Here is a 60,486-nt window from a genome sequence, read left to right as displayed (position 1 = left end):
GTAACAGGTTTCTGGCATCGCTAGATATTATAGAGCGCGGGAAAATGCGACGGGGAGACAGTGGATGAGAGAAAAAAAAGTCACACAGACTGATATATAGATAGATAGATAGATATAGTCAAATGATATATAGATAGATATATAGATAGATAGATAGATAGATAGATAGATAGATAGATAGATAGATAGATAGATAGATAGATAGATAGATAGATAGATAGATAGATAGACAGACAGCTAGATAGATAGATAGATAGATAGATAGATAGATAGATAGATAGATAGATAGATAGATAGATAGATAGATAGATAGATAGATAGATAGATAGATAGATAGATAAAACAAATTTTTGTTGCCTTTGTGAATTCAACGTTATATAGGCCAAATTAATATTCAATACGATATTGAATTGTATAGGCCTATACTCAGTGGCGTACCTAGGATTTTCCACAGGGGGGCAAATTCGTCCGCCAAAAAAATTGACAAGCAAGCCAAAAAAAAAAACAAAAAAAAAACGGTCTTCATAACCACAAATAAAGGATTTCGTACCAGAAAAAAAATTGACAATCAAAAAAGGTCTTCAAGACTCGTCAGGGGGCGGGGATATGTCCCTTGCATGGGTTGTGACTCGTCAGGGGGGCAGTCTGCCCCCTCTGCCCCCCCCCCCCCCCCACCGTAGGTACGCGAGTGCCTATACTGTTTGAGGTTTTATACCGCTTCTGTTGCGTTCCAAATTGAACAAAGCGGGCCAGAAATATTCAATTTGCTCATCAGGCGGTAGTGTCCAAAGAGTGTTAATTCCTCTCACAAAAGGGACCGACTTTCCGACTTTCTCAGAATAATAATTGCAATCATCGATCAGTAGCAAAGAAGTAGAATTAACGGAATTCCCCTTCACACCCAAGTCATATATACACAAGAAATCTTGTTTGTCTGCGGGGGTTTCCATTTTATAAAGCTTGACCACAAATTTAAAGAAAAAGCATGCAGAAAGAATTTCAGACGTGTTGTCCATGTGAGCATGCTCTAAATCTTCTAAAGGCGCGAGAGATTAAGTAATGACTTGTTCTAGCATTTTCCACTAAAAAAGTTACCGAAATTATAACATACAATGCCCTATAAATGTCCAAATACAGTATACACAGTCATGTTTGAGTTAAAATATATTCATCTATCATAAACCACAATTAATAAAAATGAAATGACAATTTATATAACTTAATGTTTATTTCGGATAGATTATGGGAGGAAATAAAAGATAAAAAATATATTTTAAAAAAACCTTTGATGATTTTTCCCTAAAACATGGTGAGACTTTCTTCATCATTTAATCTTCAATTATATATGCCCAGATTTCCCCCTTTACTCTAGCTTTAAAAAAATTGTTCATTTTGAGAATTGACTTCTTGAATTTCAGTTTCCAAAGATGATGCCTACATGTTTGCGTAAAACTAATGGAATATGAATGTTTTTGTTTGCAATAATTGTTTATTGGATGCATATCTTTTTCTTTATTGAAAACGCGCTTAAACTGCCCAATTTTCAGATCGGAATATCAAAATCTTCAGCGCGTGCTTCGCGTCCGCATATTATGATAAAATTAGATACCGATCACAAGTGCTCACAATGTCCCGTCCCGTTTTAGGTCTATTGCCCAAAACGTCAGCTTCGCGCTCGCATATTTTGCTATTTAATTAAAAGCGTGCTTTAAGAACTGTCTAATTATTAGATTGGAGTGTTGACAATTTTCACCTCGCACTTCTCGCTCTCATCAACTGTTTATTTAGATACCCATCTTGATCACTGGTACAGAAATGCTTTGAATGTTAAGTTTTCAGGTTATAATATAAAAAAATTCCCTGTTTTCAGGTCATTACATTACAATTTCAGCTCTTGCATTAATCGATTACTAAGAAAAACGTTCAATTTTCAAGTCTGAATACATGAAAGATCCCAAAATTTGAGCTTGAGCTCGCATTATTAATTTCAGCGGTCGATCGGGGGAAATGCGAATGAAAAACAACCCCCTATGTTGGAGAAAGGTTCACTTTTTATTATTCGGAAGCCTTCATAGAAAGTCCTGGCTTCGGGCCTAAATTTGATTAATCGATTAACAAAATAAATGACTTCAGGAACTTCTTCTAGAGCTATAAATGTTTAGTTTTGTTGAACTGACAAGATTTAATTTTATAATGATGTATTCGGCATCGATGCCTTCAAGCAATGCGCCAAACATTTTCTATAAAACAACAACAAAAACATGAGATGAGATAAGCGAGTCAGTGAAAATTTTGTCCTTTTTGAAGATGAATATGAAATTTTGTGATACATTTTAAATAAGATTCAGAAAACGATACCATATTTTATCATTTTTCCTTCTATTTCTTTCCCTTTTCTCCTTTCTCTCATCGCATTTTTTTTTTTTTTTTTTGGGGGGGGGGGTTGGGTCCAGTGCCCCAACGCCAGTTCCTCTAGACACTACTCAGACTAGTTTCCAAGTATCATGAGATTTAAGGGGGGAGGGGCCGGGACTTTTCATCCATCCCACTCGTCTGACGAACCATTGTTATTTTGAAAAATCATAAAGATCACGATAGGTCCAGAATGGTCTATCAATTATAAACGCTCAACTCACGTGAGTACGTGCATTATCACCCGGAGACTCCTTCGAAAAGAGCTATAAACTTTCTTTAAAGTTTATTTATATTTATATGGAAATAACAAAATGAGGGTTTTTTTCGAACCCAGAGCAAGAATTATATTACTTGTCTGCGAATTCTTCTGAACCACAATCACGGATGCGATGGGGGCGGGATGACATCTTCTCCCGTTTCGGGTCATCTATTGGTTGTATACCCTAAACCTCGCTCTCCTCTTCACCCCCCTCTCTCTCTTTCTATCCCCTCCTTTAGTCTTCCCCTTCTCTCTATCAACATAGGGTGGGTAGCCTCTCCCTCGAAATTTTCTAAACCCTTTTTAAATTGAATTTTTTTACAAAATTGCTTTCGCCCTCCTCAATTACTCATCCAATCTTCAACCTTGATACAGACTGATCCTGTATCGGGGCTGGAGATGGAATCCCACAATCCACTCCTGTTTGAAACTTGAATAATGAAACACAAAAAAGTAATTGTGGAAATATTCTTTTTGATATCAACGATAATATTTTCTCTCACCGGAAACTGCAATGTTATATAAATGTATTCAGTTCAGTTCCAGATATATTTTTGGGACCCCCCCGATAAAATCCTGTGTATCAAAGAATAATCAATACATATCTTTGTCTTAATACCCTCTTTCCTATTTCCTTATGTCTGTCCCACCATTTCCATTATTTCTGTCCAAATTTTCGCCCCTTTCCCCCTTCTAAAGTATTGAACAAAAATACTCTTTCCTATACCCCTCCAGAAATGAGGGATCGAGCTAGAATCTCTATAATAGTTTTCGTATTGAAGTTAGTAATATTCAAACCTTCATTTTTTTTTATGTTACATGCCTATTAATCGTGTTAATAGGTGACCGTTGGATTGATGTCCTGGACTATTAGGATAAATGCCTCCCAATCAGTGGCGTACCTAGGATTTTCCACAGGGGGGGCAAAACCGTCCGCCCAAAAATTTGACAAGCAAAAAAAAAATAAATAAAAAAAAAAAATAATAAAAAAGGTCTTCGATCACAAATAAAGGATTTCGTTCCAGAAAAAATTTGACAAGCAAAAAAAAAAAAAATAAAAATAAAAAAAGGTCTTCAAGCTCGTCAGGGGCATTAGAGGTCTTAAAGCTCGTCAGGGGGGGGGGGGCAAAAAAGGTTTTTCAAGCCCGTCAGGGGCAAAGATATGTTTTTGCATGGGTTGTGACTCGTCAGGGGGGCAGAGTGCCCCCCCTGCCCCCCCCCCCCCCGTAGGTACGCTAGTGCTCCCAATGTGTTAACTCAGAGATTCATGTATTTCGAACCCGGATCGGCGGATTGGAGAAAAAAATCACCAGTGTATTATACTATTACCATCCCTATTCTTTAAAAACGGTTTTAAAAAGATATAATTTTGAATGAAATATAAAACGTATGCCAAAAAAAGGAAACGTAGAGGGAGAGAGAGAGGGGGTAGACTTAAGAAGGGGACCTCGCGAATTTACCGTGTTATTTATGATGCAGTTACATCATCGATTTATGGATGTTAAGTAGGAAAACAAAGTAGAATGGATGTTAACAAAAAGAAGTAGAAGAGGTAAGATGAATCAGAAATGAAAAGTGAGAGATTTGGAAAGGGGTTAAGTTGAAGACGGGGGACTGGGAGACATTTTACGTATTTTCTTTCTTTGTTTACCCCCTCTCTCTCCCTCCCTCCTCTCTCTCTCTTTGTAATGTGCGCGTTGCTGACGTCATAGAGCGAGTGTGGAATGTGAGTGGTATTCAACGAGCGTGTCTGATGACTGCGAGTGATGCATTGAGACATGGTCGTGATACGTCATCAAAGGATTTACGAGAGGAGAAGAGCTAGTCATTATCATCATCATCGAACCTTAACATGCTCAAGGTTATCCGTAGGGCAATGAATGTGGTCAAGTATTATTATTGTTGTTCTATCAGTATCATTTAGGTATTCCCCGTACCATTTCACCATTAGGGTTGGGTACCAACTTAGGACTGCATATTAGTTTATGCCTTAATTCGTTTTTTTTTTCTTCGTTAAAAAAAACAGAACTATGAATCAAAGATCCGAACCTAATAATGCCTAATATACACAAAGTGTTCTGACGGGGATATCCGTCTCCTAATTTTCATTTGTTGAACTCGGACCGTATAAATTATTATCTTCATTACTTTATTTGAATTAGTTCTTTTGATTAAGAAATTAAATTTGAAGTTGATATAGAAACAAGGTGAAATTTATGCATCTTGCTTAATAAACTTTGAATTCTTTCAGGATCATGGAGGCAAAATTCTTTGCACTTTGAACACTAAATTCTAGTACTTGGCCACATGCAGAATTTTTTTCTGAGGGGGGGGGGGGGCAAGAGCATAACAATTTTTGAAGAAACTCGAAAGTGAGGGAGCAAAGCAACCGAGCTTAGATCGTTCTGTTTTCAGCGAGGTCTGTTCATGATTAGAAAACGTGCTTACTATTTCCCTTTATCAGGTGAGTTTATCATCAGATTTCAGCTGGCGCTTCGCGCTGCATTATCTGTTTAGGCCCAAAGACAAACTTAATTTCCTTAAGTGATATAAAGATAAAGTCCTGAAGACTACCAACCCCACCCTGATTTTTTTTTTACATAGCTCGTCAATCAATCGAATAGATTGGACTTTTCCATAGATTTTCAAAGATGAAGAGAATTGTAATCCTCCCAATTACTGTTAATCCCTTTGTTGGTCTGTGTTTAAATTTAATCGATTTGAATTACCTCGGCGGCAGACAAGGGCCATTTCGATGTCATCTCTGCGAATAGGCTCTTGCCAGCACTGCCGGATTCTTGCCGCAGATGGGGTACTATCAAAATGAATTGGGTTTTATTATTGAGCATCCCGGTGAGCAATTCATGTCTAGGGTGGCTGGGAGCCTGATAGCAAACATGATGAGACCGTATACGCTTACTCTTTCGGACCATGAACAACACAAGGAGACGGGGGGGGGGGGGGGGGGGGGTATACGTTTCAAACTAACGTACAACTTGGTCCTGCTTCCGGGCTTGATGGTGATAAATAAGCCAGCTGAGGGGCGTTTTTGAGGGGCTCCTAATAGGACGAACAAAAGGAACTGTTTGGCGATTGCCTAAAAAACATACAAAAATACCAAACTTTCCTTCGAGATCGTGGAGTCTAAAAAAAAAACACGATTCATATAATGAAAAAAAATACTATGTTCATTGCCCCCTAATAGGGTCAATGAACATAGCATTTTTTCATTATACTATGTTCATTATATGAATCGTATTTTTTTGTAAATGATAATTCTATAGTCGTTTTCAAAGTCAGCACTGCTGATATATTGAATCGCGTAATACAGGAGAGACTGCCAGTGGCGCCCCCCTTGTTATTAACTTGATTTAAGAAATTGGACAGTATCCACCTTTTTATTGTCTCGCCTGCATATAGCAGAGCGAGACTATAGGCGCCGCTTAACCAAGGTTAAGTTTTTGTAATGTCATAATAAATTAGAAAGTATATGGGCCTAGTTCATGAAACGTGGACGTGAGGGTATTCAAAGATTACTGAACATCCTGCCAGAGTTTCAGGTCACATGACCAAGGCCAAAGGTCATTTAGGGTTAATTAAACTTAGACCATGTTGGGGGAATCAATATCGAAATCTTAACCAAGGGTAAGTTTTTAAATGTCATCGTAACTTAAAAAGTATGTAGACCTAGTTCATGAAACTTAGACATAAGAGTTATAATGTATCACTTAAGATTCGGCCTGAGTTGCAGGTCACATGGCCAAGGTCAAAGGTCATTTAGGGTCAACGAACTTTGGTAATGTTGCGGGTATTTGTGGTTTTATCATCATAACTTTAAAAGTTTATGGATCTATTTCATGAAACTTGGACATAAGGGTAATCAAGAACAAATGATTGTTTTGCACACATCTAAGGTCACATGATCATTGTCAAAGGTCATTTTGGCACAATGGACTTAGTACTTTATCATTATATGAATGTTGACTCCCGGTGTTTACTTTTGTGAATAATTATTTAATGGCTGTTTTCAAAGTCAGCACTGCTGTCTTATTTAATCGAGTAATGCAGGCGAGACTGCAGGAGGCGTTCCACTTGTATACCGAAAATACTACGTTTAATGAATCAGAACAAACGTCGGAACAACAAAGAAAGTTTATTCATACCGCCGTTACATTTGCTCTACGACGGCCGTACGACGAGTCGAAATCACTTTTCACATTTTTTGTTCCAACTTTATACAGTGCGTCCCAGGAAAAACGAAACCGAGATTAAGCAATGATTTATCATAACTTAATCACAAACACAATAGACAAATGACCTACCAATGTAAAGCTTAGAATCTCCTCTTTCATCTGATATTACTTAGATTATTCCTCGTTCACGCATGAGTGAGCAAAAACAATTTTAAGAAAGGATACCAAAAACTCATTTGGCGGGGGGTATCTGAATTTCAAAAGGAAAGCCACATTTTCAAAACTTTCAATATCTGCTCTTTAATTTGATACCTCAATTACAGAAAATGGTCAAAAAATAACAAAGTTCTGGTTATTTGAAATAAGGCTTGAATTTCAATAATTTCATAAAATGAAGAGGTTTTACAGGCTAGCGTTCAAACTCAGTCGACACTCCGTTTTGTCTACGATCAGCCATGCATCAAGTCTTTTGTTAACGATGCGATAGCTTCTGTGGGAAACCGGTGAAAACAGTTTATTTAATGAAATTATGGAAATCCAAGCCTTATTTCAAATAACCAGAACTTTGTTATTTCTTGACCATTTTCTGTAATTGAGGTATCAAATTGAAGAGCAGATATTGAACTTTTAAGACATGTGATTTTCTTGTTGAAATTCAGATACCCCCCGCCAAATGAGTTTTTGGTATCCTTTCTTCAAATTGTTTTTGCTCACTCATGCGTGAAGGAGAAATAATATAAGTAATACCAGATGAAAGAGGAGATTCTAAGCTTTACATTGGTAGGTCATTTGTCTATTTTATTTGTGATTAAGTTATGATAAATCATCGCTAAATCTCGGTTTCGTTTTTTCTGGGACGCACTGTATAGGCGGTTTGAATAAAAATGAATAAACAGCTGTTTTCGACTCGCCGGACGGCCGCCGTGTTAAAAGCAAATGTGATTAAATTATTACATTAAATAAACTATAAATGAGACAATATGTTGCAAGTATGGTAACTGCACCTTGGCAAATATTTGTAGGAATGAACGGTCATCGTTATATCAATCTTATATCATGAATTAGGCCTAGTAGTAGGTGTTTGTAATCTGAAGACGCTTGGCTTAATTAATCTCTTAAAAAGTACAACCCACCTAAGATTTTCACCTTCGATTTGACCCATGTTCTTCTTTTCTTGAGCCTCAAGATTGGTGCAATTGGTTGGCTGCTGCAGAAACTATATTCGTATATGCCATTCAACATTGTGCAATTTTATCCTTTCTTATACACACACACCCACCATCCCTCATCCCCTCACATATACACACACACCCACACACCCTCACACACACACACACACATATATATATATATATATATATATATATAATATGTAATTTCGTTTTATACTGTACACTCTTAAAATAGTTGGGCAAAAAAATGCCTAACTTTTAACCAACCCTGTGCAAAATACTGTCCACACAACTATTGGTTAAAAAAATATTTTTCTCACTTTTTCATCATTTTATTGTCAATCAACCAGTTTTATTGCTAATTAGATCCGAAGAATTGACCAAATACTTTATGCCCATGGTGTATATTTCATATAAAATACTCAGATATATATAACATGGTGTATAATATCTATATTTCTGAAAAATCAATGGGTCAAAAGTTTACATACAGTTCACTGTTGTAGTTATAAAATGCTTTTAAAAAGAGGTGCCATGGCTTTCAGGTGAACTTGGTTTCCTTTTAATCATTTGAGGAATGCGATAATCCTAATAATGTCATTTGAATAATGACTGCAGAATTATGCATGCCTCTTCCTGAGACCTTTGAAGCATGGTTCACATTCCATCCTTGCCATCCAAAGCTAGAATTTGACCTGATGAATAGGTTTTTGTCTTTTGAATAGAATAACTGTTGACCAGAAGTCCCTGGAGGGATTCAGTTTTAGTATCTATAAATGCTACCACCAATACTGTGTTGATCAGAACTGCAACATTAGCACCATGGGGAAGTCAAAGCAATATACTGAAGACCTATAGGCATCGTGTTGTTGATTTTCACAAGTCCGGTTCCTCTTTAGGAGTCATATCAAAGACTCTAATCATGCCCCGTGCTTCTGTGCAAACCATATAATACGGAAGCATAAGACTCTCGGGACAGTGCAGACTCTACCAAGATCAGGGAGAAAGCGAAAACTCAACCGGACAGCAGAACGATAGACTTGTCCGTACAGTTCAGCTTAACCCACGGATGACGAAAAAAGATATTTGCCAGGATCTGGAGGCTTCAGGAAGCAAGGTATCCCCCTCTACCATCAAGCAGGTCCTCCATGATCATGGACTGAGAGGCTGCAGAGCGAAGAAGAAGCCTCAACTCCAGGACCGACACCGTAAAGCCAGACTGAAGTATGCTAATGAACACTTGGGCAAAGATGAAAACTTCTGGCAAAACGTACATTGGTCAGATGAAACCAAGATTGAGCTCTTTGGGCATAACGACCAACGGTATGTGAGGCGTAAACAAGGAGAAGCTTTCAATCCCAAGAATACAATGCCGACTGTAAAGCATATGGCGGTGGCAGCATCATGTTGTGGTGATGCTTTGCAGCAAGTGGTACTGGTTCACTCCAGAAGATTGATGGCACCATGAAGAAAGAGGACTACCTAAAAATTCTTCAGCTAAACCTGAAAAGGTCCGCTAAGAACCTCAATCTTAGTAAGAATTGGGTCTTCCAACATGACAATGACCCAAAGCACTCATCAAAAGTTGTATCGGAGTGGCTGAAGAAGACCAAAGTGAGGGTGATGGAGTGGCCGTCACAGAGTCCAGACCTGAACCCTATTGAGAACCTATGGACAGAACTAAAAAAGCGTGTTCGGTCAAGGAAACCAAGGAATGTGACTCAATTTTATGTCATCTGCGAAGAGGAGTGGTAAAAAATCCCAGGGGAGGTCTGCAAGAAGCTAGTGTCCAGTTGTCCACGTCGACTGAGAGATGTGAAGACGAATGGAGGCAGTGCTAACAAGTATTAGGGCTGATGTATGTAAACTTTTGACCCTCCAATAAACTGGAAATATAACTATTATGAACCATATATAATTATTTCTCCAAGTGTTTTTATTTGAAGTATATTCCAGGTATATTTAGAAGAGACCACACTTGTCTGCATCCTTGAAATGATATGTTGGCAGGAATGAGTGAAAGTGTGAAAATTTGAGGATCACTGTTTGTCTACTAGGTGTATGTAAACTTTTGGCCCAAACTGTATATTTATATATATATATATATATATATATATATATATATATATATATATATATATATATATATATATATATATATATATATATATACACAACAAAAAAAGTAAGTCCCCCCTTAAGCAAACATCAATAATTTTCGAACCAATGCTACCCTCTGAATAAATGTTATGGACGTATTTTACGTCATGCTTCAGTGAGCACCGTCAGAAGGCAAAAATGTCACTTTTCAAAAGTCACAAGCCAAATATCATGACTTTGATTCCATTTTATTGGAACTAATTCCACATTCTCATCATAAAAAATAGTCAGAAGGCTTGTAAAGGTACTTTCTAAAAGACGATACATTTTTTGGCTAAATTTCACGGTTGAATAAACACAAGTCAAAATTTGCTATAACTGGATTTTTTACACATTTCTAAAGAAAAAATGATCGAATATGATGACAGTTATTTTTGGGAAGAGTATCTTCAACAATATTCATCGTTTCACGGTTCAATGAACATTTATTGAAAACAAAAAATACGATTTTCAAATATCATAGGCAAGTATTGTTTCATTTTGGTAACTGAAAATTATCTTTTCTCAACTTTATCGTTATGTTCATGACCAATAAACATGCTTCAATGATTCATAGGCGTTTAATTAAACATTCACGCTTGCATGAACATGTGGAATGTGATTAGCTCTTTTGTACGTTATTGGAAAAAATGCAATTTGTAACTATGGATATCTGTCACAAACCTCCTTGCATAGTTCATTTGATATAATTTTTATGAAAATCCCGATGTTTAATGTATCAGTGAGCACACAATATTCGAAAATTATGCAAATGAGAAGAAAGTTCAAGGCCTTGGCCCTACTCTGTGCCGTATCGAATGGTTATTTTGGTGTGCGCGCCTTTTGGATAGTGTTACTCTGAAGCCATGTGCGAAGTTTCATGAAATAAATGTTGGCAGAAGTAACAAAAACCGTCCATGAAACAACCCTTCATTGCACATTTGTTAAAATTTTGACTTCCTCTCTCATAGACATTGTGTACATTATGGATGCATATGTTTAAGAATAAGTGACCCCTTAGTCAATATGGTGGAACTTTTTTTCAAGGCTGCCTTTCGCAATGTCATTTGGCAGTAATGTTTATCAACCTATGGGCAGAATTCTGTGCAAAAATGTAATCGATTTGTTTATTCATGGATGAGTGAGCACGCATCAAAGTGGGAAAAGGGGTATTTTCAATGTCACAGACTCATTTTAAAGGGTAATAAAGTGAATATTGGGGGAAAATTCGGTTTCGAATGTGACTTTAATTGCTCTTGTTTTTATCATCCATCATTTGTATCACCACACACTTTCCGACCTTTTAAAATTTTTATGGTTGAGCGAGCACATTCGAAAAATTAGGAATGAATACTCTTTATACTGCATAAATGTATTCTTTTCCTAACAATTTCTCAGGATCAGTTTAATTTATGGCCAATCAGTGATGGATCCAGAATTTTAAAATGGGAGAGGGTCCTATAATCGGGGGAGCCACCAACATTTTCAAATTTTAACATGATCTAACAAGTTGTAGAGGATACTACCATAAACCCCTATGATGATACGTCACAATACAGGGGCCGCGTAACGATTTTCAAAGTGGGGGGGGGGGGCTGACCATGCAAAAAATCACAATCGTATGGTCATTTTTACATTTTTGTACATGCTTTTGGAAAAAGTGGGGGGGGGGGGGGGGCTGAACCCCCCCCCCCCCCGCTTCCGCGGCCCCTGCAATACATTTTGCTCACTCAACCATAAACATACGATATCAAAATTGTGTGTCGAGTGGCTAAATGATGGATAGTAAAACAGCATTAACACCATAAAATTCACCTACAACAACTTTTGCCCAACTTTGTATTTGCACAATATGAAAAAACGACTCTTGTTACTTAAAAAAATTGTCATTTTTAATTCAATATTTATTTACTCACGCATGACCCAACTGATCAATCTCATTTTCCCCCAGGAGTTGCTTAATGAGTGTAGAAAACCACCTACGAAATATCATATCTCAAAATAATTCCGTTCAAAAGTTACAGCAATTTGATTTAGGGGGGACTTACTTTTTTTGTTGTGTATATATATATATATTACCAACAGTGGACAGTATGTTGCCCAACATTTCAAGTGTGTATGCTTGCCATTTCCAGGTAAATAGTTTTTTTTTTAAACACCCACACAACCACACACACTAATAAAACAAACATGAATACATAAACAGTTAACATATAAAAATGAGACTAGTATAAAACTAAACTTTTGCATTATCATATTTTAATAGAAAGTTTAAAATATCATCAATTGTTAAAAATATATACTAGGAAAATTATACGACCTTGCACAGCAAAAACTGTGGTGTTATCCGGTGTACATAGAGGACCACACCAGTTATTTTACACCGGTGTTGAATTGTCAGTGTTAGTTTAACACCTCCAGGTGTTATACAACACTGATTTGCACTCTTTGGTGTTATGTTCAATATCTAGGGTGTAGTTTTAACACCTCAGGGTGTGGTCCTCTATTCACATCAAATGGTGTCAGTCTTAACACCACAGTTTTTACAGTGTCTGCCCGGTGTGAATTAAAAAAAGGAAACAAGTAATGATATTGGTAACTGGGGTGGGAGAATCTTTATTGAAGACAATCTGATTTTAATCAGTTTGGATTAGAGCAGATATAGAAAATTTTGATTAGTCTAACCTTTATGAAAATTTATCTCAAAGGTTATAAGAGTGAGCTTACGATTTAAGACGATTCACGACTGTTGACTGGATTACCAGGGAAGTAAATGGTAGTCACTAACAAGTCCCCGGGATGACGATAACACAATTTTTTCAATGATGTCGTACGTAGAAATCACAAAGATGGATTGCGGTTCTACAAACTACCATCGTAAATCGTAAGTCCCCTATCAACCAGGTCAGGCGACCCTGGGCTGTTTTGTTGTTGTTGTTTAATTATGGTTGATGCTTCTACATTGACATACGTATGAATAATGTCCTTTTGACATTGTATGAGGCGATCTGTGGGTTATTTGTAAAATATTGGACAATTTATGCGGTTTGGCCATGTACTCGAAAACAATATTGGCATAAGGAATCTAAAAAGAAACCATAATATGAATTTTTGTCGTATCTTTTGCAAAAGTCTTTCGCCATGTAACAATCGTTCTACTCTTCCATGATTAAACTGTCATCATTCCTAGTTTGCCATGACGATATAAAGAGAATTTGTAAACGCTATTTAACAGGAAAGGGTTATAAAAATCTCATCCTTATAACAAGCCGCCACCAGTTGAGTACGTCCGTTGTCATGGTTATTTATCGTCGTTAGGTCTACTTCTGCTTGAGTTTTGACAGTAGATTGACAAGAGCTTCCACGACATCTTTCTCCCTCAGGTCAGCGCTCTTTTTCTCATCAGCCTCCTTTAGCTGCATTTCCAGATCGGCCATCTGAACAAACAAAAAAAAAAGAAAAAAAAAAGAGAAAAACGGCTATGGTAAATTAATTTGACGGTGTTCACGAAAAGTTTTGGACCAAACAGATTTATAACGTGACCTATCAGAAACTGATGATATTAAGGGCATATGAGAGTAATTCATCCGCGCGCATAGCATGTAATGCGTAAGTAAAGATCACATGACTTTATTCATTGAAAATAGACAAAATGACAGTATATCACAATATAAATGAGAGAAATAATGTCATGTTCATACTTTTTCATAATCAAGGCCTTTGGAGAGGCTAGACAGCATTTTTGTATTTTATAATTATTATTCACAATATGCAGTGACCGAAATTATGGTTAGTCTTATTTCAGGCCATTTAACTTTTGATTGAGCTGGACAAGTACACGATTAACATAATGAGAGTTTTGATGTACTCTTAATTGTGACCAATGACAGTGAATTAAAGCAAAATCTATTGTGGGATGATTTTTGATGATTTTTTTGATGAGCTATATGATTTAACACGTGAGTGAATGGGGGTCTGTAATACTAATGTTAGCCCATAAGCATGATAAGTAATATGGAATTGACTAACAAGACGCTCCCAGTACTAAAAATTTTCGACATGATCAGACTGTAAAGATCTTGAGTTTGAAATCGATTCTTTGCTGTCGGTACCCATTTTCACCTTAATTTGGAGGATAGCAGTGTTTATAGCTTCAAGTCTTGCTAGATGTCAAGGCACTCGCTAGTAAATAGTATTGGGGTGACATCCTAAATAACTTAATCCAATATGCCCAATGACCGGAAAAGTCGGTGAAGACTCCTTTTTATCTGGCATGATAATCCTTATAAAGCTCACCTGTCCCCTTTTATTTTGCATAAAATACAATTATGGAATCTTATATCCAACGGTATAAGTTCCACATAATCTCCCGGGGCGCCACTTGACGAGTGGATACCATGCGCGACCAAAAAACACGTAAAAAGGATGTCTTTTTCGAGATAGGGCACGTTACGTACGTAACGTAATAAGGGTGTCAAAAGCACCAAAATAATGTAAAAGGGGTATCTATTTCGCAAGGAAAGCTACGTGTTTAGGGTCAAAATGTGCAAGGGTAAAAAGACTGAAATATTATATAAAGGATGTACTTTTTGCCCAACAGTCAACACTATACGTGATTAGAGTCCGATTTGCGCGAGGTGTGGGAGGTGGGGCCGTTCCAAGCCCAATATTTGTAGGTAAAGGTAAAACCGACGTCCGTGACATTAAAATATCGCTGTACTTGTTTAGGGGTTCAATTTAGGAAATACTTGCCAAGGGTATCGTTTTGTTTCCAATACTTGTTGGGGTACTAGCTCACTGCAACCATCCTGCCTGTGGGGAATCTACAGGTATGACTATGGTATGCCAATGCTGTACAGAGCACACACTTTAAAAATTATCAAAATATCACTTTTATGACCAAAATTACAAATTTCCATACATTTGCAATTTATTTTTCATCAGTAACTTGGGAATAATTTTTGTATTCACCAGAGCGCTCAAAAACTTGAATTTTTGGCATATTTTTGTGTACGCCCTCTATTGGTGGAAAGTAATTTTGTAAGAAAATTTTCATTTTTCAATCTCTCTTTTTAATTGAGAAAAAAATAATTTAAAGAATCCAATTTACTTAAAAGCCAAGTTGCATGATGAATAGGTGTTATGGAAACTGTCTGTGTAAAAAAAAAATCAAGCATTTGTCCCAAAGAAAAAAAAGAGAAAATAAGCCAAACATTGCCACCCTTATTTTGCCACACATGGAGACATAACAGAGAACAAGGTTATATCATAACCTTGTTCATTGAATAAGTGGTTAAGGGTAGGGTTTCACACGCCAATACTTGTTAAGGGGTGCATTTTCAGAATATGTTTTACTTGTTTAGGGTGCTTTTCGGGACCCCATGGTCACGCATGCCCCCCCCCCTCCCCGGCATAATCTTGATTCTTGATTGGCTGGTCGATTGGATTGCACCGGATTGTCATAATAGTAACGTTTGAAATGGGGCCCTGATTGGATCACTGGTTTCAGACTGTCTCGAAGTTCGTCAGTTTCAGGTATTATTTTACTGATCGGAAAATTTACCCCGATCAGAAAATACCAGGTAATTTTGTACACACGTATACGGGATAGTACGATACGACGGAGAATAGGAATCAATTTTTCAAAGAAAGCTTTCAAAGAAAGCAAACGTGAATAATATAATAATATTTATGATGGCGAAAATAGTCAAATTGACTGGTTGCCAAATAAAAAGAGGAACCCTCCCTGCTGAGCTATTGATTTTGAATCTCGCGCCTTGCTTGCTTATCAGACCATATTGCATACTGTGCATGTTCGTAACTTCAGGAACTTCTCCCAAAGGATATTATATATTTCGGGGCGATGTGAATGCGGGAATTTTAACGGGTTAAGCCTGAAAAAGTTCTCGTTATTTAACAGGGATTCTTGTTAGGAGGCGATTATTGGGAGCTATTGTCTCTATCTGTATGGGACAGTCACATGAACATACCTTTCTCCAAACCGAGCGATAGTATGTCATTGTAAGGTAATAACCTTTTGTGTCGATCTGGGCCCCGTCTTTATACAAAGAGTTACGATTGATCTGATCATCTTAAACAATATGGAAATCCAACATTGTCTTGGTTTTTTTTCTCCTGGAAATTTGCACGATGCCCTTTGAAAAAAGGCAAACTGAATCGTAAAGAAAACATTGAATGTATAAATATACATAATTATCAAGAAAATATTTCGAACAAACGTCTATGTCAGATGTTGACGTTGCTGGCTTTCCATCTATAGTTGATTGATCCAATCAATCATAACTCTATGGAAATCCATCAGTGTCATAATTTTTTCTACAGGAAATTTGCAAAATGTCCTTTGTAAACAAAGGAGAACACCCCAAATTGTCAAGAAATCAATGAATTTATGGATATGCATTCATTTCTAGAATTTTTTGAACAAACATGCATTTCATATGTTGACTTTGCTGGCTTTCCATAGTTGCGATTGATTGGATCAATCGTAACTCTCTGTAAGACGGAGCCCTGGAGTTGTGACTTTAGCGTTTAATCGATCCTTACCTTTTCTTGCTGTTTCATGTCTCCCTTCTTGAACAACCACACCAGATCGTTAATACTGGCGCCTGATAGAATGTAGGGAAATGGCGGAGAGAGAGAGAGAAAGAGGGGGAGGGGGGGGGGGGAGATGAATGTAGAAGAGAAAGGTTGAAGAAAGAAAAATTAAAAAAAGAATACAAGTGAGAGATGGGAAGAGAGGGAAAAAGTGCGAGAGAGAGAGAGAGGGGGGGGGGGAGAAAGCTAAAGTTAGTATGTTTTGTACATTATTATTTATAATAAATGTTGGTGGATTTGTATATGAAATTGCTAAGAAAAATAGCAAATAGAATTTTTTTTTAAAAATGATTTACACATTCGTTTCTGTTTATGGCATCCACTATACACATGCACGCCCGGGCGCTGCAATTGTTTCGGGGGGGGGGGGGGGGGCTCAAGACGCTTAAAAATCCTCGAAGAAACTCGAAATCGACTTGAAGGTTCCAGTTGTTTTTTTTCTCATGTACGATATTGTATGATCATCAATAAATATAATTTTTTTATTGAAATGATTTGAATTCCACGGAATTAAAAGCACGTGCTGACTTAATATTAAGACTTTAAACCGGATATTTATGCAAAGTTTTCATTAATGCGTATATGTATAAGCAATTGATGTGAGCCCAAAGTGGTGCTGCTGACGAGCATCTCCCTAATTAAATGCGAGCTCGCCTGAAAATGTTGTGTAACTAAATAAATAAATGATGCGAGCGCGAGAGCCGAAAGTGTTATACACTGACATGAAATAAGAATATTTTAAGGACTGTGTGAAGAAAGTAACGAAGAGGAATACTGTATCAGTAATCAAACTGATAGCGCGCAGTGCGAGCTCAAACTCTGTAATGCTCAGACCTAAAAACAGGATAATTCAAGAAATTTTTGCAACCGTGAACAGGATGCATATCTCAATGATTATGATTAATAAATACAAGCACAAAGCGCGAACCGAGATTTGTGAAATAGAGTACCGAAGTGTGACGCAACGATGTCATGACAACGAACCAGCTGGTTCTAAACTGAGTCGCAGCTGCACATTTGTATTTGCATAATTGGTGATGTGTTTTGTCCCTGGTTGTTACCATCATTCTGAGAGTCATAACAAGGCGCCCCTTCATAAAGTTGTTCGTAAGTTAACACCGGCTTTAAGAACGACTGGTGATCCTTTCTTGTGATATATGGTATAATAAATTGGCGATGGTTTAGCGCGTAAGAAAGGATCACCCAGACTTTTTTAAAAGTCGCTCCTAACTTACGAACAGCTTATGAAACGGCCTTCGGCATAGGCGGATCCAGGGGGCCCGAGGGGCCCGGGCCCCCCTATTGGCAGAGCAAAAAAAAAGAAAAAAGGCGAAAGAAAGAAAAAAAGAAAAAAAGGAAGAGAGAGGAGAAAAAAAGAAGGGGGAAACAAAAGAGTAAGAAGACAAGTGAATAAAATAAGATGAGGGGAAGACTTGGAAAATTAAGAAAATTAAGAAAATCTTTCATGTCACTAAATAAAAATTTCGCCCGCGCTTCGCGCTCGCATTGCATTTTAGGTGATTTACATATCTTGTTCAATATGGAGTTTGAATATCAATATATAATATACAAAACACATTTCATCTCGGAAATCGAACTTTCATTATTTCGTGTGATTTAGAAATTGATTTTTAAAAAGTGCTCTGTAAAAATGTCAGTTTTATGGTCTGAATATTATCACTTTCTGCTCGCGCTGCGCGCTCGAAAATTTTGATTTATCAGGTACCTATTATTTTCGTGTATTCCATAAAGTTGTCAAAATATCCCTTTTCAGGTCTGATTGTCGAAACGTATCAGCTTGCGCTGCACGCTCGCATTTTGTATGTCTCAATATTGATTATACAACAAACTACTTAAATCCCCTTTTCATGACAGTGTATAAAAAAAATTAGGCTCACAATTTGCGCTCGCATTAATGGTTAATAATGCATCCTAGTTATAATGACAAAAGTGATTGAAATGTCCAGTTTTCAGGCCATCATTTCATCAGATTTCGCGCCCTCATTAGACATTAAGGAATAAGATATTAATTTAATAATTGAATTGTCCCTTTTGTTTCATCTCGAGCTTACCAAGAGGAATAGGCAGACAGTCTTCATTTTCATATGATGACATGTCCTAAGGACATTATCATTATGCAGTTTCAGATCTCAATATAATTTTTTTTTTGCTCACACTTTGTGCTCTCATTATTAATGTAGAAATATCCCCTATTACTCATTCTTTTCATGGTTTAAAATACATGAATAGAGTGTCCCGTTTTTAGGTATAAATCTTGAATTTTTTTCCGCTCGCGCTTCGCGCTTGCATCAATTGTTAAGTTACATAGCTATCTTGTTCACGATTATAAAAATTGGTTAAAATTTTCCATTCTTTATGTAGAAATGTCAAAAAATTTTCAGCTCGCCCTTCGCGCTCGCATGATTTGATTGCTGAAATATGTAATGTCTGCATGACTAAGTGGCAGTCCTTAACAGGTACCTTTTCGATCAGTTCAAAACGCATATAAAAATTTTCTGCTCGCGCTTTGCGCTCGCATTATTAATGTAAGGAAGATCACCAATTACTCATCCTTTTCATGATTTACAAAAACATGAATAGAGTGTCTCGTTCAGTAGGTCTAAATCTAGAAATTTTGCGCTCGCATTGTTTAGTTACATACCTATTCCGTTTAAGTTACAAAAAGTGCTTAGAATTTCCATTCTTCGGGTAAAAATGTCAAAAATTTCAGCTCGCGCTTCGTGCTCGCATTATTTGATTTTTTAAATATGTAACGTCTTCATGGCTAACTGCATGCAATCGTTACCTTTTCCATCAGTTCATTTCTGCTCGCGCTTCGCGTTCGTAGTAATTATTTAGTTGCACACACATCTTTTTCAGGATATAAAACATTGCCAAGAATGTTCAAATTTAAGGAAAATAAACACAAGATTTCCAAAAAATTAAGCTCGCGCTTCGCGCTCGCATTATATAAATAAGGATTATGATATTATATGTTTATGTTGATTAATAAGAATAAAACTAAAAAGTGACTGTTAGGACTACCCCTTCAAAGAAACCAAAAATCATCTTCGAGCGGCCAATTTGGCCCCCCCCCCCTATTGGCAAAGGCTGGATCCGCCCCTGCTTCGGTGTCGTTTGATTAGAACCATACAGGCCGCCATGACACACTGACGTCATCGCTTTGGTACTTTATCACCCGGCTCTATCATATCAATACTGAAAAAAAAAGAGACGCTTTAAGGAATGTGAAACGAAGGGAGGGGGAGGGGGAGTGGGGGCGGGTGCCACTTCGGGCCCCATTGATCCGCATCGAGGTGGGGGTAATCACCTACCTGTTGCGGGCGTGCATAAGACCTCGACATCATGGTCATGATCGCAATTAGAGTTAGATCCATCGGCAGTAGATGATGGGCAGTCCAGGACAGAAGACTCATCGCCCGTGCAGGCGACCTCGGTGAGCACAACGGATCCAGAACCAGGTCCAAAAAAGTCATAGTCGGGAAGGTTGTAGAATGCATCATCGGGAAAGCCGAGTTGATTGCAGACGACGTTGGCATCCTCTTGAGTCCATCCACTGCTACAGACGGTCCCCCATTCGCCATTCCTGTAAATCTCAACTGTACCCCATCCTTTGCTCTCATCACTGTTGGTTCCACCAAGTCGAACCACTGAATGAGATGTAAATATACGAATAAGTTATGATGTTGGTTTGATACTTAACCTGAGAAAAAACCCTCCCGAATCTATAGAAACGATTAGTCTAATAGAGTCCAAGTCTAACATGATTTACATGGAGTTTAAAGTACACACACGAAGAAAATTCACGAAAGTGATGATTATAGACAAATTATATATGGATGGAAAGGTCTTGTCTTTTTATACACAAATATGTCACTAAAAAGTCTTATAGATGTCGTGGAAATGCAAGAAATGACATTATTAGAGTCTTTAGAGACCCTTCTCAGCCCCCCAGCCGCCCCCAGACCGACAGTTCACGCAGTGAAAACAGTCGAGAATAATGACGTCACACAATCGTCGAGCTCATCATCCCTCTGTGCATAATACACTGAATCACCTTACTGACCTGTTCAATATCTTCAGAATTTACCGTTTTCTTCATGTAATGTGATATCCGATATCCGACCAAAAGTGAACCAGAACTGTGTTACTTTGCCCGTTTTTATTGAACTGGGAATTGTAAAGACCGATTTTGTCCACTGGACAGGCGTCGTGGGTTGTGTTGCTCCAGTCAGTCAGTCAGTGAGTCAGTGTTTATTGAAAAACTCAAAGCTGTAGCTGCCCATTCACTGCTTGCCGCTGCACAGTGGGCCAGAATGAGTTGAAAGTGCGCCAAATTATATTCCGTGCTAGATTTTTACTTTAACATGTTGATTATGGGTAATTTTGGGCGTAAAATCGACTGAACATAATTTAAAGCCGATATGACGTCACCTTGATACCAAATTTTGATTGGCTATTTAAAACCTAGCTGTGAAAAGACAAATTACGCTAAACAATGTGTAGTAAACTTTGTGTTATGTGCTACTTTAAGATTGACCAGAGAGAATGTTGGTTTATGCTTCTCAAATGCATAAAAAGTGTGCATGAGATGTCGAAAATAATTTTATGGCATCAAAATGATCATTAATTAGATTTATTAAAAAAAAAACCTTTAAGATCTGCTTTATCTAGCTGTGTTGACTTGTGTAAAACGCAGAGTATATAACACCACGAATGTATCACTATATGAGGAGTGTTTTTTTTTTTGCTGAAATTATTCTACAAGTAAGTTTTATCTCTGGAAGAGTTGTGGGTATAGCCCTTATTTGCGTTAGCAACCTTTATTTTGTTTACATTATGCCCGGAATTCATGTCATTTTCATGGAATGGAAGAGGAATCGTCCTCGCCGTGCAAAAGCGAACGGCAATGTAAACCCATACCGTGCGCTACGATTGCTGCGCGGTATAAAAATAACCGCTTTTGAACAGGTTTTTGGGGGTGTTGTGTCAAGTAAAATCGGCTCTAACATGAAAACGGGCAAAAACGGGCAGCTAAATTTGGTATCGACTTAAAGCTTAGACATCGGGAAAAATGATGTTTATAGAATTTAGACGGAAATCCACGGAAATCTAGATGTTTCTAATGTAAATGCAAAAAAACATGGATTTTTGGCCTATTTCGAGGAATAATCATTCTATAAACCTCCTGAAAGTTGTCTTTTATCTACTTTGAACCCTTTCACACGAAAGAGGAATATATCAGGATTATGTGGGAGCCATTTCAGATTCCTACATGAAAAACCTCCTGTGAAATGGCCTGTTTTTCAACTAGGTTGTCATATACGCGACATTTCGCAAAATGTCACATTTTACGATTTGAGGTAGGAAATTAAAATGATATTGGAATATGGGTACGCCTTTTATTTGTTTTCCACAATATTCATTGCATGTTTGAACAAAAGTGAAATATTTATTGTGAAGCACTGTGAATGTTGTTTGCAGTTGTGTGATGGTGCATCATGTTTGTTATAAGACTGTAAGCCTGGTGGATGTGATCGAGGAAGTGGCCTGGATGAAAGGAAAGTGAACATGTGTCCAATTACTGGTTTGCACATTTTAAGAGAATTTTGTTTCTGGATAAATATTGCTATGCATTCCATGTGAAGAGTAAAGGAGAAGTCCACCCAACCAAAAATTCATTTGAATAAAAAAAAAATTCAGAAAATTTCATAAAAACTGATTCAAATTAAATAATAAAAAATAAAATGCTAAACAAAATTTGAAATGAATAAGATGTGACATAATCAACTCTAATTTGCATGTCATTGTTTTGTGTTTATAACTGTTTTGAGTAAAAAAACAAGGGAAATTACTCTATTCAAATAATTTTTACTTGATGTGGACTTGACATTTAACTCATCCTCTACCCCTCCCATCCTTGCCCAAATAAGTGTGAATCTAATCAAGAACTTGAAAATCAAAAGCAGCAATTAAGAAGTACGATTTAATAAATGCAGGTCTGAATAGAATCTCACATGAAAATAAAAAGAGAAAAAAGAGCTGGGTAGGAATGGGGAAGGAATAATGATTTTTTTAAAAATCCCCGAACAAAATAAATGTCACGAGGTTCGTACCAGGGTCCTCGTACTCATCAAAACAACGTTATACCGGTTTGGCCACAGACCGCTTTTGACTCGCGAATGGGTTTTTAAGGATATATCAAAAAAGACCATTCGCCGCTGTTGCCTCATAATGCTTCGGCAATTCAACTGCAATTCCAATCATTTCGCGATGGATATTGCCGTGTTTTTTGTGGTTCCTGACTTTGCTACGTAATGAAATTTCATAATTTTTGTTCAGTCGTGAAGAAGAATGTCTATGCTTTATATTGATTATAATATTAATGTGACGCAAGTGTAATTTCTAAGTGAAAATGTGCTTTGTTTATTCACATATATTTCTTGAAAAAAAAAAATCATTTTTTCTAAGCTAAATATAGGCCCGGGAATATAGGTTACCAAAATACGTTAAATGTGCATTTTATTTCACTGTTCAGTAAATTCAAACTTTTATCTATATAACAAGACCAATCTAAACAATTCTAAGAGCAAAAAACGTTGATTGGAAAGGTCGTCTTCAATGGGCTGCTGTCAGCTCAGCTGCTCACCGCTCATTGTGTGACGTCACTCAGCTGGAGCTCGAAAGAGGACCGGTGGAAGGCAGAAATATGGCGTGAAAATAAATAATTTTTGAGAGCCGATTTCTGCAAATTCTAATCACTATTTAAAAAAGTGAAGTTAGATATATGATAAGTAATCCTTCCCCTTTACAATGATGACCACAAAAATTAATTATAAAATAGTTTTGATTCTTCGGGTGTGAACTTTAACAAGTCTGCCAGGCAGGGTAACGTATGACGTTACCAGTCGCAAATCGTTCGCCACCCGAGGAACAATTATCTGATAAAACACCACTCAAAGCACGATTACTGCCCTGTGCGATGTCATAATTTTGCGTGTCAATTAATTTTACGAAATAACTGGCTCTTTTCGAATCACTTTAGGGAGAGGTTATTAAGAGCAACCTAAAATTACCATTCCTTCTAAAGTAATTCGGAGAGGGAGACGACCAGGCGCGTAGCCAGGGGGGGGGGCGGTGGGGGCGGTCGCCCCCCCCCCAAACGTCCCCAAAAAGAAAAAAAAAGAAGGGAAAAAAGAGAGGAAAAAAGGAAAAGGGAAGGGAGGAAAGGGAAGAAAGGTAGCTTTGTCGTTTTTTTTTTCTTTTTATTCTTTATTTTTTTTCTCAAAAGAGAAACTCTTGCTTTAAATCTATATATGAATTTTGCTTCCGCGCTGCGCGCGGTTAAATGACAATATTGAAGTTCTCCATTGTTTCCCCACCCTTTCTCTAACCCTGCTTTTCCACCTCAGCTATATGTGTTTCTTGCCAGTTAAAGTTCAAATGTATAGATTAGGGCATGGAATTAGAGTAAGGTTAGGCCGAAGTATATGAAGTTATCTTTTTTTTATTGATCGCGCAACTTCTGGTCGGGTCGGCTCCGGGCGGGTAAAATCTTTATATAAATTTCTGCCGTCACCTCCATAAAGTCAACTTCTCCCGCTTTTCAGGTCATTACTAAACAACCATAATTTGGGGCAAACATGTTCCTAATTTAAAAAGAGGAATGTATAAAATTCGTGTCGTATTATATAAAAAAGTACAATTTTTTTTTCAAATTCTATTAATCTTCATGTTATTTCCCTGCACATTCATCTCCTGTCCTGTTTCGCGCCCTCAGTTTGAAATTTTGAATGATACTTCAAAATGAAGCGCTTCAGGATAAGTCAAATAAATTAGGCATCCTTTTTTATATAAGTTTCAACTTTTTGCGCACTATTTTTCTTGTAATGAAGTTCAATAATCTTAGGAAATCAATTGAATTAGAGCCGATGGGGTATTAGCTATATCTGCATTTGATGAAACGTCCGCCCTTTGAAATTTCAGAGTTTTATTGCTCTGCGCGGGGAAGAATATCTTCCTCCCGGCATATACACTTCTTCTCCTCTGTTTTGCGAGTTAAAGGTATGCACTGTCGCTAAATTGTTTGTAATCAAATCTGATATTTCCAAGGGAAGTATTCAATATATCTTTGAGAATACCCTTTTCTCGGGACCCTTTTCATGGCAAAAAAATTGATAAAACGCTTTAGCTTCCGCGCTTCGCGCGGGGTTATTATGATTTTAATTTCCTCCATTGTATTCCTTTTTGTGCGTTCACAATCACTTTTGAAAACAAGGTTCAAAATCACAATAAAGTCAACTGAATTGGAGCTGATATAGGTACTAGAGACAAGAGAGACGGCTCTTTTTCATTTTAATTTATGAAACACCAAAAGCTTCGCGCTTCGCGCAGGAGGGGGAAACTCCCCCTCCCTGCACCCACCCCCTAGGGAGCGCGCTTCGCGCGCTCTGTAAGTGTTCGCACGCTTCGCGTGCATTTACCGCCCCCTCCAAAATGAAATCCTGGCTACGCGGTTGGAGACGACACGTGTCCTTACGCGGTCAATTTCAAGGCCATTTTATTCGGTCATTGTCCCCAATGTGTCCATTCCCCCATAAAAAAAAACTGACTATAATTGATAATACTCTTACACACTAAGAAAATAAAAGACAATTCTCACCTGGACCTTCATAAGCTGTGACAAGTGGAAATGAATAGAAAGGGGGGAAACGATAAGTTAAGTCAGTATTGAAGTATATACAGTATTTGTAACATTATTCTGAAAAGAAGCTTCTGGATTTAATTTTTCTTTAAATACTTACAGTCAGGGTTAATAAAAATGAAAGAAATTCGTCTTCTCACTAAAACACTTTTTTTTCAAAGTCTATGCTAATCACAACAATAACACTCGTTATCGTTCGTAATCATCATTCCTTATAATTCAGTATGTGAAGATTGTGTGAGTGCCTAATCTTGCTTCTGTTTGTTTTTGAAAAATATCACCATCTTTTAAAACATGTTAACTTTTTATTAATATTTTTTTAATTGGTTTATAGACTTGATTCAAAGTTCTCTAAATTTTTTTGGGAACTGAATAATTCATATTCTGTTAAAATGAAGTATAATATTTAAGGAATCAATCATGAACTGATATATGATTTTATGTAATATATCATGTACATAACAATCAAACGATACCTACTGGTAATCAGTTTTTGGCCTCCTACGGAAACATATTGGAATAAATCAAAACCTGCACCTAAAATTGGTATATGATTATGAAGATATATAAAAATAAAAAGTTGTGTCGCAAGTATTACCTCCAAGACATAGAACCTCTGCGTCTTGATCATGGGTGCAGGTAGGGTCCACAGACGAACTGAATGGGCAGTCAGTGATTGAATCCTCGTCTCCTGTACATGCGACATCGGAGAACAAAATGTCCCCAGATCCAGCTCCAAAGAACTTAAAATCAGAAAAGTGGTAAAAGGCTGGTCCAGAGAAGCCAAGCTGTCTGCAAGCTACATTAGCGTCCTCTTGTGTCCATCCTGTTCCACAGATTGTACCCCATTCCCCTTCGCTCATTATCTCAACAACGCCCCACCCTAGGGTATCATTCTTCTTGGAAGAACCTCCGAGACGAATATCTGAAAGAGAATTGCGACGATCTGATGATAACTATTTTACTACTATTACTACTACTACTACTACTACTACTACTACTACTACTACTACTACTACTACTACTACTATCCCTACTACAACTACAACAACAACAACAACAACAACAACTGCTACTACTACTACTACTACTACTACTACTACTTCTACTACTACTACTACTACTACTACTACTACTACTACTACTACTACTACTACTACTACTACTACTTCTACTACTACTACTACTACTACTTCTACTACTACTACTACTACTACTACTACTACTTCTACTACTACTACTAAGACTTCTACTACTACTACTACTAGTAGTACTACTACTACTACTACCATGACTACCCCTACTACTACTACTACTACTGCTACTACTACTACTACTTCATGTACTTCTTCTACTACTAAGACAGCTTCTCTTAATAGTATGACTAGTGCTAATCCTGCTACTACTTATCCTGCACGGCCGTTTCAGAAAAAAAACCCCGATAATTATATAATCATATTTATATTGTTGTCATCTGTATCGTTTTCAGATAGAAATCGTCCATGACCCATCTCCAACCCCTCTGGGGGCTGCCACTGTACTCTCGTATAGTATAGCAGAATTCTTAGAAGAGGTTGGCCTACAATGTTGTTCAATACGGAGGTGACGAAAAGGCAAGGATTAATTGTTCCAATCTCGATCTCCATTTGCTACGAAACTTGCACTCTGCACTCAAAATAATTTTAGTTCTTACTTTCCTTTGATTTTCTGACTATTTGTGATCTAATTATAGTAATCTTGACTTAATGTCGAGTAGTTAAAAGACAATAAACTCACCTGGCCCAACAGGACCTGTGGAATATGAATGGGAGAAAAGGGGAAAGAGAGATATGATTGTTACTGTTATGTCGTCGATATTGAAGGAAGGAGACACGGCAGAAGAAGAAGAAAGAAGAAGGAGAATAAAGTCGAAGCTTAACTCTTTGACGTCACAAAATAGAAACATATATCCCGGGAAGGAGATGTTTCTCAAACGATGTGTTGTATTCAGCATTTTTAGACTATGAATACAAAATTTTTCACGTAACATTTTTGTAAATTAATATGTTATATGAAAACGTCAACTTTTTATTTTTTAAAATATCGAAATAAATTTTTCATAAAAAATCATAGCATTTAAAAATATTGATTAATGGTAAAAAGAAAAGTTTTGTTATTTACCAAAGTCCTTGACGGATTTTTTCCGAACCTTCATTTATGCTCCTCTATACAGTATTTATAATTATTCAGCTTCAATGAAATCTATCATATCAAACTTGAATTTACAGTCGATTTCCACTCATATCCTTCACCGATCTCTATTCGGCGTTTCTTTTTGTCACAAATGTTTTTTCATACCAGGAATGCAGTAGACTCCAGCGTCCTCACTATGATGACAATCATGTATTCCCCAACCGTTGTTGTTGCACTCAAAGATGGAAGTTTCCCTGCCAGTGCACCTCACATTATCCAGGTTAATCGGTCCAGTTCCTGGTCCAAATGTAGCTGCTTGTACCGTAAAATTAAGTGCACCAGAGAACCCAAGCTGCCTGCAGACAACGTCAGCATCTTTCTGACCCCACTTATCATCGCAGACTGTCCCCCATTGCCCGGCATACACTTCAACGCGACCTTGACTGGATGTACTCCCTGTTCCAGCTAGTCGAATTTCTACAATAAATGAGAGATGACAATTGATCATTCGTTACTAAACGAGTAAAAAGTTCTGTTATTAACCCCCACCCCCACCAAAAAAAAAAAGGAAAACAAAAACGCCAGGTAACATCATTTCGGATGTCACATAATATATATAGCATGGTAAAATACAATAAGAGTCTATAAGGAAATGAAGTATGTTTTACATCGATATAAAGTGCGTATCAAAAACAAGTGGAACGCCTCTGGCAGTCTCGCCTGCATTACGCGATTTAATATAGCAGCAGTGCTAACTTTGAAAACTACTATAAAATAATCATTCACAAAAACACCATTCATATAATGACATAATATCACGTTCATTGACCATAAATGACATTTGAACTTATCAACTACACCCATATCCACATTTCATTTACTCTATCCATAAACTTTCAAAGTTATGATGGCAATTCAACAATTACCCCAACATGGCCTAAGTTTATTGACCTTAACTGACCTTTGACCTTGGTTTTGTGACCTGAAACTCACAGGGGATGTTCAGTGATACTTGATCACTCTTATATTCCAAGTTTTAAGAACTAAATCCATAAACTTACAGAGTTAGGATGGTAATTCAACAAATACCCCCAACACGGCCAAAGTTCATTGGCCTTAAATGACCTTTGACCCTAGTCATGTGACCTGAAACTCGTACAGGATGTTCAGTGACACTTGATTACTCTTATGTCCAAGTTTTATGAACTAGATCCATAAACTTTCAGAGTTAGGATGGTAATTTAACAAGTACCCCCAACACGGCCAAAGTTAATTGACCTTGAATGACCATTGACCATGGTCCTGAAACTCGCACAGGATATTCAGTGAAACTTGATTAACCTAATGTCCAAGTTTCATGAACTAGATCCATAATTTTTCAAAGTTATGATGGTAATTCAACAAATACCCCCAACTTGGCCAAAGTTCATTGACCCTAAATGACCTTTGACCTTGGTCGTGTGACCTGAAACTCAGGCAGGATGTACACTAATACTTGATTAACCTTATGTCCAAGTTTCATGAACTAGATCCATAAATTTTCAAAATTATGATAGTAATTCAACAAATACCCCCAACTTGGCCAAAGTTCATTGACCCTAAATGACCTTTGACCTTGGTCGTGCGACCTGAAACTCAAGCAGGATGTTTACTAATACCTGATCAACCTTATGCCTATGATGTAATGATGTTATGATGTCATTTCCCAAACTTAACCATCGGTTCAGATTTTGAAAATAATTCTCCCAACATGGTCTAATTTCATTGACCCTAAATGCCCTTTGACCTTAGTCATGTGAACTGAAACTCAGGCAGGATGTTTAGTAATAATTGATTAACCCTATGTCCAAGTTTCATGAACAAGGTCCAAATACTTTCTAAGTTATGATGTCATTTTAAAAACTTAACCTTAGGTTGACTTAACCTTAGGTTGATGTTGACGCCGCCGCGGCCGCGGCGGCGCGCCGTCGCACAGTGGGCCAGAAGGAGTTGAAAGTGCGCCAAAATTATATTCCGTTTTATATTTTTACTTTAACATGTTGATTAAGGGTAATTTTGGGCGTAGAATCGACTGAACATAATTTAAAGCCGATATGACGTCACTTTGATACCAAACTTTGATTGGCTACTTAAAACCTATCTGTGAAAAGACAAATTACGCTAAACAATGTGTAGTATATAAACTTTTGTGTTATGTGTAACTTTAAGATTGACCAGAGTGAATGTTGGTTTATGCTTCTCACTTGCCAAAAAAGTGTGTATGAGATCCTGAAAATAATTTTATGGCATCAAAATTATCATTAGATTAAAAAAATGCTTAAAAATCTGAAAAATATGAACCGTGCTTTATCAAGCGGGTAGACTTGGGTAAAACGCAGAGTATATACACCACGAATGTTTTACTATGAGGAGGGTTTTTGGGTGAAATTATTCTACAAGTAACTTTTATCTCTGGAAGAGGGGCGGGTAGCCCTTATATGAGTTATCAACCTCCATTTTGTTTACATTATGCCCGGAATTCATGTCATTTTCATGGAATAGAAGGGGAATCGTCCTCGCCGTGCAAAAATGAACGGCAATGTACACTCCACACGGTGCGCTGCGATGACTGCGCGGTATAAAAATACCCGTTTTTCAACAGGTTTTGGGGGTGTTGTGTCAAGTAAAATCGGCTCTAACATGAACACGGGCAAAAACGGGCAGCTAAATTTGGTACCGACTTAAAGCTTAGACATCTGGCAAAATAATGATGATAGAATTTAAACGGAAATCCACGGAAATGCAAACGTTTCTAATGTAAATGCAAAAAACATGGATTATCAGCCAATTTCGAGGAATAATTATCCTATAAACCTCCTGAAATGTGTCTTTTATCTACTTTGAACCCTTTCACATAAAAACAGAATATATCAGGATTATGTGGGTGCCATTTCAGATTCCTACATGAAAAACCTCTTGTGAAATGGCTTGTTTTTCAACTAAGTTGTCATTTACGCGGCATTTCGCAAAATGTCACATTTTACGATTTGAGGTAGGAAATTAACATCCTTTATGCAAATTCCCGAATGAAATATTTTGCTGAAGTATTCTTCAAAGTGTTGTCTTTCAGCTGGGCATGACAAAAATTGAAAATCTGAAATTGCCCAAAATGACTTTTGGCGCACTTTTGTTTCGCCCCGGCCCACTGTGCGTCGCCGTCGGAGAAGCGGCGCCTATAGTCTCGCTCTGCTATGCAGGCGAGACAAAAACGGGACAGTTTTGAAAAGTCTATAAAAAAATTGTTTCAAATTATGATATCTGTATTTTTATGTTAATAGATGCTCTGAAATCTTATCGTTGAAATGCCATTAAAAAAGAATTTGTTCATGCTTGAGCGAACACGGGACGGTTTTGTCGGGGGTACAAAAAGAGGTTTGCGCCAAAATGGCAGAATATGAGTAGTATGATGATCAGATTTTTTGCTAATCAGCAGACTTCCTCTTAATTTTTCATTATCTTTGCCATAATTTTTGAATTATGCTGTCAAATTTTATTTAAAAATTTATTTATTTACTTTTTTAATTTAAACTTCTTTGAACATTGAATTTTCCTTCATAAGTAAAAAAATTAATACTTTTTGTCAACCAATGCAAGAAGATTTGCATTATAAATTGCGAAAACTTGCAATTATTCAAATCCTTTTATAATGTGAAACAAATTATGTTATTGTACCTTTAAAAGACATGAATCCATTTTTCAAGGGGTTATTGATTCCTTGACCAAGTTTAATTATGTGCTTGACAGGATAACCAGGAAAGGATTCATATCTTTCAATGGCAATGGTGTATTGAGTCAATTTCGAAGGAGCTAGATATGGCAGATTGGGTAAAATGTATTAAAAAGTTGTGGGTGAGCGAGGCGAGCAAGCAAAATTTTCACTTTCTTATAACACTATCCAATTTTGTGACAGATTTTGACATAATATTCAGAAAATGATATCATATTTCACTTTCTATCTTTCCTTTTATTTCATTTCCACTTTTTTTCTTGGTCATGATTTTTTTTTATTTGTTGGGGGGGGGGGGGAGCATCCCCGAGCCCCGCCCATCTGTATGCCACTGTTTAAAGGCACCATAGGCATAACCTTTGTAGCACACAATGAAAGGATTTGAAAAAAAACACGCTCTCCATACTCCGGTTGAAAAAAATGTTGTTTTTTGCTTACAGAAGGAATATTCAAAGCTAAAAGAGAACATATTAAAAAGAAACAACAACAAAACAATTCAAGCAAATAAATAGATTTGAAAATGATCTTTTAACCGCATAATTAGAAAATTATGGCAAAGATAATGAAAAGGTTGAGAGGAAGTCTGCTGATTAGCAAGAAGTCCGATCATCATATTTTTCATTTTATGCCATTTTGGCGCAAGCCTCCTTTTTAAACCCAGACAAAAACATTCCGTGTTCGCTCAAGCATGAACAAAACTTTTTTTTAATGGCATTTGAAAGATAAGACTTCAGAGCACCTATTAACACCAAAATATAGACATCATAATTTGAAACAAAAATTTATAGACTTCAAATCTGTCCCGTTTTTTTATACGCACAGTATATCGATATATCGATAAACATACATACATACACACACATATATATATATATATATATATAACATAAATAGTCTGCTTCGGAATATGGAATAAAACAATCACAAATGGTTAGGTAAATGCCGGAGAAATAAAATCGTAGATTTTAAAAGGAGCCTATAACGGTGAGATTAAAGGTCACCTTGGTAATCCAGAATAAAATTAAGTTTAAATACTTGGTGAGAGGAGCCTCTGGCCATAAATTGCTGACATTTTGAGAAACTAGTAGGCTAACCCTGCTTCATTTTTGGTCAAAACAGTGCAGTGTGTATCTAAAAACAGTTCATGGCGTATCTAAAACAAAATCTCGTCAGGAGGGGCAAACGTTCTCGAAAACTTATAAAAAAAGGTAACCGCCATTTCCGGAAGCACTTTACCCCAAAAATATTTTGGTAGGGGCACATTCAGCCCGTTCACCCCCCCCCCCCTTTGAAAGTCACAAAAATATTAGAAAATGTTGTGCATTCCCAAGTGTAATTCTTGTTTTTTTTATCGTCAAATTTGTCGTGACATAAATCACCATCATTCGGAGTGAAGACCCCCCCTTTTTTTTGGGGGGGGGGGGGGGGGCTTGTCAATTTTTGGGGAAAATTCTGGATCCCACACTGGGCATCACATCCGCACTCTGATCCTCCGGTGGGCAATACAATCTGGACCCGATGTCATAAAAAAGTTGCTCTGATATCCAGTCGCGGCGGAACGTATTTTCGTTTGGGGGAGCAAAGGAAAAAAAAGGCACTTACAAAAGGGCATTTTGGTGCAATTTTCACCATGAGAATATCATCTGTGTGAAGAAGTTGTGTGTTTTGTAGTAATTAAGTTGAGCAAAGTTTTTTTTAAAGTGATTTCTGATTGATATATACAGTGCGTCCCAGAAAAAAACGAAACCGAGATTAAGCGATGATTTATCATAACTTAAAGGAGAATGAAACCCTTGAAACCAGCTGAATCCATATCAAAGAGAAAATCAAAGAAACATATTGTTGAAAGTTTGAGGAAGATTGAATGAATAATAAGAAAGTTATGAGCATTTGAATGTCGAGATCACTAATGCCATGTAGATCCTCCCATTGGCAATGCGACCAAGATCTGTGATGTCACACACGTACAACTCCCTCATTACTTTAGTACTTATTTCACTTATATTCTCACTTTTATAGAGTCTATCACAATGTGAGGTGTTCTCTTTATGAGAGGACAAGTACAGAGGTTTCACAACATTATATCATTGATGAATCGTTTGTCATATGAGATGTTTTGGGGTACATTTTCAGTGTCCAAAAGGGGAGAGTTGTTCATCTGTGACATCATAGATCTTGGTCGCATTGCCAATGGGAGGATCTCCATAGCATTAGTGATCTCGACATTCAAATGCTCATAACTCTTCTATTGCTAGTCCTATTTTACTCAAACTTTTGTTGATCTTATTCTTTGATTTTTCTGCTTTCACAAAAGCTAACTTGCTCCAAGAGTTTCATTCTCCTTTAATCACAAATACAATATACAAATGACCTACCAATGTAAAGCTTAGAATCTCCTCTTTTATCTGATATTACTTAGATTATTCCCCATTCACTCATGAGTGAGCAAAAAAAAAATAATAATAGTGTATATTTGTAGAGCGTGCACACCGTCAGTAGACGCTCATGGCGAGCAACAGTTCTCTTTTACAATGAAAAAATGAGATTTTATAGAAATTTATATAAATACTACACAAGAACCATGAACCAAGAACCATGAACAATTTGAAGAAAGGATACCAAAAACTCATTTGGCGGGGGTATCTGAATTTCAAAAAGAAAATCACATGCCTAAAAAGTTCAATATCTCAAGAAGTAAAAAAGTTATGTTCCCTCGAAACAATGCTTGTATTTCCATAATTTCATTAAATAAACGTGTTTTCACCGGTTTCCCACAGAGGCTATCGCATGGTTAACAAAAGACTTAATGCATGGCTGATCGTCAACAAAACGGAGTGTCAAGTGAGTTTGAACGCTAGTCTGTAGAACCTCTTAATTTTATGAAATTATTGAAATTCAAGCCTTATTTCAGATAACCAGAACTTTGTTAATTCTTGACCATTTTCTGTTATTAAGGTATCAAATTTAAATTTCTCTTTGAAACCCAGATACAGCCCGCCAAATGACTTTTTGGTATCCCCTCTTCAAATTGTTTTTGCTCACTCATGCGTGAATGAGAAGTAATCTAAGTAATTTCAGATGAAAGAAGAGATTCTAAGCTTTACAATGGTAGGTCATTTGTCTATTGTATTTGTGATTAAGTTATTTGAAATCATCGATAAAACTCGGTTTCGTTTTTTGTGGGACGTACTGTATATTTAGGTTTTATTATTATCGCGAGCGAGCGTAGCGAGCGAGTGGTTAGGAAAAATTTTCAAATCTGAAGTTGTAAAAATCGCTTTTTGGTAAATTATGGATCTAATTCCTGTTAAAAGTGCATCCTTGCGAGATGCTGCGAGCGCGTATCATGAGTTCAAACTTTTGAAAATTTCATGTCATAAGACATGAAGAGTAAAAATTCCGAGCAGTTTTTGTAATCATGACAAAGGATGTGAATATAACTAAAGAATTAACGCGAGTGCGAAGCGCGAGCTGAAATTTTTAATGTACTAACCAGAAAAGGAACCTTTTAAAGACTGCATTTAGTGACTCATGAATAGGATGCGGGCTACAAATCTCACCAATCGAATAATGCGAGCGCGAGCTGAAAATTTGTGATATTCTAACCAGAAAACTGGGCATTCTAGGCATTTTATTTAACCAGAAACGGAATGACTACCTTAATAAACAATAATTGGTGCGAGCGCAAAACACGAGCCAAAAATGTATGATATTCCAAACCTAAAAAATGGACATTGAAAGCATTTTTGTAACCATGAACAGGACGAATGCCTTATACTAAACAATAATTTATGCGAGCGCGAAGCGCGAGCCAAAAAATTTGTGATTTTCTAACCTAAAATGTATTATGTTTTACTTGAAAAGGTTATTTCATTTTGAAAAAAAAAGAGGCATTTTCCATTTTGGAAAAAGGGCATTTTTTTCCTACGGGGATTTATTTTTGGGTGGGGGGGGGGGGGGACTTGCCCCCCCCCCCTGTCCCCGGTTCCGCCACCCCTGATGATATCAACTCTTGCTGGAATATCACAATTCTTCGGAAGAGCCACCCAAAAATGAATTTTCACTATTGTCAAGGTAGTTGCGATTCCAGCAAGAATTGATATCATAGCAACTTTTTTTTATGAAATGGCCGGACCCAGATCAATAAATGTCAATGTTAATAAAGTCTCTTTCTTACCATAAGTGCATATGACTCCTACATCCTCCGAATGTCCGCAATTGTGTGTACCAACGGCTCTGTGACGACAGTCAGCGATAGAGGATTCCTCGCCTGTGCACCTAACATCGTCCAAAAGGATACTTCCGGATCCGGCTCCAAATATCCGAGCTTTCCCTAAGTAACCGCCTTGAGCTCCACTTGAGTAGCCGAGCTGCCTGCAGACTACATCAGCATTTCCCTGACTCCAAAAATCATCACACACAGTCCCCCATTCCCCCTCGTAATACACCTCCACGCGACCTTGACCGGGGATACTCCCCGTTTCAGCTAGACGCAAATCTGAATGATAATAAATGATACAATAAAATTCATTCACATTATGATGATAACCATAACAACATCAACATCCAACCTGATATGTAATAATCTTGAATATAATTTTTGAACAGGGATACTTGAAATGTGTGTTATATATTGATAATGATGTCATACATGATGTCATACCATGACTCACTGTTTCTTACTATTGTAGCTGCGCAGGCGCAATGCGGAATAAACTTGCTTTGGAATCATATACCAAGAGTATCAGACGTGTGCTTATTTATGTGCCTTAATAACTAATTACTGTAGATTAATTAGGAGTACATAACAATGTGTTTTGTTATTTGTATATCAAAATGTACAAAACAAAATGTAATAGTTGAAAATGGAAATAAACGAAATGAAATGGTTATATAAACAATAATTACATGGATAAAGTTAACGATGATACGTATTTACCAATATAGGTGAGTGAAAAGGCGATAAACTCGGCGAGGTAGGGGTAGACATAGTGAATAAAGTGGATCTGGGGGGGGGGGGGCAGGGGGGGAGGGGGGGGGGGGGCTTGTCCCTTTCCAAAAAAACTTATCTTGTATAAATTTCGTCATCCTGAAATGTACAATGTCAAAATAAATGGAGTAAAAGATCAAAAACGGAAATTAAAAAAAGAAAGAACCTGTGTTATTCTAGCTGACCTATTTCTTAGTACGCCCACCTCATTTCCTCAATTAAAGCATGGACCTACAAATCGGCTGGACATTCATCGGTTAGATGGTGAGGAGCAGTAGTCTAACCGGCAAAACGGTCGAGTTAGCAACTATATGATATTGGTAACGCTGTATTACTGTTGTAAGCATGTATTTAACAATTTTGAATGAAGTTTGCATGCCATTACTAGTTGACATGTCTTGTAAACCTCTGACAATTCTAGGTGATCAAGAAACACATTTGTTTTGTTAATATACATGATGATTTTTTCGCAGGTTTTTTTTACAATGGCGAATTTTGCTTAAATCTTAAATTTGATGGGGCTTTGGCTAAAAGGGGGTGGGGTGGATTAAGGGATCTACTACAACCTTCAGTTTCCCGAGGTTATTAATCTTAACCCATTTGCCACCCACATTCCTACGACAGTAGGCTAAATCCGCTATTAGTGCGTATGGCAATGTTGTGTCCGAGACGGGCTTGTCCGAGGCCAAGGCCGGGTCACCCGAGGGCAAGGACAAGGCCAGATTGCCCGAGGCCGAGGACATCGACACAGATCATGCAATCTCTTGGGCGCACTGTTCAGCGAGTTGACTCTACCTTGCAAGTCCCGTGAAGGGATGGCGCAGGCGCAAATCCGCAAATCCGCGTGGTTTCGGGAAAAGTAGATCAGTCTGCGCATCGCGTTATCTATACACAACAAAACAAGTAAGTCCCCCCTAAAACAAACATCCATAATTTCCGAACCACTGTGAGTTTTTAATATATTTTGACATGAGCGTGTAGGTAATTTTATAAGCTACCCTTTGAGTGAATGTTACGGACTTATTTTATGTCATGCTTCAGTGAGCACCGCCAGAAGGCAAAATTGTCACTCAGTTTAAAAGTCACAAGCAAAATATCATGACTTTGATTCCAGTTTATTTGAACGAATTCCACATTCTCATCATGAAAAATAGTCATCAGGCTTGTAAAAGGTACTTTCTAAAAGATGATACAAATTTTTGTTAAATTTCACGGTTGAATAAACACAGTCAAAATTTGCTATAATTTGATTTTTTACACATTTCTATCGATAAAAATGATCAAATATGATGACAATTACTTTTGGGAAGAGTATCTTCAACATTTTTTATCATTTCACGGTTCAATGAACATTCAATGAAAAAAAAAACGTTTTCAAATATCATTGGCAAGTATTGTTTCAATTTGTTAACTGAAATGATCTTTTCTCAACCTCTTTCGTTATGTTCATGACCAATTAAAATGCTTCAACGATTCCAAGGCGTTTAATTAAACATTCACGCTTGAATGATCAAGCGGAATGTGATCAGCCCTTTTTTAACGTTATTGGGAAAAAAAAATCAATTGCAAATGATAGATATGCGTCACAAACCTTCTTGCATAGTTCATTTGATTTTATTTTAATGAAAATCCCAATGTTTAATGCTTCAGTGAGCACACAAGATTCGAAAATTATTCAAATGAGAAGAAAGTTCAAGGCCTTGGCCCCATTCTGTGCCGCATCGAATGGTTAGTTTGGTGTGCGCACCTGTCACACTGAAGCCATGTGCGAAGTTTCATGAAAAAACTGTTGGCAGAAGTAACGTAAACCGTCCATGAAACAAACCCTTCTGACTTCCTCTCTCATAGACATTGTGTACATTATGGGTGCATATGTTTAGGAATAAGTAACCCCTTATTCAATGTGGTGGAACTTATTTTCAAAGCTGTCTTGAGCATAATGATTTGGCAGTAATGTTTATCAACCTATGGGCAGAATTCTATGCAAAAATGAAATTGATTTGTTTATTTATGGATGAGTGAGCACGCATCAAAGGGGGAAAAGGGGTATTTTCAATGTCACAGACTCATTTTAAAGGGTAATAAAGTGAATATTGGGGAAAAATTCGGTTTCGAATGTGACTTTAATTGCTCTTGTTTTTATCATCCATCATTTGTATCACCACACACCTTCCGACCTTTTAACATTTTCATGGTTGAGCGAGCACACTCGAAAACTAATACTCTTTTTACTGCATAATGTAATATTTCCTAACAATTACTCAGGATCAGTAGAATCTATGGACAAATCAGTGGCAGAGCCATAATTTGAAAGTGGGGAGGGGCCAAGAAATTGGGGGAGGGGAGCCACTAACATTTTCCAATTTTAACATGTTTTAACAAGTTACAGAGGATACTACCATAAACCCCTACAAAATGTATGATGATACGTCACAACAAAAAAATTGTGCTCACTCAACCATGAACATACGTTATCAAAATTATGTGTGGAGTGGCTAATATTGATGGAGAGTAAAACAGCATTTACACCATAAAATTCACCAAAACACCAACCATTGCCCTACTTTGTATTTACACACACAATCTGAAAAACGACTCTTGCGACTTTCAAAAATTGTCATTTTTAATTCAATCTTTGATTACTCATGCATGACTTAACCGATCAATCTCACCTACCTACGAAATATTATATCTCAAAATTATTCCATTCAAAAGTTACAGCATTTTGATTTAGGGGGGACTTACTTTTTTTGCTGTGTATATATTTAAGTTCAGATTAAGAAAATATGAACTACGTGTATAAGAGTAGATAGACCATTGTTCTACCTTATTAAATGTACGATATAAAACAAATATACCAGGCCAAGAATAGAGGGAATTATCCTCGGTTGTACCATGGACCTAATAGGTCCAAGGTTGTACTGGCAATATGACTATTTTTCCCTCGGGGCCTCGCCCCTCGGGAAAAATAGTAATGCCAGTCCAACCTCCGAAAATAATTCCCGCTATACTTACTCAAGGCCTGGTTTATTTGTATATCATTCTACGAATATAATGGGTGATTTCAATTTCGGTGTTGATATTGGTGTTGACAGCGTGAAAAGGCCACTGAACCGAGCTCCAACAACACCGATCGAGCTGGCTCAGAGGAAACGATACCGAGGAACGATCCCGAGAACCTGTCCGCTCGGTTTCTCCATGGACGTATGAAAAGATGGACGATTAACGCGAGCATTTCTTTGATCCAATGATAGTCACCGTCACCTTGTTATGCGCATCTAAATGAGAACATACAGGTGTTGTTACAATAGCAATTACCATGACTACCAAGGGTATCTGATCACTCAAAGACGGAACAGTTTCCCGGTCTTGATTTTTGTTGGCTGATACCCTGTTTCAGCATGTGCCTTTCAGTCAACATGCTTCATATATGGAGCAGCAAACTTGAGAAGCAGACGATTTTTATGATATGAATATGATATTATTCGATCCGCTAACTACCGCTCACACATAAGGACCTCAATAACATTGGGAGATACACTATCTATAAATGTTATGTGCCACGTATATCTGGAATATTATGGAGAAACTTGGGAAAATTGAATTTTAAATGGTAAACAATCAATCACAATATTGCCTCTATATTAAAATATGCAGACATTTCCCCAAATAAAACACATGGATCTGAAATTACCAAAGGTAAACAAAAACTGCACATCGATTTTCCACTATTTCATTGATTTGTTATCAACTGCGCATATAGTTTGTGAAATTTGTCCAATCACTAACTGCTTCAGTCCCTTCTCACGGTGACCATCATAGGACCAAAGGAGACTTGTATGAAGAGAATGTTATTCAGATGACAATTACAGTCACCTGTTAGTGAATTCATTATCTAAGCGATGAATGTCCACTGATCTCTTCATAGGTCCATGGTTTCTCCGGGCGAACAGGTTCTTGGGATCGCGCCATCACTCGACTTGACGCATATATTGAGTTTACCAGCTGTTTCGGGAACATAAAAAAAATCAATCATAAAAAATAAAGTTGAAATTAGATGGTTAAATGTTTACTACCAGTGGATAGTATAATATCAGACATTCCATCTCTGACCAGAATAGGGTACCTTAGCTAGCCCATTTTTAAATTTATGAGCATTTAAGAAGACAGCTCACGGGATCAAACTCATCACCTGACACAGTTAAGTAGCCCTAAAATTCTTCCTCCAGCCAAATAATAGTTCTAAAGTCATCAATATTCCGTTCTAATTTGGAAAAAACGAAGTTCATAGTTGCCCTCCCTATAATCAGTGTTTGATGGTCAATCATATTTATACACTTTTGTCAATAAGCAATTAATATATATTTTAAAAATGGGTTGGGTCGAATGAATATCTTTTTACTTTCTGTTGTTATTAGGCTCATGACACCTTCGGGGAAAATAAAAAAAATCATAAAAATAGTCCAGAATCGAGACAACTGATCATCTCATCTTTACGCGAGAACTACTAGACGAAGAAAGTGAAATCGGGAGAAATCAAAGTAAAATCTCATCGTACAGAAAGCAAATGCTGAAATTACTTCAAGAATCTGAAATAGTAAATTATTGGCCATAAAAAGGAAATAAAAAAAGGCTTCAATGATTTGCACTCATCTTATCTGTAAAAATCGAATTTTACGGGAATGTGATAGGCGGATCCAGGGGGGGGGGGCGCCCCCCCCCCTATTGGCGGAGCAACAAAAAGGGGAAAAAAAAGAAAAAAAGAAAAAAGTGGAAAAAAGAGGGAAAAGAGAGGAGAAAAAAAAGAAAAGGAGGAAGACGAGTGAATAAAATAAGATGAGGGGAAGACTTGGAAAATAAAAAGAATCTTTCATGTCACTATAGCTATATAAAATTTTCGCTCGCGCTACGCGCTTGCATAGCCTGTTAGATGATTTTCATATCTTGTTCAATATCAAGTTTAAATATCAAGTTTGGAAGTCAATATACAAAACATATTTCACCGCGGAAATCGAACTTTCGTTATTTTGTGTGATTTACAAATTTATTTTTAAAAAGTGCTCTGTAAAAATGTCAATTTTATGATCTGAATATCAACATTTCGGCTCGTGCTGCGCGCTCGCAAATTTTGAATATCAGGTACCTATTATTTTCGTGTATTCCATACAGTTTTTAAAATACCCTTTTCAGGTCTGATTGTCAAAACGTATCAGCTAGCGCTGCACGCTCGCATTTTGATTGGTGAGTTTTGTAGGTCTCAATATTGATTATACTTAAAATCCCCATTTCATGACAGTTTATCAAAAATTTTGTCTAGCGATTTGCGCTCGCATTAATGGTTCAAATATATTAACTGATGTATACTATTTATAATTACAAAGTGCTTGTAATGTCCAGTTTTCAAGCCATAATATCATCAGATTTCGCGCCCTCATTATAGGCATTAATGAATAAGATATTAATTTAATAATTAAATTGTCCCTTTTGTTTCATCTCGCGCTTAGCAAGAGGAATGGGAAGATAGTCATCATTTTCATATGCGTGTCCTAAGGATGTCCCGTTCCTATGTTAAAACTCAAAGTAATAATTGAAAATATCAGCTCTTTATTAAGTGCGATCCATATCCACCCCACAATTTTCCTACAAAGTGCTTAAAATATTGAGCTGAACTTGACTCTTTTTTCAGATCGGAATATCAAATAGTTTAAGCTCGCGCTTCGCGCTCGCTTTGATTTTGATGATAAAAGATGTAATTCAGATGCCTAGATTCTAGGTCTAAATATGAAACACGCGCGCGCATGTTTATTCAGATGATCAACTTGTTCTCTATTTAAATCATTATCCAGTTTCAGATCACAATATCAAAATTTTTCTGCTCGCGCTTTGTGCTCGCATTATTAATGTACAAAGATCCCCTATTACTCATTCTTTTCATGATTTACAAAACATGAATAGAGTGTCCCGTTTTTAAGTCTAAATCTCGATATTTTTTCCGCTCGCGCTTCGCGCTCGCATCAATTCTTTAGTTATACCTATCCTGTTCACGATTAAAAAAATTGATTAAAATTTTACATTCTTTATGTAAATGTCAAAATATTTCAGTGCGCTCGCATTATTTGATTGTTATAATATGTAACGTCTTCATGGCTAAGTGTAAGCAGTCCTTAACATGTACCTTTTCGATCAGTTCAAAACGTATACAAAAATGTTCTGCTCGCGCTCTGCACTTGCATTAATGTAAGGAAGATCCCCAATTAATCATCCTTTTTATGATTCACAAAACTTGAATAGAGTGTCTCCGTTCAGTAGGTCTAAATCTCGAAATTTTCCGCTCGCGCTTCGCATCAATTGTTTAGTTATATACCTATCTGTTTAAATTACAAAAAGTGCCTAGAAATTTCATTCCTTAGGCAAAAATGTCAAAAAATTTCAGCTCGCGCTTCGCGCTCGCATTATTTGATTTTAAAAATATGTAACGTCTTCATGGCTAACTGCAAGCAGTTTTTAACAAGTACCTTTTTCATCAGATCATTTCTGCTCACGCTTCACGTTTGTAGTAATTATTCATTTACATACACATCTTTTTCAGGATAGCAAACATTGCCCAGAGTGTTCAAAATTTAAGGAAAAAATACATATTTCTAAAAAAATTTAGCTCGTGCTTCGCGCTCCAATTATATAAATAAGGATTACGATATTATATATTTTTGTTTATTCATAACAATAAAGCTAAGAAGTGACTATTAGGACTACCCCTTCAAAGAAACCAAAAATCATCTTCGAGCGGCCGATCGGGGAAAATATGGCTGAAAAAATTCCGGGCCCCCCTATTGGCGAAGGCTGGATCCGCCCCTGAATGTTTCACCCTGTTAGCCACCTGTTCGCGGGCTTCTAATCACCAACACCAACACCGAACTTGAAAGCGCGATTTTCCCAATCCCTTGGGGTTGGTGTTGGTAAAATTGGTGTTGGGGAAATTACACGTAGATCGTCAACACCAGCTGTGATGCTCGGCTCAGCAGACGACATTCAACACCAGCGCTCAACACGAACTGCAGGAAATACGTCATATTTTCCGAGATCAATCCCAACACCAGCATCATTGCAAGTACGGTGTTGTACATGTAGCTGGTGTTGGTGTAATATTGTGTACATTCTACTATGAATTTTCACAGATGTGATTTTGTATTCACTTCTTGGGAAAATTAAATATCTAGATTTCCTGCAGTTAATGACAGTTTACTTGAAAGTTTTCATCTCCAGATTTTGCTCTCCTCAGTCGCAAGATTAAACATCTTTAGTTTTTTTTGAAGGAAGACTGCTTCGCGATGTCTCGGAGACATCACCGTGAAGTCATCCTTTTGCTATGGAGTAGGGCTTTAGTTTGTTCCGAGAGTGGTGTCGCGGAGACGGTAGTTGCAATTATACGGGAGACTTTTCAGCAATTTTACCGCGACTGGCGAGAGGTGTCTGATCTCCTGGCTTGGAAATCTTTCCGATCAGGATCAGTCTCAGGGAGTTGGGCCTTGGAAGGAACCCAAATTATTTTCGCGGAGACATCTAGGAGACTTGTTTTAAAATGACTATGCCTCCGTTTTTGATTGGATGTTATTAAACTGATTTACCTGTTATTATGTCCACTCCGTCTGTTACTGTCCTGATCAGCCCAGAAGGAAAAACCAGTTCCACTGGACCAGTTAGACCAGTAGAATTTTAATTGGTAACTCTGGAAATTGGAACATCGGTTTACTGGTCTAACTGGTCATACTGGTCCAGTTAAAAATTTTACTGGTCCAGTTAGAAATTAAACTGGTCTTGAATTACTGGTATTTTATACTGGTCTTGTTTCTGGTCTCACTGGTCTTCATACTGGTATCCAATTCAAGCTGGTCTTTACTAGTATTTTCTACCGGTCCTCCACTGGTCGAACTGGTCCTCGTACTGGTTTTACTGGGTCAATTTATTACATGCATTTGGTTTGTTATATACCATGGTTAGTGAAATGTGATGGAAAAGATGGTTAGTATATTAATCTTTCTGTTGTTATTTTAAATGTGATATATGAAATTACACATTTTTATTGTGAATAAGTTCACACACTTTTTTGGAAAGTTTTTAAACAACAATGAGTGCCATTGCAAGGATATTCCATTCTAAATCCTGATTTTTCTTTTTAAAATAGGAAATATGCAAATGAGGTAAACCACGTGATCAGCATCATCAGAATTACTGGTATTACTGGTCTTGACCAGTTCAATTTCAAACAATGAATTACTTTAGACCAGTTGACTTTATCAGAGGAATATATCTTGCTTTGATCTTAATCATAATTAAAGGAAATAATTATTTTAATGATAATGTTAATACTTGATAATTATGATAATATTAATAATAATTATTACAATATTGATAACAATGATAACAGTAATGAAAATGATGACAACAATGATCATAATAATCATAACAATAATCATTATGATAATTATAAGAAGAATGATGCAATTGTTTGAACTGGTCTCCAGTTGATTTTTACTGGTCCAGTTAAAAATCAACTGGCCCAGTAAAAATATACTGGAAACCAGTAAAATTATACTGGAAACCAGTAAAAATTCTTACTGGTCTTACTGGTTTTTTCTTCTGGGAGGCAACATAATAACCACCACACCACGTACGACCCACTATAATAGGCCTACCACTAATCATGGTTTAAATTATGACATCATCTTTTATATTGATCAACTTGAAGTTACAAGGAAAATCAGCGCATATCATTTTCTAAATTGCATTAAAGTGCATAACAAAAAGGCGTTAATTCTACACCACCAATACCTTACCGTAATTATTATAGCCTCTCGCCAAACCGAGGCAGAGAAGAAGCAAGAATTTAGCGTAGCCCTCCATCACAAGGTGAATCCGTGGTGTAGGAAAGTGAAAGGAAAAATGCTCCTTTTTCTTGACCGAATTTTGTTTTATATTGACTGCTGAACAAAGGCTATTTTGCTCATTTTTTCCCCAGCTGACCAGTGGAATGGAACTGTCTTAAGAATAAGTTCATGAGATCCCACGAAAGTAGCTTAAGATACAAGCAAATAAGTCATTCACTGATTCTTTGAAAAGCTTAACAAAACACAAGGACATAAAAACATATAAAGAAGGACTCTGGCAGTATGCCTCAATAAGTAAAGTAGAGGTGTTTTTATGTCCGAATATATTTTCAATGAACTGGCCTTCAAATTGCAAACCAACCCTACTCTTCTTTTATCCAAGAAAGAATCTCATTTTAAATCTCGTTGGTCAAAATAATGGTGCCAATTGCTATTTTAGGAAATGTATGAATTTCTCAAGTAGGCGTATGGTGGTGGTGGGGGGGGGGGGGAGGGGGTATTCATGCGCCTAACGAGAGCCCATGCGTAATATATGATGTGGATTCATAAAAATTACTTGTAGTATTACGAAGAAATGTAGATCGATGGGAAATGACGTACCCTGAGTGTGTACGCGAGGGTGAGGATGTGGGTGTGCTCGTGTGTGTTTGATTGAGTTGTACAATGTGAGTGTGGGCGAGGCTGGGTACTTTGGTAGAAAAGGAAGCTACAGAAAGAGGTAAAAGAGTATATAGAGGCAAATGATATATTTAAGCCCCCCCCCGCAGAAAAAAAGTTTACAGTTCGGGTATTTTGCACTGAAGCACAGCTTATTATATCCCACATCAAATAGGACTTAATACTAATTCTTCATTATTAAAGGGTCATTTCATTCGATTGGGTCTTGTAAAAAGGAAATTATATTTGACCAACAGTGCATTACCCAGTGGCGTAAATTCAGTCCGAGTAGTTGGGGGGGGGGGGGTGATAACAATATATTGAGCTGAAAATTCAAAACCTTTGGGGCACCCCTACCTCAAGGGCTGCGTATACGAGGGATATATAACAATGTACATAATGCTACAATTTTTATGACGGTTGTTTTTTCGATGGCTGTTGAAATTATTTTTGTTGTCAAATAAACTACTGAATTACAGTTGGGCGGATCGTGCATTTCAATGCACGAGCTAGCGAAGCGAGCGAATATTTGTTTTAGTAGTTGGAAGACTGAATGATTTCTAAGGGATGTGAATTATGGCGGAGACTTAAAGCTTGCAGCAAGTAGTGAGCGTAGTGAATGAGCTTTGATGGAAATGCTTCAGACGTTTAAATATAATGAGGGTTACTTATCTGCAAAGAAATGGCACTTCACAAGAAAACGAGAAGGAAATATAAAGTTCGTATATCAGAACGAGCAAATGACTATTAAACAGTTGATATTTGTCATGGAAAACTCATTTATTCACTGGTTAGAGGTGGAATAAGAAGGTAAAAAAAAACATGGGATAAAGATTAAGGGTGATCACATGCAGACCACGATATACACCAAAATACCAAAAACGTGGAAATAGCGGCGATGATGCAAAAGAAAAGGAAATATTGTTCCAATGAAAGATTTTGAATTCATTCAACTCATTATTTAGAGATAATGCAGCTTTCATAATTCTGTACAAAATTTCACTCACACTATTGTGAATCAATGCGATAAGTCTCCAATAAAAATTTATATGAATTCTAAAGATAAGGTAAATATTGCTGTCCAAAAATGTTTAATTAACGGCATTGATTTGATCAATGTCATCAGTAACTATTTGTATGTTGAAATTGAAGTATATGACCTATAGTTGTACAGGTTATTTTCCGCTTCGACAAAGATGCCAGGATGTGACCCCCAGTGGCGTAACAGGGGTCGGTGGCCAGGGGGGCAAGAGCCAAAAATTCCCCGGTCATTTCCCAGCAAAAATTTAGACATTTTTATTACAAAAATCAAATTTTGTGATAGATTTTGACATTCGGAGAATAATATATTTTACCCTTCTCTCTGTCCATTCCCTCTTTTTTGGGGGATCTGTACGCCACTGTCAACAGGATTCTTGTTATGATTGTGCGTTAAGCTCTATGCGGCATCAGTAGCGTGAAGAGTAAACCAAAAAACGAGGGGCACATTATGGCGCATTAAAAAACTGCTTAATATAAGTCGCGAGCGAGCGAAGCGAGCGAGAAAAAAAAAACACCCTTTCATCAGAATCTAACTTTGAGATATTTTTTGACATTATATTCAGTAAATAAAATCATATCCTACACTTTTCTTTTGTTTTTTCCTCCTTTTTTGGGGGTTCTTGGTTGTAGAACTTCTGGGGGCCATTGCCCAACCTTCCATAATCATATACGGCAGTGCTATGCGGTTGGGGTCCGAGGAGGAGCCCCCGGAACTTCCTGTTATCCAAGCCATTTTAAACCTCGCAGATTGCCGCTATTTTACTCAAATCGCGGGTATATAGCTTTTATACGACACATTTATTGAACCCAGTTGCGTAATGAACCAAATACTTTGAGGTGGCACAACACAGCAATGTGGGAAAAGTTACCAAAAAGTTACCCCAAAAATTGCCAATTGAAATTGAATTCTAATTATAAGATATATTTTTCCATATATTCAGCAAATAACACATTTCATCGTTTCCATTCGTTTCTTTTATCTGTTTATTTCCCCTTGGGTGTGGAACCAATACCTCACCTCCTGTATGCCAGTGATTGAAAAGTAAAGCTTAATGTATGAAGGGTCCCTACAGTGGGCGTTATAGACCCATTTGAAGGTTATAGATGAAGAGCCCTACTGCATGGGGTCTGGGGCAGAGCCCCGGTAGCTTAATTGCATAAAATTTAGCAAGCATATATAATGTTTTATGCAGTCCATCTTTCTTCCCGCTCTTTATTTTCAATCCTCGGCAGCCCGGCCGTAATAAGTTCTTTTCTTCTTTTCATGTTCATTTTCTTCGTTTTCCAATTTAGCTTTTGGCTAATTCCATTCTACATTTATTTCCCGCTGTTTGCCATTTTGTTATCTTTTAATCTATTTCCCTTTATTACTTATCATGATATTGCATTACATAGGCCTACTTCGGAATGATTTGTTCTTTCTTAAATGTTCTTCTTTCGTTCCTTTTCCATTTTTATAAATATTTTTTTCGTCGTTTTCTTTTCACTTTCCCTTTCCTTTTCCTCCTTTCCTTTTCCCCTTTCCCCTTCTTTCTCCCTTCTTTTTCCCATTTTTTTATTTTCCGGTGAAATCCGCCAAGGGGGGGGGGGGGGGCAGCTTGCCCCGCCTGTTACGCCTCTGATGACCCCCTCCCCACGCCATTGTATTTTCAACAATGTTTTGATTGGTTTATGATCAAATTTATAACCTTATTTAAACTTCATTGGAATCGTATCATTCAGAAATGGACTTATTATAATCAAACTCTCGTGTTGCAGCGGAGATAACATTTGCAATAAAGCCAAGATATGAGGGTTCTTTAAATCATATAAATTTAATTTCATATAAATATTTATTTTCTTCCATTTTCACAAATCTCTTCATTTTCGTAAACAAGATTTCATACAAAACCAATTTGTCATAGCGAATATAAAATAAAAAAGAAAGCGTCAGCTCCTAAAATAATGCTTGTGATTTGATAGGTCTGTGGCAGTTAAGGCGAACGCAGTTTTAGAATGACAAAAATACGTCGATTTCAGCATTTTGACAGTATTTAAATATAAATTCATCCATTAACAGTATTATTAAACATCCTAATAAATAATAATTTTTTCTGTGTTGAAAAGGGGGAGGGGAATGATTGTACAGGCCACTGACCCCCTCTCTGAAAAGTGTGTGTATGTGTGGGGGGGGGGGGTATATAACCACTCCATCCCCTGGATTTACGCCCGTGGCATAATGTGTAATTCCTGCTATGGTCCCATGGAGAAGTCGCGAAAATAATAAAAGAAGCAGATAAATTACCTAACGTCTAGACATACTTTTTTTGTATAGAATCTGTACTCTTTGAAATCCTCTCCGTATGATGTAAGCTTGATGTCAGATTGCATACACCGTTGCCTTTATCAGAGTATATACTGGATTGGTTCAATTCATGATCTCACCCAAGAATAGCTGATTGTGAAAAGATTTACCCTGTATTCCTTGGAAAGAGGAGCGAAAGTTCTAAATCTTTTAACAAATCTTAATTTTATAAAAGGATTTCTTTAACTTCATGCAGGAACTAAAATATTCCCCCTTGCATTTAATAGTGCTGAATTGCTAATTTTTACTTAGCAGGGGCCATGGGAACAATTTTTGTAACAGGGGAGTGCTGGTTTGGAAGAAAAATTTGACAAGAAAAAAAAAAATCAATACAAAATTTAGGTGATTTGGTCGGAAAGAATTTGACAAGCCAAAAAAGGGGCGAGTTGGGTTAAAGTTCTTCTTTTTAGCATACGTTTCCAGGGGGTGCTAGCTACCTGTGGTGAATAACACCGTCGCAGCACACAAGGCAAATCTTGGGGAAGGGGGGGGGGGGCGGGTGCTGCAGCATTCCTGACACCCCGCTTTCTAGGGCCATGATCTTTAGGTCACACAAGAAGGACCTGAGGTCTTTAAGCTAATCGGTCGCTTGATACAGTGCGTTAAAAACAGAAACCCGTTTCAACAATAGATTTCACAATTACAAGTATCATGAACCAATAATGTTCTGTCAAGAATTCTCATTTTAAACCTCCTTGATCTTGTCAATTTTTTTGTGCAACCTGATTTTTTATACATTAACATCTCAAACCATCCTTGCTCATTAATATTTGAAGTGTTTGTTTTATTGGGTATCAAAATATAAAGTGATGATTAAATTGTATGATGATATAAATTAAATATGTTTAATTTGCCTTTGAAGAAAAAAAAGACATGGGATTTCCGGTTTCCTTTTTTTTGTAGGACACACTGTATAATGATGACTAATATCATGGGCGTCCTTGAGGGAGTATGATCACTTAATTTTTTTTCGGAGTATCTTATAATGCTTATGAAATAAAAGTTTCAGGATTTTCTTTTTAAAAATACTGCATGTACTGATAGCGCATAGAGGGCCTAACAGCTATTCGGAAATTTCCACAACGCTATACTTTATCCCTTTAAAAGTGTTGGCGATTTGACATGCCCGACTTCTAAAGAGCTTTAAGCAAAAAAATCTCTCCAGGGGGGCGTTTCATCAATATTTTCGTCCGACAAGTTGTCAGATCTGACAACTTTCCTGGATTTTGATTGGTTGAGAAGCACTGTTACTATAGTAACTGTCGGATAAGATAGGAATTGTCGGATAAAACGTCCGACAAGTCCTTTCATGAAACGCTCCCCAGGTCCTTTCTCCTTTCTCAAGTAATACGGGGAATTAATAGCCTTTCCAATATGGCAACGTCATTTGTTTAGCTCAAAATCAGAAAATTGATTCATCGACTCAGCCTCCCCATTCCGCCATTAGTGACCGTATTCTTAACTATTTCCTCATGCATAAACACTTGTGTTAATATATCAGTAAACAAAAAAGCTTATGAAATACGGGAAAATAAAATAAAAATATTTATAGAAAAGTAGACAGGATTTATATTTCAACACTTTACATCTGATCATCAGAGGGTATTTTGACCACTTCCTTTCGGAAATAATTCAAAATGTATTGGAACATCTTGTGGCGGTTCTATTTCATCAATTAAAAAAGTAAAATAGTCATAACTCTATATTTAATTGATAGATCTTCTGCATTTTGCCAAAGGAAGTTTGATTGTCGTATATCTAGAATGGGAGTATGTAAATTGCGAATATGCATTCATTTTTTGTCCCTCATCTTAATCAAATTACAAATCTTGGGAAAGGGTGGGCAATACGACTTAAATAAGGCAGTGATCTAATTATAATCTCAATCAGGTGTATACATTTCACCCGGAACATTTCAGAAACAGGTCTACATAATTCCATTGAATGGAAACGCCAAAATAGTCGCTCCGTCAATTTTCATCTTCCATGCCTCTTGATTTTGACTCAAACTCTTACGCCTAGCTGCCCCATTTTATTCATAAATCTTTATGTAGAATATTCAACCTGAGTCGTTCACTTGGGTCAGTCCCCGACGATTGGAAGATTTCTAAAACAACTCCGACATAATAAAGGGAAAGGGTTTAAATCGGAGAAGACAAATTATCGGCCTTATCAGTTGTATGTCATATTGCAAAATTAATTGAAAATGTTGTTAATTATCTTTTTGATCACGAACTTTTTAGCTTCGATCAGTTTGCTTTCTGACCCAATCATTCTACAGTTTCTTATTTTCATAGGATTGTCGACGACTGGTATGAAGCATTTAACGAACAGGAAGTTGTTGGAGCATGTTTATATATATATATATATATATATATATATATGTTTTCGCAACAGAAAACGAACTGTATATGGTCATGGTCTAATATCACTCCAGAAAATGTTAATGTTTGGATCCCACAGGACATTGTTCTGGGTTCTATTTTGTTTTAAATTATGATTAATGATATCTCTGAAAGTGTAAGTTGCACAAATCATGTAACATTTTATTGCTGATGATTACATAATAATGTTGGTCCAAATAAAAATATGATAAAATTTCATATGCAATACAATTTAGATGAAATATGGTATGACACTAATCATCTTACAATTAATTCTAATAAGACAAAAGTCATGATGCTAATAATAGATCCCTGGATAAACTTCACTTATTCATCGATAATAATCCTGTAGAATAAGTCAAAACTATAAGACATTGAATTCACATATTGCTCAATTATCCAAAAGTTCAGCTCGTAAAGTTTTTTTCACTTGGTAAATTACGACATATTCTAAATAAAACCCTGTTGAATACAAATCCTATATACAACACTGTTTCGACTATGTAATTTCTCTTTGGGAAAATGCACTCTCAAAACTTTTCAGACCTCAGAAACAAGCTGCCCGATGCGTTACTGGAAACTTAGATTTTATAAATTAGGAAACAGATTGTTAAGGATATAAAATGGGCATCAAAGAAGGGACTATTTTTTTAACTTGATGTATAGATGTATTCATGGTTTGGCCCCATCTCGTTTATGTAATAATATGTTTGAACACGTAATTATAATACACTAAATGTTTTTCAACCTAGAGAAATCGATTATGTTTTCGCCGCACAGGTCTGGAACAATTTGCCATATTCACTTAAAGGGATGGTACAGGCTAAAAAAAAATATATTTCAATAAATAGAGTAAAATTCACATAGCAAAATGCTGAAAATTTGATCAAAATCGGATAACAAATAACGAAGTTATTGAATTTTAAAGATTTCCATTATTCCGGTGAAACAGTTCTAGGCACGTCTTCATGAATATTCATTAGGTGGGATGATGATGTCATATCCCCACTTGTTCTTTTGTTTTTTATTATATGAAATTAGGGTTATTCAAAAAATTTCTACCAAGAACTTAAACAATTAGATTGACAGCTGATTAAGTGCATTAGTTATTTATTGCCGCAACTTATTTCATCATAATGGAGACACATTATTTACACGTGTATGAAAATATGAAACAATTATGATTTCATGTAATAACATAAGAAAAAGGAAAGTAGGGATATGACATCAGCAGCCCATTTAATGAATATTCATGACGATGTGCATATATTAATCGTTTTCACAAAATATTGATTAACTTTAAAATTCAATAACTTCATTATTTGTTATCGGATCTTGATGAAATTTTCAGCATTTTTCTCTGTGAATTTTACTCTATTTATGAAGATAAAAATTTGTTCAGCCCGGACCATCCCTTTAAGAATGCAGTTTACGTAAATTCTTTCAAATTTACCACTTATCGGTATTAAAACGTAATGTAACTTATAAAACACGGTATTCTGAACAAAATCCCCTTCAAATACCCTGCCCAAGGACGAATTATAAAATAAAATCTTTTGAATATGTTGCTGCCGTCTTATTTAATTCGCTCCCTTGTGAAATACAAAAATGCACGCCCCTCCATGCATTAAAAAACCACTGTAAATCATTAAAATTCTGACTGTCATACATGTTATTACACTGAATAACTTGATGTAGATGTAATGATTCCATGATAATTGTTGATTCACTCTATATCTATATAATGTATTCTGTTTTTAACTTTTTTCTTTATTATATGTTACATACGTTGAATTGCTATGATGTTGAATTATGTGTTAAACTGCAGGGCGCCTTTGGAACCAGTTTTACATAACTGAACAAGCCTACCCTGCAGTATAAAACAAAGAAAACAAATAAATAAATATTTTTTTAAAAATAAAAATGTATTACTTATGATACTACGTCCATTTTCACTTAACGTTGGCTGTTGTACACAATTATTATGAGCATGATTATGTGAATGTATTTTTCCCTTTCCTTTCTTTTCATGCTATAACTCATGTTCCTAGCCTTCTGTTGATTCCGGTTTAAGTATTTGTAATCCAACTTTTTTTCTATCATAACCAATACTTAAAGCTTTTATTTTGAAATACATTTCCCTCACTCCTATCTAACATTGATATTTCGTTGCTTTTACGTGTAACAATCCGGACTCTTTGATATTTTATTATTTTAGATATCTTTGTTGGTATGAGTTTTGTATATCTACTCCGAGATCATGAAGACAGTGATTTCTTTTACTGCTTTGTTCATTTCAACTTTGACCATTGTCTGATAATAATAATAATTAGACTTATATCGCGCCAAATCCACTCTATAGAGTGCTCAAGGCGCTTTTTAGGAAATTATAAAAGAAATTAAGAAGAATTGAAGAGAAATGTTTTAAGGTATTGTTTGAAAGTTTTAGAGGTCAAGCACTGGTTAATGTTTTCAGGGAGGATATTCCATAACTTGGAGGATGAGTGAACGAATGATCTTTCCCCCCAGGTTTTGGAAACTTTGGGGGTAACGAGAGAACTGGAAGAGGAGGAACGTAAGGATCCTGAAGGGGTATAACTTATGATCAGTGAAATGAGGTACAGGGGAGAAGAGCCATGGACACAGTGGAAAGTTAACAACAAAATCTTGAACATAATACGTTGTTTTACAGGGAGCCAGTGTAAGGATCTTAAAATAGAGTAATGTGAGTGCGCCTGGTGGATAGAGAAACGATGCGAGCGGCAGCATTTTGAAGTATTCTGAATAATCTTCTTCGTACTTTCGTTAATATTGACTTGAATACATTTATGTATACCATTATTTGTTTATTTAAATAATTTATATTATTCAAATTTTACTATCTTCACACTAATTCATTATAAGAAATGTATTATTTGCATTGTGTTACGCGAGTGAATGGGTTTGAACATTTACTCAGTTATGTTAGATAGTGTTGCGATTAGCCATGCAATTTATCAATTCAATATTGCAATTTATTGCTTGAAGGATGTTACATTTTCCGAAAATGAGCATAAGTATGCTATTTATCCTACAATGTTTATATTGCTCTAGGCACATTATAACTTTATATACAGTTGTTTCACTCAAATTTCTATTTCCTATTGCGCCCGTAATTAATTCATTTCTTTAATTTAAGTGGTTTTTAATCAGTCAATAAATACGATTTGGAGTTTATATCTATATTATCCGCTGTGATAACTTTACAATTTTTTAGTCATTTTCATGTTATCATTAATGTAGAAATATACAATTATTTGTGTTACAAGCATTGTCTAGATAATGACTCAGAATTTGATTTTATTTGTTGTAATCGTGATTCTGTTTTCATCAGCCCATTGATGAAAAAATAGCTTTTTGCTATATATTCTAATAGATAAATGAATAAATAAATAAAGAAATGAATAAATAACTAATTAACTAACTAAATAAATAAATAAATACATTAATCAATCAATCAATCAATAAATATATACATAAATAAATAGATAAATCATCCTTTACTGCTAACAATGGAAACGAGTTTTAAACTTTAATTTGTACTGTACATGAAATCACGTTTTTGAGCAATTTACGGTCTGACATGCACTTACGTAATGTTGAGTAATTTCCAAGGACCTAGCGTCATGGATGATGTAACTGAGGGTGCTCAGCATCGTCAAAGCATCCACAGAAACAATAGATAATCCCCCATGGCCAGGACCCTGGTAATTTCATAATCGCGTACCCGGGCGTCGTAAACCATCCCAGGCAGAACGTTTTTTTACCTCCATATGAATTCTAGGGATTTTCCACCTTGACATGTTATATGTTTGCATTTTATTTTAGATACATGTTTTTTTTTGTCCGAACTGAAAAAAAAAGCACTTTATGATGTTGCGATCCCTTGGGATGGACTTCATATTAGTGCTATTCTAGTGCTATTCCAATGCTATTTTAGCTAATCACAGACTTGCTGATCGAATTATACGTCCATTCTTTTTGTTTGGATTTTCTTTATTTTCACTTCACACATTTCCACATAAAATATTTCAAGGTCAAGTCTACCCCAGAAAAATTTTGATTTAGATCAACAGGGAAAAATAAAACAAGCATAACGCTGGCATTTTCATTCAAATCGGATGTAAAATAAGAAAGTTATGACATTTTAAAGTTTGGCTTTATTTCACAAAACAGTAATATATGCACAACTCAGTGGTATGCAAATGTGAGAGTCGATGATGTCCCTTCTCACTAATTCTTTTCTTTTTAATTGTTTGAATAATAAAATATTTCATTTTTTACAGATTTGACAATAGTGACCAACTTGACTAAACCATAAAACTTTAAAAAAATGGTAATTCTACACATTCAGGGAGGAATAAATCTTTGTTTCACATGACAATGACAAAAATAAGATATTTAATATTTCATGTAATGAAATACAAAAGAGAAAGTGAGTGGGTGACGTCATCAATCGCCTAATTTGCATATAGGGGAGAGTGGGGTAAATAAGGCGGCTTATGCTAATCAGTCGGGTCGCGCGCGTGTGCGAAATCACTCGTTTTTTTATTTGTTTTTTGGCGATTTTTTTTTTCGATGTGATTTTTTTTTCTAACGGTGTCTTCAATGGGACAAACACGCTTGGAAAATAAAATGAAATTGAAATTCGAGTTTCGTTTTAAACCGGCAAGTGCCTTAAATAAAATGTACTGGACTACTGTTTTAACATCACAAGCGAATTTGGACTACTGTTTTAACATAATCATATTCCTCATATTTGACCTGACTTCTGTTGAATTTTCAATTCATGGGTGAAGCAGCCAGCACTGTAACGTTGGATCTACCTCGGCTCGACTAACGTTAGCTTGGTCCATGCTACCGATGCACGTCGTGTCCGACCGCGACCGGGTCCCGCCATGGGGCCAGGCATGCAGGCTTGTCCGCATATTGGAATTTCAATTTCATTTTATTTTCCCAGCGTGTTTGTCCCATTGAAGACACCGTTAGAAAAAAATCACATCGAAATACAAAAAAAATCGACAAAAATAAAAAACCCTAGTGATTTCGCACGCGCACGCGAACCGACTGATTAGCATAAGCCCATAAGGCTGCCTTTAAGTGTGCTCAATAGACCAGTTTGTAGTTACTCTATGGACTATTTTGGTCAACTGACCTTTCATTTCTTTCATTATGATAGGCAGATTTCAAAGCAAGATATTACATAAGCATGCCTTACATAGCTGGATGAAGAAATTGAATAGACCAGGTGACTAGAAAAGCACACCAATGAATACAAAAGTTTTTTTGTTGCATTTCTACTTTGAATGTATGCTGTACAATGTACTTGGCAAACTGTGAAATACCAGTCGTTCGTGGACGCATTGTGGTTTTTTGTGGATGTAAAAAGAAAAACACAACTCAAAAGAATATATGAATAATCAGTACATCAAAGTTGGTGCTTATCTCATTAGATTTTAAATCACCATGTCACTTTAGTACCAATGACCTTCCTCTGATCATGCGCAGAATCTTCTGATCATGTGCAGAGTGGAACTACGAACTGGCTTATAATGGTAGGGCCAAATGGATTACTGTTTGTGTAGTATATTTGAGACAGTTTCTGAGCACAGATTAGAAAGCGTCTCACAGCCCATATGTGCACATTGCCAGGAGGAGCACAAACCAAGCAGCCCCTCAAAATCAAAATTTTGAAAGTAGCACTGCCACTTTCAAGTTAGAGAGGCGACTACTGTACCTACCCAGTAATGTGAATTAAAGGAGAATGAAACTCTTGGAGCAAGTTAGCTTTTGCGAAAGCAGAAAAATCAAAGAATAAGATCAACAAAAGTTTGAGTAAACTAGGACTAGCAATAGAAGAGTTATGAGCATTTGAATGTCGAGATCACTAATGCTATGGAGATCCTCCCATTGGCAATGCGACCAAGATCTATGATGTCACAGATGAACAACTCTCCCCTTTTGGATACTGAAAATATACCCCAAAACATCTCGTTTTGCTCATTCTAATCATAATTATGACAAACAATTCATCAATGATATAATGTTGTGAAACCTCTGTACTTGTCCTCTCATAAAGAGAACACCCCACCTTGTAATAGACTCTATAAAAGTGAGAATATAAGTGAAATAAGTACTAATAGTCCAGTCAATCTAGCCAGAATAGGGGAGTAACCCACCACTAATTGCAACACGAGATATTCCACTGAAATGCTTTCCAGGAAGGTCCCCTAAACAACATACTAAAAGTCCCAAGAAATCCGAGCAGTGGAAATTTATTAAATTAGCATATTATGCAAATTAGCCATGAAAAATGATAAAAAGAAGGGAAATAATCCAAGATTACAAATTAAATGTCCAAAATAATTTTATTTGAATGGAAATTCATGATAAATAACTGAATTCAATGTTTTCAATCAAAAGTGCAAAAATTTCTACCTCATTTGCATATTATGCAAATAAGCATCCTTATATGGAAAAAATGTCAAGATATTGTGATTTTTCTCATATAGACTGCTTGAAAACATTTCATTAATGTTGACATTAATATGCTACTATATCACTAAGCACGAGAATTCATCCCAATGCCTGAAAATTAATTTGCATATTATGCAAATTAGCCATTTAAAAAAATAGAAAATGAGGAAATTAATCCAAAGATTACAAATTAAATGTCCACAGCAAGTAATTTTGAACATTATGAATAAATAAGTTCAATGTCTTTATTTAAAAAAGCTAGCAAATCTGCCTCATTTGCATATTATGCAAATAAGTATCCTTATATGGAAAATGTCAAGAAATTTAGATTTTTATCACATTGACTGCAGTGAAAACATTTCAGTTTTTCAAATTAATATGCTGCTATCACTAAGCATTCAAATGTATCCTAATATGATTTATATTCAAGGAAAAATACTGGAAATATGTTATTCGCTTCCTAAGCGTTAGTCTGACAAGATGATGGGATTGGCAAGAACAAAGCACAGTATTTGAATTGGTGTGTAGTTTGTTTGAGTTGACAACCCTTTCTTATATGGATTGGGAACGACTTAGACTTTCTTGATATTTCACCGCATAAACATGATAAAGGGAGGCCAGGAAAAGCAAACTTATGGCAGGTAAAATCTGATGAGTAGTCTCATTAAGAAGTGCAGCAGAGATTCCGTCTGGCCTAGTAGCTTCATGCAGGTTGTTTTCTTTAAAGGGGAATCCAACCCAAATAAAAACTTGTTTTTATAAAAAAAAGAAAAATCAGACAAGTTGATTGGTGAAAGTTTGAACAATATTGGACAAACAACAAGAAAGTTATGAATTTTTAAAAGTTGTAAATATTGGTAATCACTATACTCATGGAGACTTCAAATTGGCCGCATATGGGATGTCATAGTGATGTAAGGCAAGGACTACTCTTCCATGTACTCCATATTATGGCTAAAATGTCATTTTTTCCCAAAAGTTTTATTTCAAATTTTATTTTTCTTTCATGAGGACATTAAACAATACACTACCTGGGTTATATTTAGATTACTGCCCCAGGGGAATGGGTACTTAGGAAAAAAACAAAAATCCCTGATAATAAAGTACATGGCCTATGGGAAAGTTGTCCTTGCCCCTTGTCATAATTTACTTACCCAGTTGCCATTTTGAAATCTACATACTAATAGTGATCTCAATTTTAAAGCAGCTATAACTTTCCTATTGCTTGTCCGAATTCTTTCAAACTTTCACCATTTTGTTTAATTTATTTTTCTCCTTCCCAACACAACATTTTATGGCCAAGGCTGGATTCCCCTTTAACAATTTCTTCAGTAGTCTGGCTACACCTGCTTGACTAAACAATATGTTATCTGGCCATATCTGGGTCAGGACTAGGTCCTAGGACTTCAGCGTCATCATCATCATGATCAGTGGTGAATACTAAGACTAAAAATCTTTGCCTTCCTTTAATAATGATATTCCAATGTAGTCATAGCTATTGATATTAAGGGCTCCCAACATGCTAATTGTTACAGCCTGGATCATTGTCAATCCGGTCAACAAATTATGTATTATAGGCTTGTCTACAAACCCTCTTATGGTCCTCTTTAATGCATTGTAGCAATTCTGAGCTTTACCTTACTGATGCTTTTGGAGCTCTAAAATGTGCAAGCCTTCCTAGCCTTTCTCTAAAACTCTTGACATCTTCCGACACAACTTATGTCCATTCTCTCATTGAGACAACTTGTGTCGGAAGAAGACATGGTTAACGGTGTGTTCTTGTTAAAGTCCTCTTGATTGGCATTCAGTCTCCTATGCTCGACTTGTCAGATTTCAGTACAGATCTGTATGATCGTCCAAAGTACATCTGCATGACACTATTAAAGTCAGCATTCCTCCAGAAGAACATCCTTAGTCGTACCATAAAATTTTATTCCTCTGGATAACCTCACAGTATACCCATGAGTAGCACATTGTGGCAAATAAATCTTGGAAGTGGTACACACTGTCTAATCAATGTTGGATGGTATTTGATGGTGATGTTAAGGGTGTTCCAAGCAAGTACTCATGTTCACCACCAAGACAAGTGATGATGATGATGGGTTCTTGTAAAGCGTCGGTATCCGCCTCAGCTGGGCGCTCATGGCGCTTGCTCAAAATAGGAAATATCTCACAAATTTCAATGTCTTCAAACAGTGCTTAGGATCACCATT

General features: G+C 36.5%; 1 protein-coding gene across 1 annotated transcript; it reads right to left on the bottom strand.

Moving 5' to 3' along the window:
* Positions 1-12,420: 12,420 nt before the first annotated feature.
* On the bottom strand, positions 12,421-45,400 carry LOC129279272 (deleted in malignant brain tumors 1 protein-like). Its single transcript, XM_054915363.2, has 9 exons — positions 45,281-45,400; positions 35,634-35,954; positions 27,856-28,167; positions 27,295-27,309; positions 26,117-26,443; positions 25,477-25,491; positions 20,129-20,464; positions 16,743-16,804; positions 12,421-13,615 (listed from the first exon to the last, which is right to left on the bottom strand). Exons 1-9 carry the CDS (start codon positions 45,345-45,347, stop codon positions 13,499-13,501), a joined length of 1,572 nt encoding a protein of 523 aa, XP_054771338.2. The 5' UTR covers positions 45,348-45,400; the 3' UTR covers positions 12,421-13,498.
* Positions 45,401-60,486: the final 15,086 nt, after the last annotated feature.

Source organism: Lytechinus pictus, chromosome 16, assembly GCF_037042905.1.
Source record: "Lytechinus pictus isolate F3 Inbred chromosome 16, Lp3.0, whole genome shotgun sequence".
Taxonomy (NCBI): Eukaryota; Metazoa; Echinodermata; class Echinoidea; order Temnopleuroida; family Toxopneustidae; genus Lytechinus; species Lytechinus pictus.
The sequence above is the reverse complement of the archived record's forward strand: the minus strand, read 5'-3'. Positions and strand labels throughout refer to the sequence as shown.

Coding starts and splice junctions, on each gene's coding strand:
- LOC129279272 (XM_054915363.2), bottom strand. CDS start 45,347: ATGGAGGGCTACGCTAAATTCTTGCTTCTTCTCTGCCTCGGTTTGGCG. Junction 35,955..45,280: donor GAGAGGCTATAATAATTACG/GTAAGGTATTGG, acceptor ATTATCATTCAG/ATTTGCGTCTAGCTGAAACG. Junction 28,168..35,633: donor AGGAGTCATATGCACTTATG/GTAAGAAAGAGA, acceptor CATTTATTGTAG/AAATTCGACTAGCTGGAACA.